The sequence below is a fragment of the Mustela nivalis genome (assembly GCF_964662115.1).
Source record: "Mustela nivalis genome assembly, chromosome: 6".
Lineage (NCBI taxonomy): Eukaryota > Metazoa > Chordata > Mammalia > Carnivora > Mustelidae > Mustela > Mustela nivalis.
In genome coordinates, this window is record NC_139025.1 from 61,884,805 (window position 1) to 61,956,162 (window position 71,358).

General features: G+C 45.3%; 2 protein-coding genes and 1 long non-coding RNA gene across 8 annotated transcripts in view; 1 reads left to right on the top strand and 2 right to left on the bottom strand.

The window, feature by feature from the left end:
• Positions 1-417, top strand: part of NFKBIA (NFKB inhibitor alpha) — a 5,138-nt gene extending 4,721 nt beyond the window's left edge. Inside the window, exon 6 of the mRNA XM_082737827.1 lies at positions 1-417. This exon is cut by the window's left edge and continues 170 nt beyond it. The gene's annotated coding sequence lies outside the window, so the exon portion shown is untranslated.
• A 3,776-nt stretch (positions 418-4,193) lies between these two features.
• Positions 4,194-56,998, bottom strand: LOC309868249. Of its 3 annotated transcripts, XR_014313596.1 has the most exons (9): positions 56,406-56,998; positions 47,839-49,011; positions 38,087-38,279; positions 32,418-32,541; positions 31,285-31,448; positions 27,945-28,279; positions 26,123-26,217; positions 19,250-19,334; positions 4,194-4,610 (listed from the first exon to the last, which is right to left on the bottom strand). It is a non-coding gene; the product is annotated as an uncharacterized lncRNA (long non-coding RNA). The 3 variants fall into 3 exon arrangements; XR_014313598.1 differs by lacking the exons at positions 38,087-38,279; positions 47,839-49,011; positions 56,406-56,998 and adding an exon at positions 46,948-47,096; XR_014313597.1 differs by lacking the exons at positions 27,945-28,279; positions 38,087-38,279; positions 47,839-49,011; positions 56,406-56,998 and adding an exon at positions 46,948-47,096.
• Positions 56,999-61,585: 4,587 nt separating this feature from the next.
• The window catches only part of PSMA6 (proteasome 20S subunit alpha 6), a 32,784-nt gene continuing 23,011 nt past the window's right edge, over positions 61,586-71,358 (bottom strand). For 3 of the 4 annotated variants that reach the window (XM_082737831.1, XM_082737830.1, XM_082737829.1), the window contains exons 2-7: positions 69,805-69,899; positions 69,209-69,290; positions 68,063-68,218; positions 65,013-65,191; positions 63,695-63,789; positions 61,586-61,810 (exon numbers count right to left, since the gene is read on the bottom strand). In XM_082737831.1, the coding sequence (XP_082593957.1) occupies positions 61,753-61,810; positions 63,695-63,789; positions 65,013-65,191; positions 68,063-68,218; positions 69,209-69,290; positions 69,805-69,899 (665 nt within the window). In that variant the 3' untranslated portion in view covers positions 61,586-61,752. The remainder of the gene's footprint in view (positions 61,811-63,694; positions 63,790-65,012; positions 65,192-68,062; positions 68,219-69,208; positions 69,291-69,804; positions 69,900-71,358) is intronic. The other variant, XM_082737832.1, reaches the window with a different exon arrangement.

Below are 71,358 nucleotides of genomic sequence, written 5' to 3' on the forward strand. Positions count from 1 at the left end.
ACGCTCCCTGGCCTGAAACATTCACTACGGTGGATCAGCCCTCATTTTGTTATTTTGGTGAACTTTGGAAGGGAACAAGAAAGATCACTGGAATTCAAAGAAAACCTCATTCAATCCTCACCTTTGTGGGGTTCTGGAGGAGGTTATGCAACATGTGACGAAAGGACGACATCTTACTGTGCTTTTTGACTGAATCACCATAGATTTGGTGGCTCAGCCCCGTGTGGGTTGTGTCACGACTGACTAGGTGTAAAGACCAGGTGTGTCGTTAAGCCTTTTGGGGGTGTGGGGTTAAAAGCCACTACTTGTCAAGGTTTGTGTTGCCCTCCTGTAAATGGTGTACATTGTGTATTTTGTTGGTAATTATTTTGGTACTTCTAAGATGTGTATTTATTAAACAGATTTTTACAAACAGAACTCTCCTGATCATTCTCTTTGGGCTGCTGAGGGGCTCCCAAGAGGAGAGTCATCCGATCCGCAGAGTGGGGGAGGTGGAGAGCTGTGTGGGAGCACTTACCACAAGCAGCCACAAAGCCCTCTCAGAGAGCAGCTTCTCACAACTGTGTACACCAGACTCCCTGCCAGGCATTGCAGGCAGCCCCCTGGGCCCAGTGCGTGGGAAGGGAGGCTGTTGCAAGATGGTAGGAAACACCATTCTTAGGCTGGGGTGGGGGTGGCACTCGCTGCTTGGCCCACAGCTGGAAGCCTCCACTGCCATTTGCTTTGATTTTGCTTTAAGCTATGCCAGGACCCTTCCACTTTAGGAATCATGTTGGTCAATAGAAATCTGCTGAAATCCTATTTTTTTGTTACAGGAAAAGTTCTTAACTATAATGCTGGGAGTTCCTGAGGCGTTGGGCTCAGGAATGGGACTGCATGCGCTAATATTTATTAGCAGCTGCCCCCCTCTGAGCCTTCATTTCTTCATTTATAAACTGGGCTGTTAAGGTTGCACAAGACAACGCAAGTCTGTAGCATATAGTGCCAGGCACATGGTGCTCAAGAGAAAGGCAAACGATTGCACAACATCCTGTATTTCACAGGGGAAGAAACAAGTCCAGAGAGAATGTCCCGTCTGGGTCACCTTGTAGAAGGGGCAGGTGGTGAGCTTCCAACTCTTGTTTCCAGAGTTGGTTAACATCTTTTAGTTGCATTCCACTTCTAAATCAACCTATTGTTACAAAGTAGTAGGAATGATATGAAAGGCTTGAAAAGTTTCCCCAGCTCAATCAGTCTGCTACTTCTACCAAGTAATTCTACAAGAAGTCCAGATCTTGTGGAATTTAAGTGTTCCATATGGATGTTTTCATCCCTAAAATACATCGCTTGCCAAGGTAGAAAGAGGGATAAAGGAAAGTTCATGGTGTTCTATAAAATGCAGAATGGCATAGAAATGCAATCCCTATACTCTGGCTTACTACTAACTAAACATGGCCGTTACCTTGTCCCTTTCCGGATCCGTAAATGCTGTGGAAGTAAAGTGAATGTGATGATCAGCTTCCTCTCAGACCAAAAAGGAGCCAGTACTTAGGGGGTCTTTCAATTTATAAAGCGTATTACTGTCAAATGGACTGACGGGTCAAAGCCAGCCCTGGAGCCCTCCTGCAGCCTCTGTTATCTGGAGCTAAATACTGTGGTGGCCTCTCTACCAGCCTTGTCTTCTCTCAGAGTACTCTAGGCACATCACAAATTCCTTGTGCGTCCTTGAGCACATGAACACAGGTGCTATGTGATCTCACACAGGAATGTTGACTAGGTTTAGCTCCGTCAGCTGCTGAGTATAAGAGGTAGGTAAGAGGGGTGAAGGGGGGGGAATATTCACCTGATATCCAAAAGAACACAGGTTGGAAACTTGGCTTCCAAATTTGGAATGATGCCCTGAGCACTTCTCTGTCATGTGTGCCTCTATTTCCCCTTGTAATGGTACTGGATTTTTGCCAAGTTGCTCCTGACCCTTACTCCAGCTCTGTGAGAAGTCTGGAGAAATGGGACAAAGGGATGTGGCCCACTGTTTCTCTGTCTCCTTGGTGACTGACTTCGGTGTAGAGGTGACACCTTCCTTGGTCATGGCAGGGAGGGGCCTCCTCTGACTCATTTGGACCCAGCCTCAGCTTTTCTGATCATCAGGACCCCAACCCTCAGGGTGGATTCCATTGTCTGCATAAATCTCAAGGTCACTGGGCCCAGTTTCTTACTCTCAGGTCCTTCTTCCTGTTTTTCTACCTCCTTTCTTTCTCTTCTTTTCATTTGAAACCTTTCTTTCCTTCATGCCATTGGTTGGGTGGCTGGAGCCTGGAGTTCCCTAAAAGAAAAACTGCAGAACACAAACATTGTAATCTGCAGAGTCTTAGGCAAATTTCTTTCTCTTCTTTTTTTCTTTCTTTTTTTTTTTTTTAAAGATTTTATTTATTTATTTGACAGACAGAGATCACAAGTAGGCAGAGAGGCAGGCAGAGAGAGAGGAGGAAGCAGGCTCCCTGCTGAGCAGAGAGCCAGATGCGGGACTCGATCCCAGGACCCTGGGATCATGACCTGAGCTGAAGGCAGCGGCTTAACCCACTGAGCCACCCAGGCACCCCTTTCACCAAATCTCTAAGCAAACAAGAACAAAAGTTTTCAAAGTAAAGAATGGGGCGGCTGAGAGCCTTTACAGCTCTCTGATTTTCCCCAAGAAGCCAAAGGTCCTGTCAGGACAGGTAGAAGTCAGGCTGCCTTGGGAAAGAGGGAAGTGACAGAAGGAGGGAAATAAAGAGTCACATCAGCAACTTCCTTGAATTTAGTTCCTTGATTCCTTGTGCCTGCCTCATCCTCAGGACAAATTTCCTTTATAGGTCACATGTACCCAGTCCCTCCCAGAAGGAAGGGTTTTTCTTTAAAGACAGAATAAATTCCAGTGTGAGCAATTGGAAAGCCTTCATGTGGGGCCTGGAAGTGTGGGGGGAGGCTGGATGCGGGGTGGGGGTGGGGGGAGTGGGGGGGTATTTGCATTGAAACTTCAATAGCTACTGGAAGTGATGAAGAGCTGACGGTGAGAACTGAGTCAGTGAGATGGGTTCTTCCTTCGCCCCCCCTTCCTCCCTATTTTCATCAGCTTGCCTTGGGTGCTGTTGAAGTTTCATTTGGCAAGAAAAGTCAGAGTGGAACTCCAGTCAGAAATGTGCCCAAGAAGCATTCCCCAACCCTGGTACTTGGACAAGAATGTCCCAGGCCGGTTCCCCATTTTAAAGGAGCATTACAGAAAGTTAAACCAGATCCCCCGTGTGTTTCCCTCCTGCAGAAGTGGAACTCTCAGACTCATTCATTCATTCGCATTATGAAGCACTACGATTCCCCAGGGCCCGTGCCAGGGACCAGACCCCCAGGAGGAACCAGCCACAGCCTCTGCCTCAAAGACCTCCTTGCTAAGTAAGGTCAGGAAGGGAACCAAACAAGCACACGTAAGACCAGAGGGTAAGATGAAGCACAGAATGTGATGGGAGCTCAGGTCAGGGGCCCCCAACGCTGAGTGGACTGAGATGAGATGAATCTCAACTTCGTCACTCTGCACAAAGCAGTACCCTCCCAGGTCCCTAGAGATACTTAACCCCTCCTCTTTTTTAGAGAGAGAGAGAGAGAGAGCGCGCTCGCGAGAGAGCATGAGCAGGGGGAGGGGCACAGAGAGAGGGAGAAACAGACTCTCTGGTGAGCAGGGAGTCCCATGCAGACTCTATCTATCCCAGGACCCTGGGATCAATGACCCAAGCCAAAGGCAGATGCTCAACCGTCTGAGCCACCCAGAGCTCCTCTTTATAAGAGATTACGCCCTTGCTGGCTATTTGCTTCCCCAGACCAGCACTATCTATGCTTAGTCCATTTCCCAAGTGACCCATGGCATCCTCTTGACAAGTGGCAGGAAGCAAAGCTGTACTCAGAACTTAGGAGATGGGATAGACTATTCATTTTTGCATCTGCATGTGATCTTGGATTCCTGAGCTGAGCCTAGAAATTTCCAGCAGCCTTCGAATTGATGGCAGATGATGTGCATGCCTGAGGCCAGAGCTTCTCCAGCCCAGTGTGCACTCCAACGGCCTGGAGATGATGTGGAAATGCAGGTTCTGATTTAGCTGGTCCACAGCTGGCCTGACACTTGCATTTCTAGTAAGTTCCTAGACAAGGACTGGACTGCCGTTCCAGAGACCACACTTTGAAGAGCATTTTGAATAACATTTTGAGTAAAATGCTATTTTATTTTTATTTTTTTTAAAGATTTTTTTTAAATATTTTATTTATTTATTTGACAGAGATCACAAGTAGGCAGAGAGGCAGGCAGAGAGAGAGGGGGAAGCAGTCTCCCCGCCGAACAGAGAGCCCAATGTGGGGCTTGATCCCAGAACCCCGGGATCATGACCTGAGCTGAAGGCAGAGGCTTCAACCCACTGAACCACGCAGGTGCCCCTAAAATGCTATTTTATACATTTACACTCAATGCTTGATGGTGTACACCCCTCCCACCCCCGAGGGGACAAGTGCTTCTGCAGCCACATGTATGAGGACAATCCCACATCAAGGCAACACAAGTCTTCTGGAGAGTAGGGCAGGGTCCTGAGCGCTGTTGGCTGAGGCCAAGACATCTGCCATCAAAACAAGTAAGTGTAATAAGGAAGGAGGCCAGCATAATACAAGGTCAAAGTTGTCGTTAGTTGAAGTCTAAGAAAGGAATAAAAATTTATGAAGGAAATACACTTGAAGGCTGATTTACTAATTAAAAAGTTGACAAGTTGGTTTTTAAAATGAAGTTTCTGTGCTTTTGCATGGGGTTGGCATGGTGTGTGGGAGAGGCCCTGACCAGGCCTCAACCAAAAAGGAGGGGAGAGAGAGCTGCTTCCTTATGACAAAATCCCCACTGTCCCTGTCAGTATATGAGAAGCCTTCACTAGCCGCTGGCGAAGCTATACCGAGGAAAAACTTAGGCAAAGGATAACTTCCTTTAAATGTTGTCATTTTTTCATATTTCCTAATTTTAAAAATTTGTTGAATCTGTACAAAGCAGTAGTCATCAAAACAGTGTGGTACTGGCATAAAAACAGACACAGAGATCAACAGAACAGAACAGAGAACCCAGAAATAAACCCACAATTATATAGTCAATTAATCTTCAACAAGGAGGCAAGAATATGCAATGGGAAAAAGATAGTCTCTTGAACTAATGGGATTGGGAAAACTGGACAGCCACATGCAAAAGAGTAAAGCTGGACTGGAACCACTCTCTTACAACATACACAAAAAGAAACTCAAAATGGATTGAAGACCTAAATGTGAGACCTGAAACCATCAAAATCCTAGAAGAGAACACAGGCAGTAATTTCTCTGACATTGACCACAATAACATCTTTCTAGATATGTCTCCTGAGGCAAGGGAAACAAAAGAAAAAAGCAACTATTGGGACTATATCAAAATAAAAACTTCTGCACAGCAAAGGAAACAAACAATAAAACTAAAAGAGAGCCTAGGGAAAAGATATTTGCTAATGACATATCCAATAAAGGGTTAATATCCAAAATATACAGGAAACTTATACAGCTCAACACCAAAATATTCCAAACGATCTACTTTATTTTTTTTTCCAAGATTTTATTTATTTATTTGAAAGAGACAGAGAGAGGGAGTGCACAAGCATGGGGAGGGGCAGGGGAAGATGGAAAAGCAGGCTCCCCATTGAGCAGGGAGCCAATGAGGGGCTCCATCACAGTACCCTGGGATCATAACCTAAGCCAAAAGCAGACACTTTACTGACTGAGCCACCCAGGTGCCCCTAAATAATCTACTTCAGAAGAGGGGTGCCTGGATGGCTCAATCACTTAAGCATTTCAGCTCATGATCTTAAGGTCGTTAGATCAAGCCCCACATCGGGCTCTGTGCTGAGTGTGGAGCCTACTTCAGATTCTCTCTCTCCCTCTTCCTCTGCCCTCCACCTCCAACTCGTGCTCACACTCTCTCTCTTAAAAAGGGGGGGGGGGGCAGAAACCATGAACAGACATTTCTCCGAAGAAAACATAGAAATGGCCAACAGACACAAGAAAAGATGCTCAACATCACTCATCATCAGGGAAATGTAAATCAAAACCACAAGATGATATAAACCCACACCTGACAGAATGGCTAAAATAAAAAACACAAGAAAGAAATGTTGGTGAGGATGTAGAAAAAAAGGGACTCATATACTGTTGGTAGGAATGCAAACTGGTGCAGAACTATGGAAGACAATATGGAGATTTCTCAAAAAAAAATCAAAATAGAATGACCCTAGGATTCAGTAATCATACTACTGGGTATTTACAAAAAATACAAATTTAAATAGTTTAAATTTAATATATGGGCACCTGGGTGGCTCAGTAGGTTAAGCCTCTGCCTTCAGCTCAGATCATGGTCTCAGGGTCCTGGGATCGAGCCCCGTATCAGGCTGTCTGCTCAGCCGGGAGCCTGCTTCCCCCACCCCTTTGCCTGCTCCTCTGCCTGCTTGTGATCTCTCTCTCTGTGTCAAATAAATAAATAAAATCTTTAAAAAAAAAAAAAACCCACTAATTCAAAGGGATACATACACCCCTATGTTTATTGCAGCTTTATTTACAATAGCCAAATTACGGAAGCAGCCCAAGTGTCCATAGATACATAAATGAATAAAGAAGAAATGATGTATATACATGATGGAATATTATTCAGCCACAAAAAAAGAACCAAATTTTGCCATTTGCAACAACATGGATGGATCTAGAGAGAATAAATGAAATAAACCAGAGAAAGACAAATACCATATGATTTTACTCATATGTAGAATTTAAGAAACAAAAGGAACAAAGGGATAAAAGAAAGAGAGGTAAACCAGAAAACAAACTCTTAACTATAGAGAACAAACTGAGGTTACCAGAGCACAGGTGGGTGGGAGGAGGGTTGAAAGAGGGGAGGGGGTTAACAGTACTCTTATCTTTTTCTTTTTTTAAAGGATTTATTTTTCAGCAATGTCTATACCCAACATGGGGCTTAAACATACAATGCTGAGATCAAGAGCTGTGTGCTGCCCGGACTGAGCCAGAGATGACCTGTGAGTATACTTACCTTGGTGAGCACTGAGTAATATATGGGATTGTTGACTACTGCACACCTGAAACTAATATAATACTGTCTGTCAATGACACTAGAATTAAAGCTTAAAAATGTACTGAGTATACTCTATATGGAAAGCATTCAGCTATTTGTTTGTTTATGGGACAGGGGTAGGGGCAGAGGGACGGGGGAGCAGGGGGGAAAGAACCTTAAGCAGGCTCCACACCCAGCACGGGGCCTCATTTGGGGCTCAAACTCATATCCCTGAGATCATGACCTGAGCAGAAATCAAGAATCAGACACTTAACAGAGTGAGCCACCCAGGCACCCAGAAAACTATTTAAAGGTAAGTTTTTAAGGTCTTTTAAATTGCCAGATTTTCAGTATGCACAATATATTTTCAAGCTGTTATCTAACTGACCTGATAATACAGATCATGGGATAAAATCACAGATTTACTTTTTATTTAGTAAACATGTACATGGAGCTTCCTACGTTCCAGACCTATTCTAAGTGGTTTGCAAATACAAATTCTGGTAAATCCTCAAACCACCCTGTGAGGTAGGTACGGTCATTATTTTCAGATTTTTTCTAAGGAAACTGAAGCAGAGTCAGTTATAGAAACTCAGCCCAGGTCACAGTCAGCGGATGGCAACGCCAGGCTCGTGTGGATTCCAAATCCACATTCCCAACCTGTTAGTATAAAGCAGCTCCAAAGCGTGCTGCTGACTAAATGACTGCGTGCAGCTCATCCATTCTGAATCTGGTTCCTTTACATTCGTTACTGGTATCCTACCACAACTGGATAAAAATATTACTAAGGATGGTTTGAATTTCTTTTTTTTTTTTTAAGATTTTATTTATTTATTTGTCAGAGAGAGAGCGAGAGAGAGAGAGAGCGAGAGCAAGCACAGGCAGACAGAGTGGAAGGCAGAGGCAGAGGGAGAAGCAGGCTCCCTGCGGAGCAAGGAGCCCGATGTGGGACTCGATCCCAGGACGCTGGGATCATGACCTGAGCCGAAGGCAGCTGCTTAACCAACTAAGCCACCCAGGCGTCCCGTGGTTTGAATTTCTGATGTCTTATTAAAGGAAGAGTGTCTCCTAGGAACTACGTAATAATGCAGAAGCTGCAAGACGTAAGATCTGAGGGAACCTCAGAAAGCTGAACGACAGTGTGGGACCTGGATTCGGCGGGTCTGAATGTTCAGGGTCAAGTTTCAGGTGGTGCTAAGTTAAAGGAAGTGAGGCATGTCACTCCTTCCAGGAGTTTCCAGTTGTGTGGTCTATGTTCATTTCTGATTGAGGCTAGGTGTACCCAAAGCCACCACATTAAACATTTTGGTCAGACGTTTTAAAACTTTGCAGTATTTTAACATTCATCTCTAGGGAAGCTCAAAATAAACAAGCACATGCAAGTTTTAAGGACTCATGAATGAGCTTCTTTCAGGTGAAATGTTTTAGTGTTGATTCAATTTTGAGTTGGGTTTTAAAGTTCTCCTTCCAAACCTTCCCACCGCCATCACTGGGAGGCAACTTGCCGGGGCAGGACCTTGCCACTTGGCCCCACAGCATATAGCCTGCAGGGGTGAGTGGGGGTGGGGGTAGGACAGGGCTCCAGAAACTTTTCTGTGTATTCACACTTAACTCCGTTGTTCTCCAGGAAACACAGAGTAAACCTCTGGTTTGAGGAGGAAGCCTAAAACATCCATATGTAAACATCACAGAACTTACAAGATAAACAGAGTAAAAAGCTTTCACCCTTTTGAGGTTAAACCTGGGAATAAGTGTACGGCTTGGAGTGAGGGCCAGAGGAATATGAGGACATATGACAGGCACATTTTGATAAATGCTAATGATTAAAAATTCAGGACATAAACCCATGAGCAAGAGGCGGGGTGAGGGTGTGAGTCGGCTAACAGGGAATCTGCAGAGGAAACTCGGCAAAGGGAGCACAAGAGGAAGTGAGGCACGAATCAAAAAAGCAGTTTCCGTATTCTCTGATTTCACCTGTAACTGACAAGCCTTAGCCACAATTTCTGTCCCTTAAAAGCATTGATTCACATCTCAGATCCAGACGGCCAAGGACCCAGGTAATCCAGCTCCTGGCGAGTACTAACAGGCCTCCTTTCTCAGACAGCGGCTAGATGCCAGCCATTCTCCATCTGTGATGGCTACAGGACAGAGGTGGCATTATGATCCCCATTTTACGGAGCTTCAGAGAGGTTTAGCAACTTGTCTGAGGTAACACAGCCAGGAAAAGTGGCAGTGCTGGGGCTGAAACCCTGCCCCTCGGGCCCCCAAGGCCCTTTCTCTCTCTTTCTGGCCCGGGTGTGCTTCCTCCTCTGCGGAAGATGTTTGAAGCCCCTACCAACTGTCATTTCCCACCACTGCTGTCAGTAACCTGGAGTTGCTCTGGCTGCCACACGAAACCATTTTACTCTGAAATTCCACTTGCTACTATTTCTATTTTATAAAATTTCCTTATTGGAAAAGTACCTCCCAGGAGTGTTTGAAGGGTAACTGATATAGGAGCGCCTGGCTGGCCCAGGCGAAAGCCCCTGTGACTCTTGATCTCGGGGCCATACTTCTGAGCCCCATGTTGGGTATGGAGATTACATACATACATACATTTTACAAACTTAGAGAAGAAAAAGAAAGAAAGAAAGAAAGAAAGAAAGAAAGAAAGAAAGAAAGAAAGAAAGAAAGAAAGAAAGAAAGAAAAAGAAAGATAGATAACTGATTTTGTTGCTACAAGTCCCCAGGAAACTCCCAGTTTCCTATAAACTGCACAGCCGTGGAGGCAGTCTTGGATCCAGGGCTTTGGTAAATGGGCAACCTTGGCCTCTGGCAGAGAGAGTCCAGGACCTCTGGTCCCAGGTCATTCCTCAGAGCAGCCGGCAGGAACCCACCTCCTCTGGGTCTGCTGGGAAACCTGCCCAAGGTCATTCATGATTAAGTTTAGACCACATTCAGCTGATTCTCTAAGGTGGTGATAGTAGCGGGAGCAAATGTCCGTGGGGCCTGTGGAAGGCTGCTTCAAGGGGCACCACCCCTGGTGACCATCACGACAGAGGCAGACCCCCAGAGGGACTGCTCTGTTACTAATATGCTGGGGTGGGGGGTCCTTTTGTAGGTATAAAGACCTCTTTCTTCCATGTCTCAAACACTATTAATGAGGGCGCTCTCCTTCCCTGCCTTTCCCACGAGTGGGCTGGTAGAAGGAAACGAAGGGTCTCCATGATAAAAGTTCACTCCTCCTAATGAGGCGGGCCTACGGGTGTGCCAACCTGGGGTCCCACTCCAGGCCCCAATCTGTACCACTCCGGGCGTCTCAGTTTCTTGTCTGTGAAGGGGCCCATGCAGCTCTCCCACACTTGCCGTGATGCTTAACATTGCTGGTAGTATCTGAGGCTTGGTGGATAACAGCCCGTGCTATTGGGGTGATTCCCATTAGTAAGGCTGAGGCATGTGACACCGTCCCTTTGACATACCATTCCCTCCAAGTAGCATTCCTTCCTCTGCCTCTCAGGGATGCCCAGGACCTGTGGAACGAGATTCTCTTTAAGGACAAACTGGGGGATGCCTGGGTGGCTCAGTAGGTTGGACGACTGCCTTCGGCTCAGGTCATGATCCCGGAGTCCTGGAATCGGGTCCCGCATCGGGCTCCCAGCTCCATGCGGAGCCTGCTTCTCCCTCTGACCTTCTCCTTGCTCATGCTCTCTCTCACTGTCTGTCTTTCAAATAAATAAATAAAATCTTAAAAAAAAAAAAAAAAAGGACAAACTGGGGCGAGGAGCTTAAGAACAGCCTCGTGACCTTGTGCGTCCCCCCTCCCCCTAGCTCATTTTGGCCTCCAAATGTGATGCCCTGCTGCGGGGAGCCCATTCAGCCCATACCCAACTCACAGGAATTGCCGTGGGGCTGGATGAGGAGACTGAAAGTTGTTGTGGGCTGGGTCCCCCGGGGGCAAGCCTGGAGGCTCGTGACCTCAGACAGCCCTGTAAAGCCCTGGATGGTGAAACCTCCACTCCTGCGATCAGCCTCTGGCCAGGCAGCAGTCTGCTCAGGCGACAAGCCTCAGTGGAGAAACAAAATGTGTTTATGGAATGTGACACACCTCTCCTGGGGCCTTGCCAGGAGCCCACTGTTAGGGGCCAGCTGGCCAGGCACACCCTCAGGCCATTCCCCCCACCATTATGAGGAAAGTGAATTTGTATCATGGAGACCCTTCCTTTCTTTCTACCAGCCCACTTGTGGAAAAGGCAGGGAAAGAGATCTCCCTCATTCCTGTAGCAGCATTAACTGTGTTTGAGAGGATGACGGAGGGAGAAGGTCTGTTCACCTACAAAGACGCCTTCCTCTGGCTAGTAAGTGCAAGAAAAGAAGTACCTCACGGAGCAGTTTGCATAGTATAATCTTGTCAGTAAGCCAAACACTATACTAAAGTGTTCTGCCTACCAGGATTTTTAGTTTGAGCAAAAGAAACTAATTCTGGATAATGGAGGCAGAAAAGATTTGTGAGAAGGATTTTGGGGAGCCCTCAGAATCTCCAGGAGGAGAAGAGCTGGTGAGTTCAGCCCTGCAGTGTAGGCTGGCCCACTGCGGCCCTAACTGTTGACCCACTGTGCTCTCTCATTATTAGCCTCTGATTCAAGATGTGGGTCGAGGGTGTGCTGGAGCCTCATCATGTGCCTGAGAAGGGAGGCTGGGAACATGAATGGCCGGTGTTTTTAAGTTAGGACATCTCCCCCAACCACAATAAGCAAGTTTAGATGACAAAGTTGAGTGACAAATGTCCCAAGATGTTAAAGGTGCTTATTTCTGGGTAGTTGGATTAAAAGGTGAGGTGGTGTTTTTGTTTTTTGGTAACTTATTATAGGGAATTTCCAACAATACACATCCAACAAATGCGGGAAGTGTATTAACATGAACCGGCATCTCTGGCTTTGGCTCATGGGCAGTTCTGTTTCGTGTGTACTTCCATCCACCTCCTTTCCCTATCTTATTTTGTAATAAACACCAGTCCTCACACATAAGTTTATATAATAAGTTCACTCTTAAATATCTTAGTACTTATCCCTAAAAGAAACCAGAGGCGCGGGGGTGGCTTAGTCAGATAAGTGTTGATTCTTGGTTTCGGCTCTGGTCAGGATCTCAGGGTCATGGTATTGATTCTGGGGTCCAGCTTCAAACTCAATGCGGAGTCTGCTTAGGACTCGCTCTCCCTCTCCCTCTGGTACCCCCCACCCTGTCTGTTCTCTCTCTCTCAAATAAATAACTAAATAGGGGCGCCTGGGTGGCTCAGTGGGTTAAGCCGCTGCCTTCAGCTCAGGTCATGATCTCAGGGTCCTGGGATCAAGCCCCACATCGGACTCTCTGCTCAACAGGGAGCCTGCTTCCTCCTCTCTCTCTGCCTGCCTCTCTACCTGCTTGTGATCTCTGTCAAATAAATAAATAAAATCTTTTATAAATAAATAAATAAAATACAAAAATAAAAATAAGAGATATGAACTATATTAAGATTTTTATTTTTAAGCAATCTCTACACCCAACGTGGGGCTCGAACCCACACTTGAGATCAAGAGTTGTGTGCTTCACACACTGAGCCAGCCAGGTGCCCCACATAAGAACGATATTTTATTTCATTCATTCATTCATTCATTCATTCATTCATTCATTCAGAGTAGGCTCCAGGCCAAGTGTGGAGCCCAAATACAGAGCTCAAACCCATAACCCTCAGATCACAACCTGAGCTGAGATCAAGAATCAGACACTTACAACAACTGAGCCACCCAGGTGCCCTGGAACTATATTTCAAATGTGTAACTTTAATGCCATGGTCACACCTTAAAGAAAAAATTAACAATAATTCAGAGAGATTTTTAAAATAATCTTCTCTGTGTATTTCTCTATTACTTTAATCATCAGGGAAAAATAAAGCTATTTCCATATTTAATTTGTTCTAAAACGCATCAACACATTAACTACAGTGCAGCATGCCTCACAAACCCCGTCTGAGGAGAAAAGCCAGTCAGGGGTCAGAAGCATGACCCAGGGTGACAGTAGGCATGGTTTGGGCCACAATGAGCAGAAGCCCCTGGTGCCAGGGCTCTGGAGCTCACTGACGTGGTGAGGCCATCAGAAATCACCAGGCCTCCACCTGTGCTCCTCTCCCTGTGCGTCCTGTCACACGGCAGAAAGGCCTGGTGGCTGCCAAGCTCACAGGTGACAGGCCCCAAATGGAGACAAGCCGACCCCTCAATAAATCTTGCTCTTTTCTTACATGCACATTTACACACATCCACACTCCTAGCACCCACATTCATACTTATACACTCACCGACACACCTATATTCTCACCCCTGCCCCACTTACGCTCCTGGGGAGACAACTCAGACCAGTTTAATTATATCTCAAAAGTGGGGCATGTTTACACCTGTCAAACCTTGAAAGGCCGCACTGAATCCCTGGATTTGTGCAGGCAGCTACATGACCAGGAGGAGGACCACTGTGAGCTGGAGGGTCAGCCTTGTGGGCCCCCACCTCACAAGAGGTTTGTGCCCATGAAAAGTTTGGTTTCAGGGGGAAGTCGAGGTAACTGACAATGGTCAGAAAGCCATATAGAGCAGCACAACACAGGGGTGGGAGGCAGCCTGGGCAGGAGCACCCATAGGAGAGAGGCTCGTAGACTACAGCATGACTGAATCCCGGACTCTGCACATCATGCATGCTCTGGCCCATGCAACCGAGGCCAACATGGAGCTCTGTGCTTTTGTGGACCTGGGATCGACGTCTGTCTCCTTTTTCCCGAAGTGCAAGGCCAACTGCACCCACCCAGCTCATGGGACTGTAATGATGAAGGAAGTAAGTCAGAGAAAGCGAGGACTTTGGGTGTTCCCTCCATGACCCCTGCCAGGGCTGGGGCTTCAGGAAGGAAAGGGGTGAACCACAGTGTGGGGAAGGCAGTTTTGCATAGTATTGGTTCAGCTGGAAACTGTAAGGAACCATCAGTGACCACCTGACCTGTCCCAGGCGTTCTATAGAGGAGAGCAGCAACCCCCCCCCCCGGGGGGGGGCGGTCAGTAACTGCCCCAACCCAAGACAAGTTCCTAGGAACACCGAACCAGATCCAGAGAGCCAAATTCTTGCCAGAGTTTGGACAGACAAGAAGAGACAGGCTTTCCAGCAGGGGAAGTGCCAAGGTGGGTGTCCACTTGGAGTCCCTCAAGGAGTACACAGGGCTTCTCCAGTCAGATGGTAGGGCTGGGACCAGATTAAAGGAGGGTGTGGATGTCTGGACTTGACCTACAGGCAACAGCGAGTCACACCAAGTTCCTGAGCAGGGAAGTTGCAGGATAAAGGGCTCTAGCAACACTTAGCAGAACTTAGGATGCAGAGTGAGCTGTAACAGAGTCCAGCTGGAAAGCAGCTACAGCTGCGAAGGAGTAAGAAAACACAGATCTGGATGGAGGTCACAGGGGATGAATTAGGAACAAGATATACTGTGAAGAGAAAAGTGTAGGATGCTCTGGCTGACCTCCCCCCCATTGCCAACTGTCAACTGATGCTTGTCTCAGCTGATGCTTGTGTCCATGAACCCTAAACCAGTGACTGCTAATTTTAAGTCAAAGGAAGTTGATGGAAGCCCCCAGGGAGTGGAGAGCTCGCAGAATAAACAAGAGATTGGGAAGACCAGGCTCGGGAAAGTCAGGAATTGAGGGCTCTAGAGAGCCAGAAGCAGGTCATGGCCAGTGCAGCAAGACTTCAGCACCGAGGGTGCATCTGCTTTTGTAAATGACCTCTAACCTCTCACTGTCCTCAGCTCACTTATTCAGGATCTGAACCGAGGCAAGAATATCCATTGGCCAGGTGGAGACCGCATTCCTGTCCTGACTGGGCAGGGAAGGGGGTGGAGTGGAAAGGATTTGGCTCCTGTGGCTCTCTTTCGCCCTCTTTTGTTGAGGGCAGTAGGGATGAAGCAATCGCCCCAAAGGAGTGCTCCAAATGAGTGCTGAACTCCCCAGAAATGACAGCTAGCCTCACCTGGCCCTTGCTTCCATCCCACAGATTCCCCAGGTTGCTGAGACCTCTAACTACAACTATTCCTCTCCTGAAGTTACTACCACCCTTCTAAGGGCCGCTCAAATATCCTGCGTTCCTTGACTTTTGTGCTGCGTTTGATGTTCCCGCAATGACAACAGTGCCTGCCCATGGGCGGGTGGGTGAGTGGTGGGCTCGCCACTGGGCTTACAGAAAACCTCAGGATGGTCCCTATCTCCTAGGTAACTTCCTCCCCTACTTCACCTTTATACAGCCCCAAAGCTGTGGGTGGTCCTTCCAGGACCCCCAAGATGAAGCCAAGGTCCTTTGGGTGCACACCCCAGAAGCTGGCCCTGCCTGTGTGGCCTCCCTATCACCCACACACACTTGCCACATTCTGTAGGTCCTCACTTCTGCTGAAAGACCTCTGTACTCCACCCAGGAGCACCAGGTCTGGCGGGGATTAGCTGATTGGTCTTCAGCCTGCAGAACCCCTTCCGCAATCTCCCCGGCATTGCTACACCCTCCTCCTTCCATCCTACCACACTCGTACATATCTCAACCAAAGCATTTCTCCCCCACCCCCTAGAATTATCACAATGTATGACATTTACTTGCCATACTTTTTCCTATCGGTAAGAAAAGGGATTTGACATATAACTTATAAAAAGTCCTTTTTAACTATAACCCCCCCCCTCGTCTCTGTAGAGGTAACACTCCCCTGAATTTGCTGCGTAGCCTCCAGATCCATTTTATTTACTTTTATACACATATTTATCACGACCAGCGATTAACACCGGGCTCTGGCAGTATTGATTTTACGGTCGTTTACGTCAGTGTCGTCATGCTCCAGGCGTCGTTCAGCGCACTCGGCTCTCCTGCTCCGCGTCATCCCGGAGACCCGCACAGTGGGGCAGACCCGCTTCTCTCTCCCCGTCTGTGTCCCCCTTGGAGGGCAGTGCCTGTATCTTTTCCACTCTCTGCTTCCAGTTAGGTGCTCAATAAATATGTTTGAATAAATAGGTGAATATGAATATGGCCCAAGAGTTATTTTCAGTATTTCTACTAAGAATGTAAACGTCAGGGCAGCTGCTTCCTTTCCCATCTTGCCTGTCGCCCTCAAGTTCTCAGTTCCAAGTTTTAAATCCACATGGATCCTGCTCCTGCACCCCCTCTCTGAAACCCCCTAGTTCCCTATTTGAATAGATGTTTGAGAAATGCAAAATCAGATAACTATAAATGACCGTTTCAGCCAGCTGGAATAAATCAGATGACCAAATCCCAGCCAACAGAAAGGGAGGGCTCATGATGCCTTCTTCTTCTTCTTCTTCTTCTTTTTTTTTTTTTTTTAAGATTTTACTTATTTATTCGACAGACAGAGATCACAAGTAGGCAGAGAGGCAGGCAGAGAGAGAGGAAGGGAAGCAGGCTCCCCACTGAGCAGAGAGCCTGATGCGGGGCTCGATCCCAGGACCCTGGGATCATGACCTGAGCCGAAGGCAGAGGTCTTAACCCACTGAGCCACCCAGGCGCCCCTGATGCCTTCTTTTTATACATTTAGTTCTTTTTTTTTTTTTAAGATTTTATTTATTTATTTGATAGAGATCACAAACAGGCAGCGAGGCAGGCAGAGAGGAAGGGAAGCAGGCTCCCCAGGGAGCAGAGAGCTGGACACGGGCTTGATCCCAAGACTTTGGGATCATGACCTGAGCAGGAGGCAGAGGCTTTAATCCACTTAGCTGCCCAGGAGCCCCTACACATTTAGTTATTTTTCATTAATAGGAAATTCATGTTTCTTAAAAATAAAAAAAGAAAAAATTCAACTAACTCAAGGAAACCTTTCTTACCCAAATACAAACTCATTTAGTTACAGAGTAGTTCTCAAAATCACTATTTTGAATGACTTCTTTCCTGATTTTATACCATTTTTCTTCATATAGTTGTGTATATACTTTTGTAATCTATTTTAAAATGTAACATACTGTAAGCAGTTTCCGTATTATATAAGATATTTAAACATTAAGTCTTAATTGTTGCATAATATCCAACAAGTAAATACTATAATTTACCAAATCGCTTCTCTAATATTATTTAGTTTATTTCCACTTTTTTTTTAAAGTACTGGAAAGCATGTTGGCTACAGAGCTTTTTATGTATTTAAGTTTATACCTTTGGGATGGCATTTCATGAGTATGTATTGGGCCAAAGGGATGGGCTTAAGAGGGCTCCTTACAGTACTGCCAAATCAGTGCAGTTTACAAATGCAAGCCTCTCTCCTCCCAGCAGTGTGTTAGTAAAGAACACTTCTTCTACAATGGCACTTTTAAACCCTGGATATCACACATTTTTAAAGTCAGCCATTTTGACAGAGGGAAAATACATCCTATTTTAAGTTTAATCATTTGATTATTATACCTTTTCAATTGGTTAATAAACAATTGTGATTTTTTCAGTGATTTGTCTGGTCATATTCTCTAACCTGGAGTAATATTATTTTTCTTTGCCATTTAATATACAATAAGAATTTTAACACTTTGTCACCTTGCCTATCAATCAATATCTTCTACCAGGTTTTCTTTTAATTTTTAAAAAACTCTATAATACTGGACTTCATTGAAATGTTTTACCATGGTATTACATCTCAGGAATACTGTATGTTTTCTCATGCTGTTTTCTGAGAAAAGTACATTTTGTCCCACAAGGTATAAGCTACTTCTGCGCTATTCCTGGGAAAGGATTTCACTGTCTATATTTTATTGGGTTGCAGAGACATAGGCCTGCCTACAGGTGTATGTCCCTCCCTTCCACAGGAAATAGTCTTTACTCATCTCGGCTCCATGTGGCTTAAAATGTTTTAAATCAAATCTATCAATCTTTTCCTGTATGATTATTTATCTTTCAAATATTTATTTATTTATTTTAGAGAGAGAGAGCAGAAGGGGGAGAGGCAGAGTGAGGGAGAGAGAGAATCTCAAGCAAACTCCACAGTGAGCACAGAGCCCAATGCAGGCCTTGATCTCTTGACCCTGAGATCATGATCTGAGCTGAAACCAAGATCAGACGCTCAACGGACTGTACCACCTAGGCACCCCTGACTATTTCTTTTAAACTTAGTCCTTTCATCTCCAATGATTTTGTTCCTTATTTTGTTTTGTTTTTCTTTAGATTTTAGGGGTTTTGTTGTTGTTTGTTTGTTTGTTTTTTTAATATCTAACTTCAAATCCACCTGGGATTTATTTTCGTGGGGTGGATCTAAGAACAGTATAGAAATAGGCAACAAAAGCATATTTATAGTCTCTGACCCACTTTAGAGGTTTACCTCCAAGGAAATAATTCAAAATAAAATATTTGCAAAGGTGTTCATAGCAGCACTATTTATAATAGCAAGAGTGTAAAAAGCCCAGACATCTACTTGCAGAGGAGAAGTTAGGCAAACTGTGACACAGAAGAGGAGAAAGAAAGGTGTGTGTGATGAATTTTAAAAGAATACAAAAATGTACCTACTGTATGCTTATAGTTACATATAATCATGCACGAATTAAGACCACAGCCTGGGAAAAAGACACAAGTGGTAGTGTTGTGAGTAAATTACTGATTGTAGCTGGGTAGGTGGTGTTTGTCCCTTTCTTGAAAGGTGTCAGAAAGTGGATCTGGAGATGGGGTGGGTGCTCCTGGGTGAATTATTTTCCCTTTCCCTAGAATTACTTAAATTCTATTAATATCAGCAACAAGAGATTTATTGCACAAATACAGTAGCTCCTGACTTTTGGAATGGATGGGTTTCAAGAACTTTGCTGATCTGCAAATATGCACATAAGGAAACATGCAGCTCCTCCCCTGCTGAATCATATCTTCTCAGAGAGTCCTTGTGTGTCTTTTGCTTATTTTTGCATCCTTTCAACCATTGCTAGTTTTATCTCTCCCAGGATGTTCTTTTTTTCCCCCCACAAAGAAAAAGTGCTGAATACCCCTGCCCCCACCCACACTTGACAAGAACTACCCTGTAGCCAAGATGAGTGGAGGCTTCCAAGTCTTGACAGCTCAGGTGCTGGAGAGACAGCCAGGTTCCCTCACCGGTAAGTGATTCTCACTTCAGCCCTGGCCTGGAGGCACAATTCTAATGCTGACCTTGCAAAATCACCGTCCTGACATCAGAGGCTTGCTCTCAAATAATTGAGCCAAGAAGGTCAATTCTGTAAGTCTTACGAGTCTTCTGGAAAAGAAGGAAGTTGTGGCAGACTGTTACATTGTGGGAGACAGTGCCCTCCCAGGAAGCCAGCTTCCCCCAATCTTCGTCCTTGTGAAGTCCCGCCCACAGCCGCTGTGGTCTTAACCACGTGTCTGCCTTTGACCAATGAGACTTTAAGGAGGCACGATCCAAGTATAGCCTTGATAAGTGCCTGGGCTTTAGGTCTTCTTGTTAAACTCCCTCTTAGAACCCCGCTGCCATGCTTTAAGGAAGTCCTGGCTAGCCGGTGGGAGTGTGGTGATGCCTGCGAGAATGAGACAGCTCATGGAGAAGGGCAGGGGTGGGTGCACAGCTGAGTTCCAGCCATTGCAGCCATGGGAATAACACCATGTGGAGAAGAACCTCCCAAACAATCCACAGGATCGTGAAAAATAATAAATCAAGGTAGTTTCAAGCCACCAAATTTGGGGGTTGTTTGTGAAACGGTGACAGATAACTGGAATACGTGGAAATATACATACAGTAGGTCCTATAGGATGTTAAGTCAGAGTAAAATACAAAAGAAGGCATACAGTTATCAAGCCTATGTAAACATGCATGCTTATACTACAACCAGTCCTAAAAGCCACTCACTTTAAAATTACAGAAAGTATTTGCTGCTCGTTAGGTTCATTTTTTTTTTTTTTAAGGGCTTAAATTCCTGTTAGTTAACATACAGTATAATATTAGTTTCAGGTGAACAATACAGTGATTCAACACTTCCATACAACTCCCAGAGCTCATCACAACACTGTGCACTCCCTACTCCCCATTGCCTATTTAACCCATCCCCACCCCCCGCAACCTCCATTCTGGTAACCATCAGTTTGTTCTCTACAGTTAAGAATCTGCTTCTTGGTTTGCTTTTCTCTCCCCCTTTTTCCGCCTTTGTTCATTTGTTTTGTGTCTTAAATTCCACATATGTGTGAAATCTATCATATGGTATTTGTGTTTCTCTGGCTTATTTCGCTTAAAATAATACTCTCTAGCTCCATCCAATGACAAGATTTCATTCTTTTTAATGGCTGCATAATATTCCATAACATCTCATATCTCACATCTTCTTTGTCCATTCATTTTAATGCAGTAGCTATCAAAATATCAATAGCATTTTTCACAGAGCTAGAACAAAAAATCCTAAAATTTGTATGGAACCACAAAAGACCCCAAGTAGCCAAAACAACCTTGAAAAAGAAAAGCAAAGCTGGAGGCATCACGATCCTGGACTATAACTTATATTACCAAGCTGTAGTGATCAAGATAGTATGATAGTGGCACAAAAATGGAACGGAACAGAAAACCCAGAAATGAACTCATGACTATATGGTCAATTAATCTTCAACAAAGCAGGAAAGAATATTCAGTGGGGAAAAAACCAAGTTCTTCAATAAATAGTGTTGGAAAAACTGTACAGCAGCATGTAAAAGAATGAAACTAGGCCACATTCTTAAAACATACACAAAAATAGATTCAAAACGGGACCCCTGGCTGGCTCAGCTGGTAGAACATGAAACTCTTGATGTCAGGGTCATGAATTCGAGCCCCATGTTGGGTATAGAGATTACTATAAAAAAGTATACTTAAAAAAAAAAGATTCAAAATGGATTAAAGATCTAAATGTGAGACCTGAAACCATAGCAATCCTCGAAGAGAACACAGGCAGTAACCTCTTTGACATTGGCCATAGCAACTTCTTTTTAGATATGTCTCCTAAGGCAAGGAGAAAAAGCAAAAATAAACTATCGGGACTACCTCAGAATAAAAAGCTCTGCACAGTAAAGGAAACAATCAATAAAAGTAAAAGGCAACCTACAGAATACAAGATGTTTACAAATGACATATCTGATAAGGAATTGGTATCCAAAATATATAAAGAACTTATAAAACTCAACACTCAAAAACTGACTAATACAATTGAAAAATGGGCAGAAGACATGAACGGATATTCTTGCAAAGAAGGCATACAGATGGCCAACAGACCCAGAAGATGCTCAGCATCACTCATCATCAGGGAAACACAAATCAAAACTATAATTTCACCTCACTCCTGTCAGAATGACTAAAATCAACAACACAAGAAACAACAGGTGTTGGTGAGGATGTAGAGAGAGGGGAATCCTCTTATACTGTTGGAAGGGATCCAAACTGGTGCAACCACTATGGAAAACAGTCTGGAGCCTCCTTAAAAAGTTAAAAATAGAACTACCCCACAGCCCAGTAATTGCATTACTAGGTATTTACCCAAAGAATACCAATACTAATTCAAAGGGACACATGTACCCCAGTGTTTACAGCAACATTATCTACAATGGCCGAATTACGGAAATAGCCCAAGTGTTCATTAGGTTATTATTTAAGTAGATATCTCTTTGAAAGTGCTATAAGGAATTTCAAAAAGTCTATCATGGCTCCTGTTTTCAAAAACTTCCAGTCCTTGAGACAAGTCATGTCAGGGAACTCTTGGGAACAATACTTATGACCCCCAGCCCCGAGAGGGACTGGCTGAATGGAAGAAGTTCTGGGATCTGCAGAAAGCCAGTATGTCTTCCAGGAGAAGCAACTGACATCCTCTTTTTATGGAAAAGTGGGTCTGAGTAAGGAAGTTCTACCGAAGCAATGTTCTGTGCACGTGTGCATGTGAATGTGTGTGTGCCCGTGCACGCAAGCAAAAAGTAGTCTGGCCTCAAAGCCTCCCCTGACCCTGGCCAGTCCTGAGCTTCTCCGATCTTGGCAGTCCTGGGTTCAGTCCCCAGGTTCAGGGACCTGCCTGAGACTCACGGACAAGTCTTGACCTCTCTCAACACTTCCAGTCAGCTCCAGACAAAACCATGCCGTGGTGGCCATCACCAAGCGGGTGCCATGATGGAGATGTCACATAGGCTGCTCTAAAGGTGACTGAATTCTTGTTGGCTAAAATACACCATATGTGAGCCTTGGGCAAAATTAGGAAGCTTATAGCATGAGTAAGGAGGGCATGACATCTGGAAAAGTACTTTGTAAAAAGAAACAACTGAAGGAACGTTGCAAAGCAAGCAACCAACGAAACAAAATTTTGGCCTCCATCCTTCCAATTTCTTGACTAATGACAGTAAAAGTCCATATACTTTACAAAATATATTTATAAGAGCAAATGGACATTCATGAAAAAAAATCAGAAACCATTGATCATGTTTTGAGTGAAAGCTTTTGAGTATGATTTCATGTCTTATTCATAGGCAAATTTTCTGTTGGCACTATTGCTTTGGGTTCACGAGAAGGATTCATAGTTTGACATTTCTCAGTGTTCTAGAAGGACACCCTGGCTACCAATGCTGAATCAGTCTTTGATGCTCTGCAGGAACACAGCAGTTCCCTCAGCCATCCCAGACTCAACCATTTCTGAAAAGGTGAGAGCTCTCTTCCTGCCAACTGCACATCTTGTAACTGAGCCCAGTTCAGCCAAAAGTTTAGGGGTCAGGAAATCCTGGTTCAATCTACTTGTTTAAAGGGAACAACACTGTTCCTGCGAATCTCCTGGTTCCCTTTGTGAACTGAAGTACTGAGTCACCTTTCTGAGGTATTCCTGCAACGAGATTCCTATATTTCCCAAGATTTTTTTACTTCATTTTTCCTTGATTAAGAAACGAGTACAGTGAGTAGTCTACTAAAGGTCACAGAAGGTAGAAAGACGCTGGTGTGACAGCTAGGACTGCTTCAGGATCAGGAAATAGGAAGCCGGACGTGCCCTTCTGTTTGCCGAAATCTCCATTCACAGAGGCAGGAAAGATTGCCAGGCCCCTGTCCTAGGAAAGGAGTGGACTGGGTGCACAGTGTTGATTTTCCTCCCAAATTGGAACAGCTCCGCAATCTAATTGGAACCTTTTGTTCCAGCTGCTCAGTGGACGGGGCCTCTGTGATCTTGATAAGGGGAGGTACCTTTCCTATTTTATCTGGCTTCCTAGCCCAGTGTCTTGGCTTGTTTTCCAGCCTTATTGTTTCAGCCTGTTTGAATAACGAAGCTCTCTGGTGAGGGTTCCAGAGCCTGCGCTCCAGCAGGCAGCACCAGAGGTGGGGATGGCTCAGGCTGGATCCATTCCTCGTGGGGTCCTTTCCATGCCCACTCTTTGGCTCAGAGGCCCCCTGGGCACCCATGGGTGGGAACTGGGCAAGGATGTCTCACAGCTCCGAGGTCATGGGACTGTTGGAGTCCTCGTGGCGACTTAACAAATAGCCTCCTTGATCTTGGAACCCACCTTGCCTGAGCAGCCTTTGTGACTCCCTGCTCAGAGGATCCCTCAAGGCCCCATCAGGGGCAGGGAGGCTTCCATAGAATCACTTGGGGAGAAGGGGGGCAGTAGAACATAGAGGTTAATGGTGGCCTCCTGGCCTCACCACTTGCCAGCCATGAGGTTTGGAGAACATCATTTAATCTTTCTGTGCCTCAGTTTTCTCATCTTCAAATTGGGGGTTTTGGTAGTTCCTCTTCATTGGGTTGAAAGGATCAATCCAAATGCCATGGTAAAGTTCTCAAGAACACAACCATTAGTATTAGTCGTAAGGTAGTGCAGAGAATAGGAAGTCTTTATCTGCTCTGCTCCAGATAATAACCCCAGTTGGTTCCTGTTAATCTGGCCCAACCCTCATCCCCACCCCTGCCTGGGCTGCAGAAGGCCTTGTCCCAGCTGGAATGGCCCATGAATCAGAAGTCAGACCTTCTTCGATCTTAGTCCTTGGATTTCTGTGGCTTCTGTCCTCGGATGACTGTTCACCCAAGTTCAGTTGGACACGAAGGTAGAGGAAAATTGCCTAGGAATCTGTGTACTGTGGCTGAGAAAAGAGCACTGACATTACACGGAAAATGTGGATTGATATAGGAGAAGGTTCATGTTTATAGTCCACTTTGGGAGAGCCTAAGGAACAGGATTTCAGGGAAGGGGACTGTCACTGGAAGGAGGCAGCATTTACTTTCCTTAATTTGCTAGATCATCCCTCCCCAGCTTCTGAACAACTAGGTTTCAACGAAGTATCTTTGACCTAGGCCTCTGGGCCTTTGGGCAAAGGGTTTAGAAAAGCTGCTCAGAAGACAGCTTAGTGTCAGAGGAGAGCAGGGCTGGCGGGAAGGGGGCTGTTCCAGGCTGGGATTCTGCGTTCTAGCCCAACTCTGCAACCCAGGCCACTTCCATGTCTGTGCAATTAGGGTGGTCAGGAAGTTGGTCAGAAGCTCCCAGCCTCTCCTCTGGCTTGCTGAGTCCTGGGTCCGTGGCACTCCAGTCCCTGCCCCAACCCAAGCCGCGTATCTGTGCACCTGGAGAAGCCCTGGCAGATTTCAGCTGACTCATGTTACTGTAACAGGATGCCTTTCGTATTGCTCTCTGGACCTGGAAAAAACCAAGAGTGCCAAGGGTGGCCCAGTATGTGAGCGTTTCCTGTTTCTCCGAAGGCTCACAAGTCATCAGCATCCCGGGAGCAAGGCAAGCCAAGAAAAAAGGCAACACCTCCCGAAGTGCGCGTTGCTCCAGGCCTCTCCCGGCCCCCACAGCGCCCGGCGTGGCTGCAGGGGAGCGCTGAGCCGTCATCTCTGGCCCCGCCATCTCTGGCCCAGCTCGGTCGGTGGGGAAGGAGTTCGCAGCCTGCAAGCTCCAAGAGGGTCCCGCGTGCCCTGCTGAGGGGCCCTCAGTCGGATCCGTGGATGGTCGGACTGACCCCTGGTGCTGCTAGGGGCTTCGCATCTGGAGGAATGGGCTCTGCACATTCGTCTGCGGTTTTTCCGCGCCGCCACCCTGGGGATGTCCATCCTTCCAAACACCAAGCCCCATCCATTCCTTTAAACACACCATACTAGGATGTGCTCCTCTCCGGGTGTCCCCAGGGGCGGTTGGCATTCATGGGGGTCATTTGGGTTGGATACAGTGTGAGTGAGGACTGGTAACAGGAGTGGGACTGAAGTATCTGTTGTGCACCACTGCACAGCAGGTAGTCTGTCACTGCACTGAGTTAAGTAAATGGACTGTGGAGAAAGGCGAGAGGCAGGGTGGGTGGGTGAGGAAAGAGGCTTAGTGCAGAGGGGGTGGGCACCAGCGGCCTTGAACGCAGAGATTGGGGGGTGGAAGGAGGGGAGGGCCCCAAGGCTGAACCCTAAGAGCCCCCAGCAAGACCAGGAGATGGGGCGGCCTTCTTCTCTCCCTGCTGGCCTCCTGCCCAGGGCCGAGAGTGGTTTGGACCACCCAGCCGTGGGGCCACTATCCCCACGAGGAAAGAAAGGAGCTAGCGAGTGGGAGGGGCAAGTGTCTGGCATGGCTAGCTACTCTTTAAGTGGTTTTGTTTTGTCTTTGAAGTTTAGAGATAACCCTATAAAATTAGCTGCATCCAGATGTCTCAAGAGTCAAACAGAGTCACCCCAAAGGACCTGTTGCAGGCTGGATTTGTGTCCTGGGGCCATTCACAGCCAACAGACTTCCTCTGGTGAGTCCTGTGCAGTGCTGGCCCCCTGCACGCACAAGCTCTTCTGCGCAGCAGTCACTGCTGCCAGCGAGCTCAGGTCCTCTGTCCAGAAAAGCCCCTGAATCACATGTCCCACCCAGAGACCACTTAGAAATTCCTGCTTCTCAGTCACTGTCCCCTCTCTGGGCCACCCTTGTGCAGAATCCCAGCTGAAGGAAAACTCCAGTGACTGCAAATTACTTAAAAATGAAACTCAGACTTCTTATCCCTACGATGTAAAGCACCCAGAGGAGTTTTACTCTTACAAAATCCAATAAACCACCCATAGCTGTACCCAGCAAGCAAAAGCATACCTTTGTTGGTAAGCAGAGGAATGACCAAGCAGGTTGGGGACACCGGATCTCATGCCCAGGGGACAACTCTGGGACCAGTCTTGTTTTCCAATAGTCTAAAAAGAGTTGGTGAAAAGTGACATTTATTGGATACTTTCCAGCTGTGTGAATGTGAACAGGTTCCTAAACCCTTTGTGCCCCCAACTTTTTATCTATAAAATGAGAATACTTTTCTCCCCTCTTAGGGTTTGGTGAGAATTAAATGAGTCCATCTCTGTCACGTACATGAATGGTGGCTGGTGCACAGAAAAATGGGAGCTAAGTGTTACCTCGATATCAGCTATTACCTTGTGCCCGCCCAGAGTGGGGACACAGTTTCTGCTTTTGGGACTGAAGTTTCAGAGGTTCCTCAAAACCAGGGCCAGCTGGCCATTAAGTGGAGCCGTGGGTCTTCCAATGTCCCTTCCCTGGGGAGAGATGTCTCCAGAACTCTCTCTCTCTGGACCCTGCCTCATCTAGCCTGCATGCCAGGCACCTGCACCTGCCTTTGGGGCCCTCGTTGGTGGAAAGTGGCCCTGAGTTAGGATTTAGAGGATACTCCGTGTAGCAGCAAAGTGATCTTCCTCTCTGGACCTCAGGGCTCCTGTCTGTCAATTAGAGATAATTGCCCTGCCCACCTACCCACATGCAGGGGGCATTTAAAGACCAAATGCAGAAGAAATATACATTCTAAATGTATAATTTAATGTATCTAAATGTAACATCAGGAGTCTCCACTGTGCCTCCAACCCCAAACTACCCTCTCTAAAGCTCAGCTGGGGTGGAAGAGATTAGAATAGACCAAACTCAATAGGTCTGCAGAGGCCTGGAGTGGGGGGTTGGGGGGGGGGTTCCTTAACCACCAACAGTCTCCGTCTGCCCCCAGGCGAGACTGCTAAGAAGAGGTGGCCATTAACCCACTGAGCCCTTGAAATGCTGGGGGCAGTCGTTCCAGCCCAGGTGGTTCCCTAGTGCAGGAGGAAGTAGGGATCTTGTCCCTAGCCAGCCCAGGCTGGAGTATGGAGTATGGAAGATGGTCTTCTGGAAAAGGCAGCTCAGGCCTTGGGGCCAGCAGAGCTCAGAGAAAGGGGAGAGGAGGGGAGGAAAGTGGAGGGGAGCAGAGGAAAGGGACTGAGTATGAAGCAAACCGAAGCAAACCTTTGCGAACCTAAAGCTCTGAGCTGCCGCTGAGGGTAAGGGAAAGTGCCTGGGAAAGCATGGGGCCCTGTGGCCAGAGCATCACCCAGTGGGGGAAATAAAAATAGAGATATGGCTCTCCCCTTCCCCACCCCAGCTGAGGAATGTCTGCATAAAAAGCCACCCTGAACTTACACGGAAGCAACACACAAATTACACTGATGGAAGGAAACGCTGGGAGTGTGGGGCCTAGCACTGGCCTGGCACTTCATGGGGACACCATGAATTTGTTCCCCTCGTGCGCATGCGCACACACGCTCTGCTCCACTTGGCCTCACCACCAGGCTTTCTGCAAGTGTAAAGTACCTACTGTGTGCTACTGTGTACAAAGTGCCTACTATGTGTTGGTTCCGGGAACCAGCCTTAAGAGCTGGACTTGACCTCTGGGAGCTGCCAGTTTAGTGGTTGAGACAGACTTGAACCCAGGAGAGAATGAGAGCCTTAACAGGAGTCCCGGAGGGTGCTCCAGAGCTGGGAGTGCTAGTAGATGGTCCTCCAGGCTGAGGGGACAGCACGCAGAGCAGGAGGGGGCAGGAGCTTTGAGGTGACTGTGAGGCATGGGTTGGGCAGAGGGAGGGTCCTTGGCTGGTATTTTCTTGTTACATACCTCCTTGATTTATTCTTTGGTACTTCCTGGAGAAGCAGGACCTTGGCAGCCCACCTTTACTGTAGTTGCCCAGTCACACAGCTCTCTGAGGGGAGTGGCCTCTGGATCCCCTGGAAGCGCTGTCTTTTCTGACAGAGGGTCTCTCAGCAAGCTTCCGGAGCCAGAGTAGATTCTGGGTGAATGCTGTGGCTCTAGTAGAGGCTGCAGCCTGAGGAACAGTGTGTGGAAGTCTGGCTCCATGAGCATCACAGCTCGGTCGCAGATGGGTGAGGGATGTGGGCGCCCTGCCAGTCAACAGGGAACTGCACAAGGGGTTTGCACAGGCCACTCTATTCCTGTAGTCACCAGGACGAAGCTGAAGTTAGCGGGGGTCCCCGGCTCTCAGGCTCCAGCATGGGTGAAGCCTGCTTCCCAGTCAATGCGCTTGGAAAAGCCCCTGCCTCTACCACGGGCCGTAGAGTGCTGTGTAACTTCCTCTGTGGGTCTGTGCTCCACCAAGGGCTGAGGGAAACGGGGCCATGAGTCAGGCCTCAGCCCGTCACTGATAAACCACCAGCTGCCCAGCCTCCACTCTGCACGCAGTGGACACTGAGATGGCTGCCCATCGCCTTCTCCCATCACCACTCTGTCCTATGTAGGACATGTGGGGCTGCTCCACAGGGGGCCGGGCAGATAGGGGTGGGTCCCATGAGCTTCCAGGGTCAGGACCCGAGGTGCCCGCCACCACCAAGCTGTTTCACCTGGGCTTGATCACACCACTCAACTCGAGGGTAAGAACATTCTCCACCTTCCCCTCAAGCTCAGGAGACCTGCAGGGGGAATCTGCTCTTCTCAGAAAAAGGTACTTAGCTTAGGTAATTAAAAAAAAAAAATCTGCGGTTACTTCAACTGCCTTCAAGGAATTCACCGTGTAGGGACAGGCTTGGAAACGCAACAGCTGGCTTTTAGAAAACAAGAAGGATTATCTTTGGATCGCTTGTTCTGAGCTGACGGAACCCCTCAGGGTGGGGAGGCACAGGCTGGAGTGCCAGTCATACTTCTGGGCAATTTAAAGCCACGTGCTCTGTGTCACCAAGACAGTGACTCAGCCATGTGCCTGCCAAAGCTCATTCACAGAAGGATGAAACTGCTCGCTAGGCATTTTTTAAAGAGAGGGCCCTTCGCCTTCTGGAGGGAACCGGGGATTACACAGGAGGGGAGACTTTCCAGCCGTCCAGGATAGTGGCCCTCAGAGCTGGGACGGGGCTTGGGGGGGTGGGTCGTTCTGTTCCGTCAGCCCCTGGCTTTCCATCTGTGTCTGTTAGATGGCCGAAGGCACACCGGAAGAAATGACGTGAAGCTAGCGCAAAATCCTAAAGCCCATACTTTCCTAGGCGTGTCTTCCCTGTTGTCCCGCAGCTCAGCAGACAGAAACGATGCTTGAGTGGTCCCCACAAGGGAGCAGACGCCCAGTGGGGAGCAAAGGGATCCGTGCACCCCAAGGACTCCCCCTTTCTTTCAGTCCCTCCAAGAAGGTAGGAGTTGGCCCCAAACACCTGGAGGGAATAAGGCTTCTCATGTCTGGTCTATTTCTGGGATTATGAAGAGTGTATGTTGGCTGAAGCCATCAAAAGGTATTTTTTTAATTGTTTTGTTCCTTAAAAACAAAAACAAAGGCCTGGTGACAGGTGCTCAGTCCAGGCTAGACCAGCACAGCCAGGCTGGGAGGCGTGGGCAGATACTTGGGGGCCTGGCCAGGCTGCCCTGCCAGGACGGGCAGACAGGTCCTCATCCTGCAGGCGCCACCCGCCCATGGCACCGCCTCACATCTTGAAATCCCCACCTTCAGCTGCTCCTGGGAGTCGGAGAGCCCTCTGTAGGCAGCTGCCACCTCAAGAGTCCCCACTTCCGGGAGCATCCCGGCCATATTGGCTGGGGTTGGCTGGGGTTGGCTGGGGTGGGGGTGGTTCTTGCCTTTTCCATCCTTTTCACTTCCTTTTTCTTTCTTTGCCATCTCCTGACTTAATTTAATTGTCAGCCTGGCTGGTGGTGACCAGAGGCCGGAGAGGGTGTCACGCTAGACAGACTCCCCAGTAGGGGCGAGAGTCCAGCCAGCAAGGACAGGACCCGCAGGACCAATAGATCCCGCTTATCTCCCTGGAGACTTGGTTTCCGGGGCCACCCCGAAGATACCAGTTAGGGCAGGAGAGGACAGGGGCAGGGTAGGGTCACCAAGATTTGGGTCCCTCAGAGAAGAGGACAGCAAGAAGGACATCAACAGGGTTATTAGGCTAGTGGCCTTAATGGCCCAAACACCAAATATGGCTGGATCAGAAACACAGCAGGCATTGGTGGCTACAAAATGCAAGTTGGCGGGGCACCTGGGTGGTTCAGTGGGTTAAGCCTCTGCCTTCGGCTCAGGTCATGATCCCAGGGTCCTGGGCTGGAGCCCTGCATCAGGCTTTCTGCTCAGCAGGGAGCAGATCCCTTGTGATCTCTCTCTGTGTGTCTAATAAATAAATAAAATCTTTTTTTTTTTTTTTAAGAAAAATGCAAGTTGGTTCTGTGCTTAGGGCTGTGATGTCCCTGCAGAAGGATGATTTCACCTGCCAGGCGCCATCCAGAGAAGTGCCTTTTTACCATTCTCTGCACCAATGAAAACTCTCATGGCCAGTAGTTTTCAATGACTGTTGTCTCTAAAAGGAAATTGGGGCTGCATTTTCCCACAAGAATTTCAAGGAATTGTGATTACTCAGAATTCCCTCATGACATTATTGTGAACATTTGAGAAATTCCCAATGCCTCCTGTTGCCCTGAGTGCGGGAAGCCAGGGATAACCCAAATCACACACAGCCCATACCAACTGCATAAACTATTGCATAATTACAATGGGGTTGCTTTTTCTCCTTCTCCTTCTTCTTTTTTTTTTTTTTTACTTTTATAATGAAAGGAAATGCAAATGAAACTGTAATGACTTCTGGTAAAATTGTGCTTAGAAGATGACTTCCTACTCCCTATCTCTCCCCTCCTCTCGAAAGCCCTCCTCTCAAGATCTCTTCTCCAGGTGCTTAGTTCCCATAGCAGTTTCCCAGGGTCGGGAAGGGACATGGGACAGTCCAGGTAATGAATTCTGGGAGACCTCCCACTTTGGGACGACCCAAAGCTTTGCTCAGGCCCAGAGACAGATGCAGGGGCTCTCCAGGCTAGAAGAACCTCTGGCCACCAGCCAAATTCCAATGCCAAGTGCAACTCCAATCATGAAAAAGATGTGGAGAGTCTTGCCAAATATTAAAGACTGCCAGGAAAAAATAAAGGGACTGCATCACCCTCCTCCCTCACTCCGTGGAGAGAAACAGCTCACCTTTGTTACTGACATCCATGGACGATGGGTGTGCAGGGGCTGGATATGTCCAGGGGAGTCTAACCAGAGGGCTGCCAGAAAACCCCAAAGAAGTTGCCTGGTCATATGCATGCAGCAACACTTGGGAGTTTGTCCTCTCAAGGGCCACAAGACAGAAGAGAATTCTGGGGGAAAAAAAAAGTTTCCTAGAATTATCTACCTGGAAAAGGCTGTAGGCAGGTAGACATATGTCTCATTTCTAAATAATGATTTGTTTTTCTAAGAAAAAAAAAAGAGACAAAAGAAAAGAAACAAAAGAAAAAAGGAGAGAGAGGGGAGAAGAAAGGAAGAAGGAAGAAAGAAATGGGAAAGAGGGAAGGAGGGTGGGGGAGGGGAAGGAAAGGGGATAGAAATGAAAAGGAGAAGGTAAAAGTTCTGGGGCCATGCTGTTCAGCAGGGCAGCTTCTGCTTACATAGGACAATTGAGCCCTTGAAATACACCTGATCGGAACTGAAATGTGCTGTAAGTATAAAACAGATGCTGCATTTCAGACGTAGTATGAAGAAAGGCATGTCAGTAATATAATTGTTACTGGTCACCTGAGTGGCTCAGTCAGTTAAGCATCTGGCTTCAGCCCAGGGGGTGATCCCAGGGTCCTGGAATCGAGCCCTGCATCGGGCTCCCTGCTTAGCAGGGAACCTGCTTCTCCCCCTGTCTCTGCCCCGCCCCGGCTCATGCTCTCTTTCTCTCTCTCTCATAAATATCTTTTTATTTTATTTTTTTAAATTTGTTTTTATTTATTTGTCAGAGAGAGAGAGAGAGAGCACAGGCAGAGTGGCAGGCAGAGGCAGAGGGAGAAGCAGGCCCTCTGCTGAGCAAGGAGCCTGATATGGGACTCGATTCCGGAACGCCGGGATCATGATCTGAGCTGAAGGCAGCGGCTTAACCAACTGAGCCATCCAGGCATCCCTCATAAATATCTTTTTTAAAAAATCTTTAAAAAATAGTAAGGTCCCTTAAAAAAAATAAATATCAATTACATGTTGAAATCATCATGTAATCATTTGGGAGATTTGGGATTAAAATAAATTAAAATAAATGTCACCTATTTTTTACCCTTTTTAAATGGGTTACAGTTTACATTTACAGTTACCTCAGCGGTGCACTCCATTTCTGTGGCAGCGCTGTCCAGAGACTTGTCCTCAGTGGCGAGTCCTAGGCCCACTTCTAGTTCCCACTGAACTGCAGAGGTCCTCTGCTCCGCTGCTTTCCCTGGACTGAAAGTCAAGCAGCCCAGATGTGAGATGTCTTGATTCTTAGATTCTCCAGATAAGATCCAAGCAGAGTCTCAAGCAGTCATTTTTGACCTTTTAAAATCCTCTGCTTCGAAGGAAGGGCACACAGGGGCTTTTTTGCGCTCGTTTGAGAGAGTCGGTAGGTAGTTGTGTGAGAGCCACGGAAACTTTGAGTAGGATGTGTGAGTCGTGGGAGGTTGGGGTTAGGCCTCAGTGGGGACTAAGGCATTGAGAGACACTGTTCAAGTTTGAATCCAGGTTCACCGGTCAACCTTTAGAATGTTTGGAAGCCGCGCCACAGAACATCGCGGCAACATTAATAGAACGTTTCTTGCAAATACATTACATGTTAATAAACTGAATTTTAATTAAATAAACATTTCTTCCAAGAATAGGCATTACCTGTACCCAGAGTACCTGAGGCCATGAGGGTGCAGCCGGCTGCTGCGGGGCCCCGCAGGACAGAGAGGAGGTCTGTCTGTCTGGAGGTGGGATGCGGGAGGGGAAGGGTCCAGGTATCCACTGTCCACAGGCTCGGTTTCCCAGGTCCCTAGCCTCTGCGTGCGAACTTTTATCAAGTCGCAATGATATCATACTTGCATGTCTTACTTTATACTTCTTTCTCATAAATGCTCATAAGCATTTTCCATGTTCCTATATAGTCCTCATAGTCTCCTTTTTTAGTAATTAACTAATACTCCTCCCAGGGACTGTATCATTTTGTAACCTTCTGCGGGACATTCAGTTTCCACTTTTGTTCTTGAAGTAAGATAGCAGCAAAAGTGCAATTTGCTTTCCTTGCTTTCTTTCCTTTTGGATTTAAATTGCCTTATAATTAATTCCCAGGAAAGAAAGAAATACCTTATTTAGGGGTTTGAATTCTTTCCTAGTTCTTGATAGATAGTGCCAAGGTGCGGTCCGAAAGGCATGTGCAAACTTACATTACACAGCAAACTTACAAACACAGCAATGGAGGCGAATACTAAGTTTCTTGCAACTTTGCCAGAATTGAGATGTTGTATATATATGTACACACATGTATATGTGTATACTTATTTTTATAGCATTTAAATTTGCAAACATATGTATAGATGTATGTACATAAATATACATATGTATATATTTGGAAATTGTATTGCAGATTTTTTGAAATTTGAGATTTTTAAAGCTTTTATGAGCAAAATATTTATAGACGGGTAACACAGTATATACACATTTTTTTCCCCCTGAAAATGCCAAGACATTGTCTTGAGCATTTCCAGACTTGAAATGCATTTCTGTTTTTAAATCATTCTGCACGGAAGATATGTCTCTTTTTCTCTGTTTATTAATTTATTTAATCATTTCTTTATATAAATATGGACTCATTTTATTTTTGGGGTTATACTCCAATTAATTGTATTGCTCAAAATCTTCCAGCTCAGGCCATTGGGAAGTCTTTCATTTGGCTCCTGTGGCCCTTTGATATGTCCCCATCAATGGATTTGTAAGTACCTCCTTACTTTCTAGCACTTCAGGATGCTCCGGGCTCATCTTGCTCAGCCCAAGAGTCAGTTCGTTCTCCAAGGAGCTCTGTCATTGGATAATGGTTCTAGAAACCAAGATTTAGCAGCTCAATGTGCTAATTGCTATGAGGGTGTCGTTCCTCAGGCTCTCAGGTGACACTGAAAAGACTGTGTTTACTGGCCTGCCTCGGGGGTGAATTCCTATAAGCGAAATTTCTGGATCAGAGTGACTTCACGCTAAACGCGTTGTTACTGCTTAATTACCCTCCAAAAAGATTGGAGTGATTTTCACTCTCCCCAGAGGTGCTTAAAAGCGCCTGTTTTCCCACCATATCTCCAATACTGGTAGTAATCCTTAACATCTTTACTAATCTGATGAGTGGAAAATGGAATCTCCATGTTTGAATTTGAACTTTTTTTTTTTTTGAATTGATGTTTCTAGTTTTCTCATTGTTCATCTGTTACTAAACTTTGAATTTCTTCATTTATCTTGTGCAGACATTTGTAACCTTCCTAATAATAATCTAAAATGACTCTTTAAAACTCTTTGCTGATCTCACCTTTGAGCTTAGCTAGATTTTGCTGAGAAATAAGTGTTCTTGGGGCAGAGTGACAGCAGCCCAGCTGGGGACAAGAGGACTCATTTCCATATCTACTTGCAGACATCTCCTTATTCGTCTTTCCCAGACCCTTCTAGAGTCTCTCTAGTGCTCCTTCCTTGAGGATGAACTGTTCTAGAACATGTCAGCAATGTGTGCCTATTGTGGACTTTTGTCACAGTTTCCAGGGTGACTGTGACTCAACCCCAGTCCCTGAAGTCTGAGGCTGTCTACCTGGAGAGAGCACTCATTCCCTGGTGCAAACCTGCCCCCTAACCCAGCCTAAGGCCAGCACAAGTTCTAGCTGTGTCTTACCCCCACTACTCCTCTGCTTCTGGTCGCCCCCTTTTTTTTTTTAAGATTTTATTTATTTATTTGACAGAGAGAGATCACAGTAGACAGAGAGGCAGGCAGAGAGAGAGGGAAGCAGGCTCCCCGCTGAGCAGAGAGCCCGATGCGGGACTCGATCCCAGGACCCTGAGATCATGACCTGAGCCGAAGGCAGCGGCTTAACCCACTGAGCCACCCAGGCGCCCTCTGGTCGCCCCTTTAACTCGTAATGCAATTATACACATGAAACATCCCCAGACATGAACCATTCAAACTACAAAGTTATCCAGTGAAAATATATGGATATTTAACTTCCACACCTCTTTAGAAATATACATGCATAAACATGCATATATCACATATAGATGTTTTTTTTTAATGCAACCAGCAGAAACTATACACAGTGTTCTGCACCTTGCTTTCATTTTTAGTTAACAATCTATTTCCAAGATCTTTCCATAACGACATACGCAGATCTTAATTTTCTTTGGGATGGCTGCATAGTATTCCATTGATGTATTATTGTTTATTTATCTCTCTAGTCCTGTATCAGAAGACATTTAGCTTGTCTCCATTTCTTTTGCCACTACCAACTATGCTACTGTGAACATCCTTGAACAAACAGCCTTGTGGCTCTGTGGGGATATGCCACAGTAAATTCCAAGCACTGGAGTCGCAGGTCAAAGAAAATGGGTCCTTGAACTCTGATAGATAGGGCCACTTTGCTCTTGGAAGAGGCTGTTCCAATTTACCCTCCCATCAGCAGTCACTGAAACAGGGTATCCCTCTGTCCTCTCTTACCCAACTTCCAGCTTTGTTACACGCATAAACGTTCTCCCATCTGAGAGGTGAAAACGTCATCTCATTGATGTCTCAATTTGCATGTCTCTCATTATGCTTGAGAATGCTTAACACTTCAAATGTTAAGAAGTCATTGATAATTTCTGTGAACTACCATATCCTTTAGGAACTATCCTATTGGTTGCCAGTCTTTATCTGACTTATTTATAAGAGTTCTTCACATATGAAGGAAATTAGTATTTTGTTAGGCATGGTATAATAACTACATTATATTATTATATGTATAATATCTATTATGTATAGAATATAATATGTTATATATTATAATGGTATAATAAGTATACTATAATTTAAAATATTATAATAATTCCCACCAGTTTACTGTATCTTTTGTTTGTAGACTTTTCTTACATACATATTGCCCTTACAGAGTCTGCCTTAGAGCAGGTTAGAATTTCAATACACATATTTGGGTGTGCAAGAATTGATTTTTTTAAATATTTCATCCTCATTTCTGCATTTCTGTTCCCATCCCCCTAAAGTGACAGACACTTTGTCCCATCAATTCAGAGATCAGCTGGTCCTTTCGTCCCACCACAAAGTTCCTGGGATGGTCCTGGATTCCGGTGGGTTTACTCCGTACGTGAGGGGGTCCCTGGAGGCCCTTTGATCCTGCAGCTCAGCTGTTCATGTGGCATCTCCTGGGACTCCCTGTCTGGTCACTCTGGGTTCTCACTTCTTGCCCACGAGACCCCTCTACGGCTGCCCTCTCCTGCCTGGCCCTGCGCTCTGAAGTACACAGGACTCTCTCTACCGCCTGCAGCCGTGCAGAGGCCCATCCACCTGACCCCCCTACCTGACAGCCATTTGTGATCTAGAGCTTTACCGCTTCCTCTGGGTTCATCCTGGGAAACTCAGGCAGGGCTCCCTTCCCAGGACCCTGCCAACATCCGCATACATCTCAACACACCCCCACCTCTGCCCTCTTCCCAAGCCCGGGGACTCTATCTGGTTGGAGAGACTGACACGCCTTGTTATCCCTTGTGAAGGAGCTCCACGTCTGTTCCTCGGTCTTCTGATCCTCTAAGGAGCTGTAATTCTGGAGCTCCCAGACGTCAACAAGACTTTTTCTATGATTTTTCTTTTCTTTCTGTTGTCACATCCCTTTCCTGAGGCAGTGCACACAGAATGGCCAGAAGTGTGTGTGTGTGTGTGTGTGTGTGTGTGTGTGCGCACGTGGGTGCGCTCACGCACGCACGCAGGCACGCACACAGTTCCTTGGGAGGGAGAGGCCAAGCTTCTCAGGAACCGCAGGAGGAAAGCAGCCAGCCTTTCTTAAACCCTGGGAACTTCCCAAGCCTCTCCTAGTGAGTCTCAGCCACACCCCTCACAGCTGGGGGCCTGTCCTCTCTTAGGCCCTCTCTGATACTATCTGAGGCTGCTGTGGGTTTTGTGCCTGCCTGTGCCCCCTTTGTGGGTGGGGGCTGGCCCATCTCGCTATCCTCTGTGGCATCTAGCTTGCACATCTGGGCCCTTCAGATGGATGACACTGAAACACCTGCTGGTTTTAACAAGCCAGCCTGTCCTTGTCCTTGGTACACTCCAAGAAGCCCAGGAAGGTGGGGCATCAGTGAGGAGGGGTTCTTGGGGTGTCCCCCAGATGGCCTCCTCGGCTTCTGCTTTCTCCTGGAAGCGTTCCTCAACTAAGCCCAAGAAGCCAGGGGGAGAAAAAGTTTCTTCCAGAGAGCCCTGTCTTCAGATGAGGCCTCCCCACCCAAGTCTGTCTCCCCTCGCCTCCATCCCTCCTTCACTGGCGTTCTTTCGGGCTGGGGGGCTGGATAGCCTGAAATGACCTCAAACCGTGGGTCCTCAGGAAGGGATGCTAGAGGTAGGAGCTGGAGAGGAGGCCTCCAAACACCACTGAATTCACTCCTCCCATCCCTACTGCACCCCCAGTTCTAGCTTTACTTTGCCTCTTGCTAAATAAAAACTCCACCTCTAAGCCTTCTGTTCAGGAGGACAAGGTCCTCTGAGGTGCCCCATTTCCTAGAAGTTGACATGGCAAGATAATCCGCTGACCGGTAGGGACACGGAGAGCAGCCTCCTTGCTCGGGACGCCCATGCCCCGCTCCTCCTTTTCTTTGTCTTTCCCCAAGCAGGCCCCACTCTCAGGACAGTGCAGACACACCTTTAGCTGGTCTCCAGCCTTCCAGCCCTTTCTACTGGTCCCCTCCAACACCCTCCGGGGACTCAGCCCACAAGCTGACCTAGTTTCGCTGACCGTTAGCGCACATCTGTTACTGCACATCTGTCTTGCTGCCTCCAGTTCTTGTCTTTCCCTCAGTAGCTCAGTGTTCATTGTCAGCAGCTTCTCTGAGCAGCACCACCCACCAGCAAGCTCATCTCTGAGCAGAGGCCGAACTCCGGGAAAAGTCTGCAGGGTTGGACATTCGGGTTGGGAGGGGCGGGGTCCAGCCAGCCCCACCTACAAACAAACAAACAAAAACACAGTACTGACCTCACCGAGTGGCGAGGCTCCGTGTCCTGTGTATATTTCTAAAACACGTGTTCTTAGTATCTGTGTAAAGTAGAAAGCACTTTTCATAATCGACACAGCCCCATGTAGCATATATCTTGGGTCATATATATATATATATATATATATATATATATATATATATATATAAAATTTCTTTCTTTCTTTTTTGCAGGAGGGTGGCAGTAGCCTTGTTAGGGAGGAAAGGTGCACAGGGTGGGGGTAGAAAGAGAAACAGGCCCGCAGCAGCCATGCCTCCTCAAGTAATTCCCTGCACTTTCAGCTGGACTGAATCAAGTTTGGCAACCTGGGGCTGAGCTCCTCACCTCACCCCTGCAGTCAGCGTTCCCCTGCCCCATGCCAGGCCCTGCAGTTTCCATGTCGGAGCTCCCCACGAGCTCATGTTAGGAAGGCAACCCCACCCATGGATGCCATGGTGGGGGGCACCAATGCCCTCTTCCTTTACTTTGTATCATTAAACTTTGTCACACCTGGAACAGAGTCCACCCAGAAGGGTGCTGGGCCCTGAGGCATGGGCTGGGATCCATACAGAGCAAGAGGGGAAGGAACAGGTAGTCTCCGGAGAAGGGAGGGCAAGTCAGGAACCCAAAGGCCCAAAGGCCCCGAAGTTGCAGTGGTGGCTGGTCTCCCTTATAGGGATATAGACTGGAAGATGCAGGGTCATGGGCTGGGAAAGGAGACAGGTTAGAAGCAAACCATAGCTATCTGTCCCCCAAAAGACTGAATACACACTCAGTTTCCATCAGTGTGGAAAGGCCCAGTTATATAGGGCATATCCATACAAGGGAAGGCTGAACAGAAGGAAGAGAATTGCATTATTTATTGATGTAAAATGATATCCAAGAGCTATTATTAAGTGAGAAAAGCAAGATGCAAACAGTGTACAAAATAAGCTACCATTCGTGTTTTTATGTATATGTATTTGCTTGAAGATATGTGCGATGTCTCTGGAGAAATTCACCAAAAAAAAAAAAAAATTTTTTTTCAAGGAGTTCATGTTTAATGGGTCCAGGTTTCAGCTGGGAAGATGAGAAAGTTCTGGAGATGGATGGTTGTGATAATTGCACAACAATGAATGCCATAGAGCTGTACACTTAAAAATGATTAAAATGGTAAACCTTATATTATGGATATATAATCACAATAAAAATACCCACAAATATTTCATTAGTTGCCTGTGGGGAGAGCAGGGTGTGAGAGACAGAGACAGAGAGAAAGAGGGGGGTTTTTTACTGTATCCTTTTGTACCCATTAAAATCTTTCCAAAAAATAAGAAAAAATAAAAATAAAAGCAGCCTCAGACTAACAAGGCCCAAAGACCAGCTAAGCCTGGCTGGCTGAGTACTCATGAAGCCGTCCAGGGCTGTGGCTGGTTCACTTACAAGAGGAACTAGTTGCACAGAGGTAAAGCGGGGAGAGAGAGCATAGGGCCAGTGCCACAGCTCGGGGTCCAAAGCAGCAGCATTCATCCAACTTCCTGGAATCCGGAAGCAGACAATCAGTAGAAGAGGCTGCCTGACAGAGGCTGTGACCTCCCTTCCAGGGTCACAGCCAGCCTGGGGGACCCAGTAGGGAGGGTGTCAGGGACTTAACCAGACTTCGATCTTTTCCCTCCCTTCCTCTCTCCTAGTCTCCCAGTGGGCCAAGAGAAAAAGGCAATTGGAGGTCAAGGGTACCTGTCAGTGCAGGCTTGGTCACGGTGGGGGGAGGAGGGGTGTCAGCATCCTCTCGACACTGTGCAGGGGGGCAAAGGGTGCAGAGAGGATCAGGTGAGACAAGGGGACCATCTCTGAGCTGCTCGTATGTAAGCCGAGCAGCTGGCCTGCTTGGACGTGGGAGCCCAGCTCCACCCCTCACTACCTAGGTGCCCTCAGATGTCCTGAACTATAACAAGGGTAATAAGGGTACCTCCTCTAGAGACTGTTTGAATTAAATTTGTTCATATCCGGGGCGCCTGGGTGGCTTAGTGGGTTAAGCCTCTGCCTTCGGCTCAGATCATGATCTCAGAGTCCTGGGATCGAATCCTGCTTCGGGCTCTCTGCTCAGTAGGAAGGCTGCTTTCCTTTCTTTCTCTGCCTGCCTCTCTGTCAAATAAATAAGTAAAATCTTTTAAAAAATATTTTTTTCATATCCATGTCGAGTGCTCAGAAGAGTGCTGTGCACGTGGGAACTTCCAGCCATGTGACTCATGCCTGTTCTTTATTACAGTCTGCTGTGTGAGACTCAAAGCTTCCCTGTGTTCCTCCCAAGGTGGGATGCAAGGGAGCAGGCCCGTCTGGAGAGGTAGGAGGGGGAAACAGCAGTGAACCTCCTGGGGTGGAATCTTCTTAAGCGTGCTAGTACTTGGCTGAGGGAAGACTGCAGCTCAGAGGGGGAAGCCCCAGCCCAAGGTCACACTCTTAGATGGTATTTACCACCTGACAGACTTCCTGGCGCTAAGCCTTCCTTGAGAAACTCAGAGCCCAGGAAAAGATTCACAGTATTAAAAAAAAAAAAAAAATCAGAATTAAAAATAGCCTCTATTTACAGAAATTCTCTGAGCTTCTCAGCACATGTACAGCGGGCAAATTCTCATTTAAAAATACTAAGGGCAGTGGAGAAGAGTCCATTAGAAGTGTCAAAAATCACAGACCTGTACCCCTGGGGATAAAAATACATGTTTATAAAAAAATAAAAAATTTTAAAAAAATAGCTAAAACCAAAAAAATATATAAATAAATACTTTTTTGTGAAAAAAAATTGTCAAAAATGTCAAATTTATTAACTTTAAAATGCCACTTTAAAGGGGATTGCAGGTAATTTTATGAAAAATTAAAAATAAGAAGCTTGGGTTGAAAGTAATGCTTTTTCTTTTTTTTTTTTTTTAAAGAAATATATCAATGATATGGTATTTAGAAACAGATTCAGTTAGGAAAGTGACTGAAGTAGAAAAGCAAGAGCAATATTAAAGTGATTATAGCACCAAGAATAATATTTTTCTTTTGTTTTTTTTAAATATTGGAATAATCAATATAAGTTTAATATTTGCTCTAATGTACACGCTATTTTTTAAAATAATTTTCTTTTTGAGAAGTTCTTAAATGTATTTTGTAAGTGCACCAATATAATAAAATCAATTTGTTAGTCAAATGAGACAAAAAAAATTTTTAAAGCCCAAGGTCACCCCACATGTCAACATCTGTCAATGGACATATAGGTCACCTCCTTGCTCCCTATCCCTGTCCCTTCACAAAGTGAAAGATGATTTTCATTCTTATCAGTCTCCATTCATGGTAAATATGAATGCATGGATGAGTGGATGGACAAATGGTATATTTGAAGGACCAACAGATCAATGAAAAGAAGCACTGGTGATGGGTTTCAGAAGCCAGTTTGGGCTACATTGGAAAGGTTCTGACATGAGGCTGAAGAGACCATTTTTCCTGAGAGGTGGTACAGTGCCATTGGGGCTTGGGACAAGAAAGTGATGTGACTCGGGCTCTAAGGAGATTTATCTCACCAAGAGGAGGTTAGAGAAGCAACTGGTGTCAGGGTAACCATTTGGGGATTCAAGGTGACAGCATCTTTGGGAGGGCCTGGAAAGAAAGAGAAGGAAGACTGAGACGTGGTCAAGAGAACTGGCAGGCTCTGGTGGGTGCCCTAGCTGGGTGCCCAGGAGAAGGAGGGCTTTGAGAGAAGCTGGCCCCTTCAGCAGTACCAGGGATGTCAGGCAGTGGGGAGGAAGGCTTTTCTGTCAGCATAACAGTTACACCACCTGCTTTCCAAGAGTGGGGGTGGTATTGAGATTCATTCTTAAGTCAAGACAGGTGTCTGAGTCTCGACATCTCCCTCAGGCCCACCAAAGCCACAGTCCCACACCTGTTCTGATTCTGGTCCTGTTTCTTTCTTAAAGAAACAAATTTATTTATTTATTTATTTATTTATTTATTTATTTATTGGGGAGGGGTGAGAGTGCACGTGCTCTCAGGGGAGGGGAGTGGGAGGGGAGTGGGAGTGGGAGAAGGAGAGAGAGAATCTCAGGCCGACTCCACACCAAGCACAGAGCTCAACACAGGGCTCCATCTCGCAATGCTGAGCTCATGACCTGAGCTGAAACCAAGAGTCAGATGCTCAACCCATGGAACCATCCAGGGGCCTATACCCTGTTTCTGAGGCGAGGTTCTGACCCTCTACTTGAGTGGCTGATGGGAGCTGCTGGATCCTTCATTACCATCCCCAAGACATCTCCTAGGCAGGCAGACCCTGGCCAGAACATCTCTCCAGACATGTTTGTCTATCCCTCAGTGTATTTCCAGGATACCCAGTGGCTAACTTCTCAACCACCTGAGACTACCTGTCTGTGCTGAATCCTAATGGGCTGAGGCAACACCAGAACAGAAGATTCTAGACAATCTCTCCCTTGCTCTCTCCAGTCCTGCGTTGAATGTCAAAGTTCAGACCGAACTGGACATAAGGGAGAAGACAGACCAACCGTAAAGGAAGTGGCAGCCCCTGCCCTTCATGCACGCAGGAAGGCATGCTGGTAAGGAGGCCAAAGCGCCACGGACTGGAAGTTTCTGATTCTTGTCTGCAAAAGCCAGCGCTGGGCAGATGGGATCTTTATCCGTAAGAATGTGGATCAAGAAGTCCACAGCCTCCTGCTGCGTCACAGGGATGACTGATGATGCCCGTGATCTCCAGTCTGCTTCTCACACCCGGGTAAGAGAAGGGGCAGGGCTCAAGTCCCTTGCCCAAAACGGCTTTGGGGGTAAAAAGACCCTCTGTGGAATCAAATGGCCATTTTAAAATTTTCCACTGAAATTCCTGAGTGATCTCTGCCTGTTCCTGCAGTAGAGGCCAGAGGTTCAAAGACACATCGGCATGTCTGGCATTTCCTTCATTCAACACATATTTATGGAGCACCCCTGGCTTGGTCTAGCTTCCAGAGTTCCAGCAGAGGCTGGAGTCACTCCAGCGGCAAGGCTGATGCATTTTCAAATGTCTGCCCAGCCCTCCTTGGCCTCCGGAGCCCAGGACCGGCAGCAAGAAGCTGGAAGCCCAGTGGGCTGTGGGGAAGAGGGCTATGGCCAGTGGAGGCCTTGTGACATGCATGGAGCAGGGGAGGCCCTCAGTGTCCTGGGCAGCAGGTTCCTCAAAAGCAAAACCACTTGAAACACATCATGTGGGACAGCTGAGGCCCCTGTGGCCGGCCCCCAACAGCCCAGGAGGTTTCTGTTGTGGAAAGCCCCGGCCAGCAAGGGCAGGGGCTGACTGGAGATGCCCAGAGATGTGTCTCTGCCACACACCTGCACAGTGCCCAGGGTGGCTGAGGGCAAGGGGCTTAGGGAACAAGGAGGACAAGGAGGTGACTCTGGGGACACAGCCACTCCAAGGGGCACCCCTGTGTTCCAGGACCCAGCCCAAAGCTCAAGTCTCCCCATCTTGGCTCTGTTCCCCTTTTCTTCTGTCCTGGGCTCTGGCCTCTTCCCCAGGGAGGGCAGGCCGGGAGGCTCCACTGCCCCGAGGAGCTGCCAGCCAGCTGGAGAAGGCAGAGGCTTGGCAGGCACACAGTGTCGCCTCTGTGGCTGCAGCAAGGCTAATGATATTCAGCTGGCGGCAGCAGTGGCCGGGAGTTTCCCAGCCTGCTTGCCTTGCCTCCTTCTGTGTGGTAAACACTGTGGGGAGGTGTGGGGACAGAGGGTGGGGAGGTGTGGGCAGGAGCCCAAGTCAGGCCTTGAAGGAGAGCCAGGTGGGACAGCCCAGCCCAATGCTGGCTCTAGTCAGGAGCCTGACTAGGAATCCCTGGATGCGGGGGCCAGCTCAGCACCCCCAGGGTCCAGGGACCTATGGAGGGGGTTCTAGGTTTCACCCAGGAGGGATACGGTAGAACCCAAATGGGATGGGACGCTGGGGGAAGGCCCAGAGAAGAGGCTTGGAGAATGTACTGTGTCTGCCTTTTCCTTTTCCTACAAATCTTGGGGACTTTCCTGGGGTCCAGGCTGCTGTGTACAAGTGTGCAGGTGTGGGCCGAGGCAGGAGTGGGGACTAACCCGGCTGGGGCTGGGTTGTGTCCATCTGGATAACAGGTCACCCTTTCCCACCTCACCCAAAGGCCCTGTGCTGGCTGTTGTCTGGTGCCCACCAGGCCAGGGTCAGAGGGAACTGTTCATCAGAGATGAGCCCTGTTCATTGGGTTAGCGGCTGGCCTCAGGAGCCCTTCCGCAGAAGGTGGGGTATCACTCTCAGAACTGGGCATCGGACCTGGACATCATGGTATCAGGCGGCCCAGGAGGGGCCCGCAGTTTTGTGGAGTAGCTTTAGGCCCCCTGGCTGAGAGAGCCCAGACCCCTTTCCTCCTCCCCAGACCGTTGGCTTCCACATCCTTCCCTGCCTGTGTTTGAACTTTTGCCACAGTAGCAGAGTCACCTCTAAACCAATCAGATTTCATTGCCAGTGGCGTGAGTCACATGGCAGCAGGGTGGGCAGGGAGCCCGTGGAAACGGAGGCCAGGAGCAGGCATGAAAAACAGAGACCAGGAGATGAAATTTCCTGTCAAGGGGGTACCTGGAGGCAGGAGCAGTGATTTAGTTTCATGTCTATTACATAATTCATAAGAATGTCTGGATTTACACAAAGTAATCTCAAAGCCCTGACCCCTGTAGTCAGCAAACATTCCCCCAACACCCCCCGGGTCTCACTCAGCTGTTTCTGAAGCCTCAGTAAGGAAGCAACAGCACCGTATCGCCCTTCACGTTCTAGTGGGTAAGACGGACCCAAAGAGCATGAACAAAATAACTGCAAATTGCAGTAAGCACCAGGGAACAAACAGCACCCTGAAGTGGAGATTAAGGGGCCTAGGCGAGTGTCGAGGGTGTGACTGATCTGGTCTCACTTTGCTTCTGAAATAAGATCACAGAACACCCCCCCCAAATCATCATCCAGGTAGAACAAGCAACGAATGACCTCCAGACCACAGAGCCAAGGGCAAAGAACCCACTCGCCTGCTCATGGCAGTGGCTCCCAGAGGTGCTAACAGGAGGCCTGTGAGAGCCGTGCCATCCCCTATCCCCCTGCAGGAGAGGGAGAGATCGGGTCTCTGTCACAGGGGCAGGAAAGAGTCACAGAAAAGGTGATGGAAGTGAGGTTGGTTGTGAAAGATGAATTCAAATGTGCAGGTCAGCATGGGAGGCGCAGAGGAGGGGAAGGGAGGAGGTGGGCGTGCTGAAGTGGGGTGCAGTGGGCACCCTGAGGAGAGGGCCCTGAGGCCTCTGCCCCGGGGGGTTAGACCGCACCCCAGGAAAGGATACATTCCCAGCCCTCTGGGGTGCCTCCCCCTCCTGCCGCCTCTCTGGCTCCGGTGGGGTTTTCCCAGGCTGTCAGCCTGGCTAGAGTCCATGGGGCAAGGTCCAGGCAGGGTTACAGGGTGGGGGACTCTAGGGAGGGGCCCTCCAGCAGGACAGGCTGCCTCTCCTCAGGCCCAGCACTCATTCCTCTGCAGAGAGCACCAGGATATGGAGAAATGCTGCCTTTACTGAGTTTTGGGCCACGAACACAGAAATCCAGGGAGGGAGGAGCTGGCTAGAGAAGAGGAAACAGGCTTTGGCTGGAGGTGCCCCTGGTCTGGGTCTGCCCAGAGTAAGCAGGGCAATGGTTCTCAAACTTGCGGGTACAAAGTTGCCTGGGGGTAGAGGGTGCTGTCGGCATGAAGACTCCATGTCCTTTCTTCTTCCTTTCCTGGAATTTGGGCCTATATGGCACAGAAGCCACCAGGAGGCTGGGAATCAGTGGCTCACTATGGGACATGGCAGCTCCAGAGACCCCAGGCCTTTTCCTTTGATCCATACCAGCCCCCCTGCCCTATTCCACCACAAGGTCTTAGGCCAGGGAGTCTTCTTGCTGGCATTCGCACCTGCTCTATCCCTGCTCCATCAAAGCCATGCTAGAGCTTCAAGGGCCCCCTCCCACCTATTTTCAATAATACTTTTTCCACCAGAAAAACAGCCTGAACAAAGCAAACATGAGGATTTGAGGTGGCCTCAGTCTGGGACTCCAAACCTGCGATGCATTTTACCTTCACGAAAGTCCTTGACTCCCCCTTCCCTGCCCCCCCACTCCCCCCCCCCCCCCCCGCCTCTGCACTTACGGCTGATGGTGATGTTGTCAGTGGACACAGATGAGTGTTGCACATGAAATTCTTGAAATCACCAAGCAGCAGAGAGATCTCACAGCTGCTGAGAGCCTGGAAGCAGCAAAAGCATTACTTAATTCTCTGCCCACCCCCACAGCTGTGCAGGCAGGGGTGCGCCTCCTAGTTGGGACGGTCAGAGGGGATGGAGAGACCCAAGGCAGCAGACCTTAGGCAGGGCAAAGGTGCTGCCCTCAACTGGCCACCTCTCTCCTGGGTCAGAGGTTGACGGAGCAGAAGCACACGGAGATTGCCTGGGAGCAGATGGGCCTCATTGCACAAACTTTAGGGCCTCAATTAAGACTCTTACTCACCTGCAACCCACTGCTTCCTAAATCCTTAACTGCAGCCTGGGGAAGGTGGGGAGGGGGGCTCTGCCCTTAAGGCCCTTGTTGGGAGGCTAGGCAGAAGGAGGCCTATGTTAGGACTTACCAAACTGTACCAGTATTTCAAGATCCTTTGTGGGAGGCATAGCTTTTGCCCTGATAATTCTCTCCTCTTCCCAGCCTCAATCCTAGTTCTGGCCAGGAGCCTGGGTGGCTTTTCATCCCATGAGAGCTACCAGGGTGAAGGTTAAGGGGGGCTGGCCTGCCCAAAGAGGAGGCAGGCCCCAGAGCCCCAGACTCCTCCCTAGCTTTTGCCTGGTGAGATCCACAACACTGACCGCAATGAATACATTTAGCAGCCTAATACCTTCCCACATGAGCAAATTCTACTTTGAAATCCTAAGGCAATGGTACTTTGACTTGGTTCTTGTTAGGCCTTTTCCTCATTTGGCCTACATTCTAATTTGGAGGGTTCAGTGTGAGAATGGGAAAGCTTTGCTTGCTTTTTTTTTTTTTTTAAAGGTGAATTCTGCATTTTATCTTTAAAATTTTACTTACTTGAGAGAGCATAAACTGGAAGAGAGAGAGAGAAGCAGAACTCTCCACCACCACCCTGCTACCCTATCCCGCTGAGCAGGCAGCCCAACGCAGGGACGTGACCTGAGCCTGAGGCTCTTAACCAACTGAGCCACCCAGGTGCCCCTGCCTTCTTTTTTTTTTTTTTTTTAAGATTTTTAATTTATTTATTTGACAGAGAGAAATCACAAGTAGATGGAGAGGCAGGCAGAGAGAGAGAGAGGGAAGCAGGCTCCCTGCTGAGCAGAGAGCCCGATGCGGGACTCGATCCCAGGACCCTGAGACCATGACCTGAGTTGAAGGCAGCGGCTTAACCCACTGAGCCACCCAGGTGCCCTGCCCCTGCCTTCTTAACTGCCCCTGTCTGCTCCCTCCCACCTGTCAGTCCCAGGCCGTTCCAGAAACCTGAGCCCATTCATACCTACGTCTTCTGTGGGCCTCGAGGGAGGCTCTGGGCTCCCTTTTGTAAATGCCCAATGCTGGAACTTGGGAGCTGTGAGAACAGGATGAACCGTGCTGGCTTTCACAAACAAGTCTGCGTGTTCTGGGCAACAGCTGCCTAGGTAACCAGGAAAGACTCCATGGCCTTTAAGTTCCCCTGGACAGGGCAATGAGTTGAAACGAAACAGAGATAAAGGCTAACCATGAAAATAAACTTATACAAACCATTTTTATGTATTAAACCAACAAAAAGGACCTCAGAGCCCCAGAGGGTTTTGTGTTCTCTGTCTTGGGCTCTGCCCTCTTAGCAAAGTCGAAGCTTTGTCTGCTCCCCTGTGGCCCTGAAGAGAGTTGCTGGCCCGGTGCGGGTGGCTGCAGGGGACACTGAGGGACGCAGGCCTGCCTCGTCCTCCTTTCCGAGATTTCTCGGAGACAGACGCTGCAATTGCCTGAGCCATCCCAGGAGCACATTTGCATTATTTTGTGGCAACAGGCAAATTTCCTGGAGGGGGTTTTTAGAAGAGCTGGGCGCCTTCCAGAGAGAAAGCTGAAGGAAACAGGAGAGCAGGAGGCCAGAAAGAAACAGGCCTGGGCAGAAGCAGAGGCCGCAGGCAGTCAGGGGGAAATGCAGCTTGGCCTGAGCACGGGGCTGAAGGATCTCTGGGGCTCTGAATCCCTCCTCCACCCTCCTGAGCTGCTGAGGGAGAAGCCTGGTCCTGAGCAGGCCCAGGCACTGCCCTACCACGCATGCTGACCCGCAGGAAAGCTTGCTCAACCCAGGCCTTCGTCAGTGGCAGGGGGCTGACCTCTCTAAGGAAGAGCCGGGCTGGAAGATGGGAAATCCCCACAGTGCTCCTGCAGGTGAGGCATCGGCCGGGGTGGGGGCACCGGGGGCACCACGCTCTGCTGGTACCTTCACTGCGAGGGGGAGGAGCCCCATTTCTGGAGTTGCAGCTGGACAACTTCAAGAAGGGAATGGAGACCTGGCCTTTGACCTTCCCTTTTGTTCCTGAGCCCTGGGAACAGGCCTGACTCTGGGCTTCATGTTCACGGTTGCTGGGTGGGACTGGGAGGCCATTAGGAAATGAGAGAAGACAGACCCGTTTTCTGAATCTAAAGACGGTCCGATCATGATCCAGAATGGGCTGGGAATCTGAAAAACAACAACAACAACAAAAGCCCATATCGGTTTAAAGTAATCAAGCAGCGTTCCACAAGCATATAAGTCACTATTAAAGGTCAGATGCAGACACTTTAGGGTTCAACCAATCCTGATAACTATCAGGCATCGCTGGGCCTTGGGCCTTGAGGAAAAACCCCCCTAGAGCCCCTTCTGTGTGGTGGCACAGTTCACAGAGACACTCATTCAGTCCTTGGTCAGGAAGGGCCCCGTAAGCGGGAGGATATGCGTGATGCCTAACAGAGCAACATCAAAATACTCCTGACGGATGTGCTCTCTCATTCCCCCCCACCCACCCGCCCCGAGAAGCCAGGCTGGGGAGGCTGTTCCAAGGCCCTGGGGATGTCGGTGTTTTCCGTCCTGTCTGTCTGCAGAGTGGGAAGCTCAGGTTCCCTCTATTTCAGAAGGATGAGAAGGATGGAGGTGTCAGGAGGTGTGTCCCCACTCTGGGGAGGCTTCTGGAGGCCGGGCCAAGAGAAGAAGGAAGGAAGCCGTGCAAGCTAGGACTTCCCCACCTCAGTGTGGTTCCAGTCACCTGATAAGTAAATCGCTTTTTTAGCTAACCTATAGTTTCCTATAGGTGATAAAGCCACGAGAAGGTTGCAAAACCCCTCCCACACGAGCAGGCTTCAAGAAGCTGAAGGGAAGGCAGAAGGGTCTTGCACTTTCTGTACAGGCCGGCTCGCTTCAGGACCTCCGAGCATGGCCCAAAGAGACAGGGAGGAACTCGGGAACACCGAGAATTTCTGTCTCTGCTCCCCGCTCTTCTGGCCTCCTGGGGCTCCTCCACCTCTGCCTCTCCCTCCCTAACTGGCCTTGACTGACACACTCCCTGGGTGAGGCACCTGCCCTCTGGCCTCCCTCCATCTGTTTCATCATCATCCTCAGGCAAACCAGGGTGAGGAAGGCAGGATCTGGGTAGAGGCCAGGGACCCAACAGCCCTGTGCTGGGGCCAGCGAACCCAGGACCATCAGGCTCTTGAGGTCCCTGCAGGCCCCAAGTGGTGGAGGTGCGAGGAGATCTGAGCCCAGGTTCTCCTCAGAGCTCCAGGGGACTGCTTGGACTCATGCAAGGGTCAGAAGCTGCTTATTTCCTGATGCCATCTTGTGGGCTCCTCCAGGACTAGAAGACTCTAGCCAGAACAGCCCTGGCCCCAAAGGTCAGGGAACTACTCCCCCCAACCCACCCCCACGGGGAAAAGTCACAGCCTGTGGAGGGCATGAGCATGTGAGCAACGGAGGTTCCCCGGAAGGAAACTCTTCACCCGGAAAGAAGTGGGAGGTTGGCTCCCAGGGTGAACCACGAGCCTCGTGTTAGTGACCTTGGCCAGAGCTGCCTGGCTCTGGCCGAGGAGAGAGGCTGTTCACCTGCAGGCTGGCTCCTTCCTGCCCTGCCCACCCCACTACCTGGGTGAAGACATTCCCAGAAAGTCCTCTTTTGGAAGGTCACGGTGTTTTAGAAACTGGAAAGCAGTTCAGCGCCATTCTGCAAGAGCTACACTACCCCTGTGGATGGATGGCCTCTACCATTCTTTTCAGCACTTTTCATGTCGTCTATCCTCACGGTATCCCTTCTGAGATGGATCCCATGATGGTATCATTTCACGGAAGAGAAAATTGAGGCTGTAAATAACTCAGCTGTGGGTCAAGAATTCTATGAGGTTCTCTGTCGGAGAGTTGAAGTCCCCAGCCCTTGAATCTAAGAGAGAGAAGTCCCCTTCCCCCACCCCACTAGTTGGCCCCGGGTCACTGCAGGTGTCTCCTTGGGGTGTCGGCCTGAAATGGAGGAAATGCAGTTTGCTCTGTTGCCTGGTGTCCTGTTCCTGTGACCCCCTCCGTGGAGAGCATGCCCCTTCTAAGACCATCAGCTCCGCCCCCCTACTTGTGTAAGGGGGGGCCTTATCCTGGGGTTTTTCAGAAATGTGAAATCAGCCGTGAGCACCTGCAGCTCTTCCTGCTTCAGAAGAAAGTGTACAACGCTCTGTTTTACAATGACGTTTGGTTTTCTTTAAGAACACAGAGAAAAAGAAAAGAAAAAACCCCAGAAGGGATCTCCACGTAGTTTGTGGTAGGAAAGGAGTGCGCTAAGCTTATGACAAATGAGAGTTTTTAGACACATCTTCTCACCGATCGCGGGCAGGTTGCTGCTGGTCCTGGGGTGGGGGTGGGGGTCTCAACAAAGCCCGTCTGGAACGGGGCCCAGAGGCTGGCTTGGCACAAATGCCTTCGTGCCCGACCTGCTTCTGTGAAGGGGCAAACCCCGACCTACCCTGCTGGATGGAGACAGGATGCAAAGCTGTCACAAATGTCTCAGTGGCAGCTGGCTGGAGGAAGCAGCTCTGCAAGAGGGAAGCGAGGGCCCAAAGCCTGAGCCCCTGGAGAGAGTGAGCCCGTGTTGCCTTGTTCCTCGCTGTGTCCCCGGGCCAGAAACCTGGGTCTGGCTTGTAGAAAAGCTCGAAAATGGTTGCTGAGAAATAAGAAGAACCAAGAGAACTTTCCCTATGTTAACAGGGGATGGTGCAATGTCGTGAGCCCGGGGCCTCACTGAAGCACGGTTCTCAGGGGGCTGCTGGGCACAGAGGCACAGAGAAGCCAGCAGGCCACTCCAAGGCCCTCCACAAGGCTCTACAACCCTTTGAGTAGGATAGATGAGCTAGTTATTTGGAGGGGGTGATTTTGTTTCGTTGCGTCCATCCAAGACTTAGAGCTTGACCACGGTCACTTAAATGCCAGGCAAGCCATCCTCGCAGAAGCTTTCCTGCCTTCCCTCTTCGGGAGAACTTTAAAACACCGGCTCACCAGGCCCCTGGAGTCAGCCCAAGCAGGAAGGCCCCAGGTATGCTTGACCCCCAACAAACCTAGCTCAGATGGTGGTTGTCAGCTAGAGAGCTGGGACCCACTAATAACCCAGGTTCCGCCTCCATCCCTGGAAAACCCCAGCTTGGCCAGGCACTCTGCGGCTGGTAGCTGGGGCTCCCCCCGATTCATCCCTACTCTGCCCAGGGAAACCAGGTCTTTCCTGTTCTTCTTCTGCTTCTCCTTTTCATCTTCATTCCAGCCCCAAGTGGAGGCTTAATCCCCGTAGCTCTGGGTAAAACCAACACGAGCGGGTTCACGATGAGGTTTACAGGTCACCTGGTTCAGCATGACCAGATGTGGATTTCTGTGCGACAGCTGCCTGACGCCTAGAGTCTTCTTGTGGTGACTTTTCCCAAAGGGCATCAAGAGCATCGCCAGGGCTCCGGCAGAACCACTGGCTTTCCGGGATCAGGCCACATTCCCTTCTCCCACCTGCGGTCTTCCTGTATTCCCTTCCTATCTCTGTGAACCTTGAGCCCTTGCCAGGGGAGCCCCAGGCTATGGAGGCTGCAAGCTGGGCAGAGAGGGCTTCATTATTGTCAGACATTTGCATTTTTGTCCCCTTGACTGGCCTCAGGGGTCAGAGGTCAGCAGAGGCACACATGACAGGAACCTAAGGCATAGGGGTCACTTCCTGGACACCCTCTTGACTCCCCAATACTCTTGTAAGCTACCCACTGGCCAAACCAAGAGTCGAGGGGAGATGAGCCCCAAATACACTGGCCCATGATCGTGTTGCCTGCAATATATATTCTTGTGCCCCACGAATGTGACAACCTACAGCTGCTTGCTGACCCGTGGCAGACACCAGGCCTGCTGGGGAGCACCTCCAAATACATGTGTCCAGCGCAGCATCCCGGGGACCTCGCAGTGGAGTCATCAGGCTTGGTGGCCAGGTTTGTGCTCTTCGAGAAAGTTCCCCCGGTGCTTCTGATGTGAAACCCTGGCCAAGAATAGCTATATAGACATTTCAGTTTAACAATGTTCACCACACCCCCTCAGGAGATGTGGGCATAGAAAAGTGGTAATACAGAGAATTTGAAACCACACAGAGCTCTTGGTAGAGAGGTCAGTGGGCAAATGGTGCTTTTTGTTACCCAGGCAGCTCTTCTGGAGTCAGAAACAGGTGTCAGCCCCCAGTGCTTCATCTAGGACTAAGGCGAGGCAAGTTCCCAGGGCTAGAGGTGAGGTCTGATGGGTAACAGGCTAGCCGGGGGGGACAGGGCACCAGGGAGTTTTGAAGGTTGCTTTTCCCCACATGTGCTGTGTGTAGCAGAGATGACTGCCCAGGAAGTGTGACACAGAATTTGGGCCACCCAGGGTAGGGCTTCTCTGTGGCCCCAAACTGAGCAAAGCAAGGGCCCCACGTAGAGTTTGAACAAGGGGTCTTGACCAGCACATGACTAGCTGAGCAAGGCCCCTCTCTGGGTCATGCTCTATAAGGCAGTGCAAACACTTCAAAAAGGGGTAAGTCTATCCACACCTTCACTTTGGATATTTTATTGGGGGAATTTGGGCCAATTTGCTTATTAAAAAAAAAAAACCTGAAAATTTTGGTCAGGTTTTAAAAATCCATGCTTTCCAGGATAAGTGTTTAGAATTCAGCACTTAATTTTGCCTGGTTCTAGAAGTAATACATAATCCATTAAAAAATTTTTGGAAAATACATTGAAGTATAAGAAATGAGAAAAATTATTCATAACCATTTTGGGTTATCTCTTGAAATTTTTCCCATGCATTTAACTAATTAATGACTTTATTTTTTAGAATAGTTTCAGATTTACAGAAAGATTCAGTGATTGTACCGAGAGTTCCCATATAACCCCCTCTCCAACCACACGCATACTGGTTTTCCCTGTTACGAATATCCTGTATTAGCGTGGTACATTTATTACAATTAATGAACCAATAGCGATCATTATTATGAATTTAAGTCCATGGTTTACATAGAGATTCACCCTTTGTGTTGTACCTTTCTACAGGTTTTGACAAATGCACGTCATGCATCTGCTATTACTGTATCAAACAGCAGTCGGGCCCACCCTAAACCCGTCACCGATTTACCCTCCGCTCTCCCTCACCCCCCTGTTCCAAATTCCCAGTACCCACTGATCTTTTTACTGTCTCGATAGTTTTGTCTTTTCCAGAATGTTTGATAGTTGGAATCACATAGTATGTAGTTTTTCTGAATTGGCTTCTTTCACTTAAAATATGCATTTAAGTTTCCTGCATGTCTTTTCATCACTTGATAGCTCATTTCTTTTCAGAGCTGAATCATATTCCATTGTCTGGATGTACCACAGTTTGTTTTTCCATCCACTTATTGAAGGATATCCTGCTTCCTCTTTTGGGCAATGATGAATAAAGCTGCTAAAAATATTTGTGTGTCGGTTTTTGTGTGGGCATAAGCTGGATCTCACAGTAAGATGGTGTTTACTTTTATAAGAAACTGCTGAACTGTCTTCCAAAGTCATTCTCACCAGTTCCTGCTGCTCTTTGGTTTAAAAAACCAAATTTTTAAACCATTCTAACAGATGTGTAGTGGTATCACACTGCTGTTTTAATTTGCAACTCCTGATGATATATGGTGTTGGACTTTTCATATGCTTATTTGCTGTATGTGTATCTTCCCCTTTTGGTGAGGTGTCTGTTAAGATCTCTTGCCAATTTTTAAACTGGGTGTTTTCTTATTGTGGAGTTGTTGTGGGTTTTTGGGGGGCAGGGGTAGAGAGGTACGCAGCCTAATGCAGGGCTCAATCCCACATCCCTGAGATCATGACCTGAGCTGAAACCGAGTCAGAGGCTAAACCAACTGAATCACCCAGGTACCCTTCTTACTGTTGAGTTTTAAGAATTCTTTATATATTTTGGATCCTAGTTTTGTTTTTTTGTTTTTTTACCATATATAAGCATACAAATATTTTCTCCCAGTCTGTGGCTTTTCATTCTCTTAAGTGTCTTCACAAAGCAGACATTTTCAATTGCAATGAAGTTTAGTTTACCAATTTTTTCTTTCATGACTTTGGTGTTGTATCCAAAAGCTCACTGTCAAACCCAAGGTCATCTAGATTTTCTCTTATGTTGTGGTCTAAGTTTTATAGTTTGGTGTTTTACATCAAGTCTATAATCCATCTGGAGTTACTTTTTGTGACAGGCGAAGATCTGTGTCTAGATTCATGTTTTACATATGAATGCCCAGGTGTACAGCAGCGTTTATCAAAGACTATTTTTTCTACACTGAATTGCTGTTACTCCTTTTTTCAAAGATCAGTTGATTTCATGTATGGGGTTCTCTTTCTGGGATTTCCGTTCTGTTCTATTAATTGATTTATCTATTCTTTCACCAACACCGTACTGACTACTGTAGGTAGTAAGTCTTGAAGTCCGACAGTATCAGTCCTTTTACTCTGTTCTTCTTTGGTACTGTTGGCTAGTTTGGGTCTTGTGCCTCTCCATATAAGCTTTAGAATCAGTTTGTCAATATCCACAAAATTAACTTGGCTGGAATTCTGGGATTGTGTGGAATTTATAAGTCGGGAAAAATTGGTATTTTGACAATACTGACTCTTCCTTTCCATTTATTTAAATCTTTCATCAGAATTTTATGTTATGGATCTAGTACATAGATTCATGTCTAAGTATTTCATTTTTGGGGGTGTTAGTGTAAGTGGTAGTGTTGTGGTATTGTTTTTGTTTTTGTTTTTTAAGGAGGCTCCATGTCCAGTATGGAGCCCAATCCGGGGCTTGAACTCAAATCCTGAGATTGAGACCTGAGCTGAAATCAAGAGTCAGATATTTCACCAGCTGAGCCACCCAGGCGCCCCTTGCATTGTGTTTTTAATTTCAAATTCCAATTTTTCATTGCTGGTGTATAGGAGAGTGGCTGACTTTTGTATATTAACCCAAATCTGCAACCTTCCTATAAACACTTTAGTAGTCCCAGGAGTTTTTTTCTCCATTCATTGTTTATACTGTTGAGGTCATAGACTTTGTAAACAATCTTATACCCTATTTTTTTTTTTCTCTCAATTATGTCATGAGCATTTTCCAATGCCATTTAAAATTTTTAAACACTTTTAATGGCACCAAAATATTTTATGAGCTATGATTAGTTAACACGTTAGTTAACAGATCCATCTTTAACTTCTTCATGATATTCCTTATTAAAAGTAGAGATGAGCATAAAGAAAAAAAATGAAATGTGCTCATAACTCTATCATAAATAACCAAATTAATTTCTACCAGAAAAACTACAGTTTACATTCTATTGTTTTCCTTCCTTGGGAAACTGCCTTCTTTGAATATTTGATGAAAGCTCTGGGTCTCTCCCAGGAAATTAAGACATCCACTAAATTTTGCATAGTTTCCAGAGGCTTCTATGGCCCATCCCAGAAAAGTCCCACAAGATGCTGGGACAGAGCTATGCTTATGGTTGCCCTGGGGATGAGGTGTTGGGTGATTACATGTATCAAGTATGCCTCCCCTTCTGGTACCCTGCCCCTACCTACTTTTCTGCCTCCGGTGGTACCAGGGTGAGGGCTATCCTCAGGCTTCCTCCTACTCATCCTTCTCCACTGGGGTGGCCTCTTCATTTCTCCTGACTGCTGGCATTTTGACAGCTACTGGCAGATGCAGCTCCTGGATCTCCTGTTGCAGGTGAGCTGGGCCTCGTCCCCCCACTTCAGCTGCAGTTAACAGCAACAACAACAAAAAGGCCGGGACCTTTATCAACCAGCATCAGTTGGCATTATTGACACCACACTTCTGGGCTGTGTTAGGCCTGCACAGACTGAGCAGGCTTTCCTGACTTTGCAGAAGGCCCGACGCTTCAGAGAAGCCCCTGAGACAGAGAAAGAAGCAACGAGGGGGGATATTGTTGGCAAGAGTCGTAACAATTTTTGGGTACAGGAAGTGTCTGCTGTAGGGATCACACTGTTTATTTTGTGGACTGTTTCTTAATATTTCATTGTAAATGTTTTCCATATCATTAAATATTCATCAAAACAGGGATATTAATGACTGCTTAATATTCTACAACATTGGATGCAATGTCATTTATTATTGTATATAAAATAACTATAACACAATTCTGCATCTCTAAAAAATGCCCCAAAATAAATTCTTGCAAATAGAATGATATTTTTGTTTTTTTTTTAAGATTTTGTTTATTTATTTGACAGAGATCACAAGTAGGCAGAGAGGCAGATAGAGAGAGAGAGGAGGAAGCAGGCTCTCCGCTGAGCAGAGAGGCCGATGTGGGGCTCCATCCCAGGACCCCAGGATCATGACCTGAGCCGAAGGCAGAGGCTTTAACCCACTGAGCCACCCAGGCGTCCCTACTTTTTTTTTGTTCTTGAGGCATATTCCCAGGTTGTACTCCAGAAAGACTGAATGTTTAACCTTCCACCAGCAGAATGAGTAACTTAACTTTTAATATACTATCACCATTCCTTCATGCAACAAAAAATTTTTGCACACTTGAAATGTACCAAGTACATTATGTATTATAGTTCTAATGTAAACATTTTATTTGATAGAAAATATGGTATATAATTTGCATTTTAAAATTATTGAGATTTACTATTTTTTTCAAGTCCAATGACTAGAACATTTTAATGACCTGTGTTGTTACTACACTTTTATATTGTTGTATTTTCTTACTATTTGAACTTTATGGTGGATATTTTGTTAGTAAAACTTTAAATGTGTATGTAGCAAAATATATAGATTTTTTTCCCCTTATGATTTTATTTATTGTTTCTGCTTAGAAAGTACTTCACCACCTTTTTAACCTAAAGTTTACCCTCCTCTTTTTCCTTTTTTCCCCCTCTCTTTAAAAGATTTTAAAAAATGATCTCTAGGCACCTGAGTGGTTCAGTCACAGAGTATGTGACTCTTGATCTTGGGTCATGCATTCAAGCCCCATGTTGGGTGCAGTTTGCTTAAAAAATGTGTGTGTGATATTTATCTCCCTAAGTCACCTGGATTTTATTCTTTTTTTTTTTTTTTTTTTACTTGACAGAGAGATCACAAGTAGGCAGAGAGACAGGCAGGTCGAGAGAGGAAGAAGCAGGCTCCCTGCTCCCTGATGTGGGGCTCAATCCCAGGACCCCGGGATCATGACCTGAGCCAAAGGCAGAGGCTTTAATCCACTGAGCCACCCAGGCACCTGGATTTTATTCTGATGTAAGATGAGGAACATTATTTTCCAATATAGTCATTCCTCATCTTCACACCCCCAGTTTCCTCATCAACTCGTGGTGCTAATTTTATCGTATGTTGAATTCTCATATATGCTAAAGTCTGTTTCTGGGCAAGCTTCAAAAAATTTTCCTCTAGCATTTTGACTCAAATTACTTAAAACGTATGCATTACTTTGGAAAAAGAATTGACTTTACAATACTCAGTACTCCTATTCAAAAGCAGAATGTCTCTCAACGAAGTTTTTTAGTTCCATCATATAGGTTCAGTATTTCCAGTTAGAATTATTCCTAGGGGCTTTAATTTCTTTTGTTGCTGATGTGGCTACAACTACCTCTGAGAACATTATAGTCACAATAGCAGCAGCAACAACAAAATATAAGAGAATGTTCCCTCTGTTGACCTGAATATATTCTATTATATACATTATGTAATTACTTTATAGAGAGGATATATATATTATATATATTTTTTCTTTTCTCTTTTTGTAGCAGTTATTCTTGGTATAAAGTAATAGTTTTTTTGTTTTTTTAGAATTTTCAGTCTAGCTACTTCACTAATGGGGGAGGGGTAAACTTGACAAAAGTGATTGCAGGTTTCATCTAATGCCCTGACAAAAGATGTCTAGGGGTCAGAGTTGTGGGTCTACTCTACTCTGCATCACTGTTTGTGCAATCCTGGACAAATTAGTTTACTGAGCTTAGTTTTTCACTTGCAGTAGGGGACTACTGGTAGTATAGGTCTATAATCCTTTATCCAGAAGCCTTGGGGCATTCAATTTGGAATTTATTGTTTTGGATTTTTGGAAGGCAATATGGTAATATATTACATAACTTCCACCTAAAGCACCTTAAAATTAAACATATTAACATTTCCTCAGAGATAAAACGGTATCAACAGCGTAAAATGGACTCACAAGAGTTCAGGCCACATTTTGAGGCTAAAGAATTTTAACCGCTTTCTAAATCTGTGGGCACATGATTAGGAACTTGAACTCAACTTATCCTTAGAACAGTTTAAACGATATTGTATGGAAGATAGGGCCTGCCTCAATACAGACTACTTCATTACGTGATTCTCTTGCCTTTTTTTTAGGTGAACAGCCTAAACAGAAGATTATAATTCTATCTCCTTTCTGATAACTTTTAATTCACTTCATTTATTGTTTTACCTGCATTTTCTGAAACGTAAAATAAATGGGAAAAAAGTCGTTCTGGAATCACATCTGATTTCAGTGGAAGTGCCTAACATGAATTCACCATTATATAAGCTGTTAAGATTTTCTTCTATTTTGGAAATGCAGTAGAGGGTCAGAACATATTTAACTCAAGCATTTCTTTAAGGGAGATACTAAATATCCTTAATGTGGTAATTTGGTTGTGGCACAAATCTGAATCTTAGATTTGGGATCTAATGAAGGAGACAAGTACCTGGTTTGTTTCCTTATAGCCTAAATGGTTCCAAGCTGTTTTGTCATTGAAAATGGGTACCAAGAGAAGCTAGATGTCTACCCAGATAGCTTCATATTCATGAGAGTCTCAACATATCCCTTTAAATGTCAAATATTCACTTGTATTCTTTTATTTCTTACTAGGGTTTTCCCAAATGCCTTTTGAGTTTTAACATGTCTTTTCTTAGCATTTGTGCAATATTTCTACATTAACTCTTATGTATCCTAGACTATGTTAAACACACAAAAACAGAATTAATGATTTAATGGTCATACTTAAAATTCTTTCCATTTCTTCCCCTTTTCCCAGTACATTTATTTATTTACTTATTTATATTTCACTTATTTGAGAGAGCACAAGCAGGCTTGCCAGAGTCGCCAGCCAACATGGGGCTCCAGGATGGTGGGCTCATGATTTGAGCTAAGCGCAGACACCCGACTGACTGCACCACCCAGGCGCTCCCTTCCAGTACTTTAAAGCATAACTTAACTAATCTAATAAACTTAGAAGTCTTTTATATTTTGGGTGCTTGACTGGCTCAGTCAGTAACAGCATGTGACTCTTGTTTTCAGGGTTGTGAGTTCAAGCCCATCTTTGGGTGTAGAGATGATTTAAAAATAAAATCTTTTTTTAAAAAAACGAATTCATCTACATCTTAATAATGTAGAAACTTGTTTTTCTAACAAATGAAGTAATTTTCATTTCCTATCACTAGAAGGTATTTTCTTGCAGAAAAAACAAGTGATTTGCTAAACTCATTCTTGACTCCAGAATGGTGAAGTCAGTCAAGGCTGCGAGGGTATAGTTGTCCATTCATGGCAGTAGACCTGGAGTCTACACATACCTCACTTACAAAATGGCAGTACCTTTACAGAGCTTAGTGGATATGGATGGGTAATCCAACCAGCAGTCCCTGAACTGGAAGAACCTTGCTTCCCCTTTAGGACACTTAACAACTAATGACTCAGCTCTGAAGAGGATGTGGTAGGTGAAGTTTCCTGCTTTTAGCGGTCAGAAGTTCACCCGGCCTTGGTGGCTACAGGGGCAACTGACTCCAGGGATTTGTACTGGATCAGCAACCATATTCACCTCTGTGAGGCGACACACCTCACACACCTGGGTGAGGTGAGTCCATCTCACCCAGGGAAAATGAGGGCATGAAATGTAAATCCCAAGATTTTTGGATCATCTAGAACAATTAGTGGTTCAGGTCACCAGGCAATCACAATGATTTGAAAAAGCCTTAATTCAGAGACACATGGGAGGCTCGGATGGTTAAGCATCTAACTTTCGGTTTTGGTTCAGGTCATGATCTCATGGGTCTGGAGATCAAGCCCACCTTGGGCTCTGTGCTGAGGGGGGCCTGCTTGAAGATTCTCTCCCTCTGCACATCCGCGCCCCATGCACACACACTTTAAAATAACTAAATCTTTAAAAAATATTTAAAAACCTTAATTCTGTTCAGTAATTATTCTAAATATACCTTTTCCCTTAACATTGTTTATAGTGGCATCTCTACTATAGACGAGTTCTTTAAAGTCTGCTTTAAATAATTTTAAGGCAGCAGAGAAAATACACAGATTCTGCTTTTCAAGCCCTGTTGTTTCTAAGGCAACTGCGATTTCTGCTCTTAAAGATACTGGACCTTATGGAGTACAGATTAAATGTGTATCTCAAAACCAATGAATAAAACAATGTCAATCTTTTCACTATAATTAAAACCTCCGATGGCACTTGGAGTTTAGGTTCAGGAATATTACATCTGAATGAACAAAGAATTGCAAAATAGAGGCCTTGCCTTACATGTCCGCTTACAGTCAGAGCCAAGTTTTGAAACCAGTTTTTAGTTTGCCATTAGTTAGGCCATATAGCTACAGTTTAAACTTCCGCTATTAAGTTCCTGAAACCAAAGAAACCTGGATCTCCGTCAACAAAACGAGAAAAGCTCCAGTGTGGCGATGGTGAACACTGAACAGTCTGCATGCACCAGAGGCTCCACTTAAAACTAGAGGTGAAATTAAGACAGGATGCGATCATTTTCCAAAAGCACTGATTTTATTTATACAGAGTCCTAACCACTTCAGCGGTAGGGCAGGAGTGGGAGAGGTTCCTTTTTCAATCCAGGGGCCTCCATAATGTTGGTCTGTTGTTACCGAACACACAGGCAAGTGGCGTCATGGATTTGGTAAACTAACTACAATGTTTAGTCTCTCTCTGCTAGAGCGACAAGGTGAGCATCAATCTCTGCTTCTGAAAGAATCCTGGAAGGCAAGGGGGGAAAACCCACAACCATTTTACTTTTTGAAAACTTTTTATTATGTAAAGTTGCAAATACACATGAAAGTAGAATGAACAGATAGTAATAAATTCCTGTGTACCTAACACCCAACTTTAACAATCAATCATTTATAGCTACTATTTAAAAAATCTGTTAGTGCCTGGCTAGCTTGGTCGGCATAAGAGCATAATTTTTTAAGATTTTAAGAGCATAAGACTCTTAAAAAAAATCTGTTTACCCACCACTCATCCCTTTGGATTATTTTGGAAGACTTCCCAAATATTTTATCAACTTCATCTATACACAAAATAATTTATTTCTTTGACGTCAGATAAAAAAATTACGTCTTCTGAAAATAAGTCCTTTTAGTTGCAGCGATGATAGAAGATAATTAAGTTAAATATATAGCTAGCTATACATAATCTATTCTATTTCAGCTCCTATGTCAAGAAGCCTTTACATCTTGTATAACTCAAGTTTCTATGAGCTAAGAGATAAGAAAACACTTCATGATGAACAGATGCTATTTCCCCAAAGAAATCAAATGCTTGGCAACCTTTAGTGTGACCTATTACTGCTGGACTTCTAAAAATGTCACATTTTTAGAAGTGACATTTTTTAGTACAGACTGGAGCAATGTAAGTAGTTTATATAGTAGTTGTTGATGCTTATGTTACATATTATAGTTATTTTTTAAGCATACTTACTACTACTAAATTTATAAATGGTAACAGAACTTTTTGAAGATAAGGTTCTTTGGCTTCTCACCTATTTAACTAATAGATGGAAATAAAAATGTTAAAAGCTATCAGAGGGTCGCAGAACAGAAAAAAGAACTTGCAGGTCCTTTAAGCGGGTCCTTTATAAATTGTTCCTGCTAGAATAGTACTGCCAAAACAAACAAAACAACTATTTTCTACGGGGCAGGGAGGAGAGGATTCACAATTTTTTTTTTATTCTATGAATTTTTCTTACTTCACTCATGTTTAAATCACTCACCTGCATGCAACAAAAAGAGTAAATTAGGAGGGAAAAAAAGAGCATAGTAACAAGAAACTCTTCAAGCCTCAGTTAAGTTTAATGTACCACCTTTCCACCCCATCCCTAACCATGACCAAGTGTCTATGTAACTGTGATCTAAGAGTAGATACAAATAATGCATCTATGCATTTATGCATCTATGCATTTAAACGAAGTATTTTTCATAAGCATATCCGGGTTCCTGGTAAGTAAACCACCGTGCAGGGTTCTGGGAGGATTAAGTGAGATGGTATATGTTAAGCACCCAGTACAGATCTGACTCATGGAAGCTATAAGGTTGATATGTGGAAGTTAGTCTCTTAGTAAGAAAAGACAAGCATCCAGCATCTGCAATTCAATTAGCTGTATTCAAAATTTGGGGTTTCCAAAGATCTCCAGATAGCGTCTGATATAGATCAGTATTTCATACTGCTCTTCAGAGCTCCCCTTAACTAACCACTAAATAATCAAAGCTCCACCTCAAAAAACCAAAAACTACTACACTGGGAGAAGAATTTCTATTGGCCTCAGGCTAAAAAAAGGAAAACACTTATGTTTACTTTACTCCTAACATAGAGAAGGTTATTTTATGTTACCTCTGATACAGATATAAAATCACTTAGAAATAAGAAGAAAAGCAGTTATGTCTGTCTTAAAGGAACCTCAAGTAAGTTTTAAAACAGATCTCTTAAGTATTGAAAAACTCTAAATGTAGTTCAAAAAAATGTTCCCCACACTCCCCACCCTGATTTGTAGGACAAATGGACCCAAACACCTCTACCGTTCTAGGCTGTAATGTATTTCTTGGCAAACGTCTTTTAAGTACTTGGCCGACAATATAACTCACCTGAATTTAGGATTTTCAACTGTAACTACTCCAACTTCTATTTCTGAAGGTTTGAAATCAATTGATAGAACAGTAGATAGGCATGTAATTGCAGTCTGAAAAAAGTACCAACATTAAAATTGTATCTTTCAGAGACTCCAAGATATTCTCTTTCCAAGCTTATTCAAATCATGAGTTAACAACAAGCTATTCATTTTTTGCTTCATGTTTCAGTGATACATTTCCAAAGCCACGTGTTACTAGCGTATATGAGAAGAAACGTGCTTACATGAATTTTAGTCATAAATGAAAGGGATCCATCAAACAAAACAGGATGATTTACACACAAGAGTCTGTTTGCTTGAGGACTAGAACATGCTGGGGACTATGCTAAGCACTTGAGGTGAGAAGGACAACAGGGTAAACATGAATGATATAGTCTTCTTCAAGGAAAATCTACACTAACAATTTAGGAATGTATTTAAGGGCTTTGTATCTGATGTGATTAATTACTTATGTAATTATGAACTGTAAGTAAAAAGGACCTTTTAGAAACATTTAAACAAGGCATAGTACCTCCCAGATGAGAACTAGCTTTATATCTCCTGTTAGTATAAATGAGATAATATTGCCAACCAAACATGAAAGTATTAGACAGCATTTTTCTTTTGTCATTTATCAGAATCATGTTGTTAGTCTTTAGAATGGCTGTATCTCAGCTCCTCCTTTCCAAAATGCACTAAAATTTCTTGGCAGTTAGTAAGAGGCTTCTTTAGTCTAAGGTTACTAAATATTTGTATAAGAATTTTAGCTTGTTGTGTCTATTTAAAACGTCCCAATTATAATGAATTATCACCTTAAGATCTCAGAGTTAAAGGAGCTCTATTTTTGCATCCCAGATAGAACTTCTCTGCCAAGTCATGCTATGAGCATATATTCTGTTACCCAGACGTTTCTTTCCCTGAGAATTTGGTATGTGGCTGTTTTGCCTTTAGGGCCATAAGGGTAACAACTACTAAATTTTTTCACTTTTGTTACCAAGAAGCTTAAGCCTAATTTGAGTCATAACCATGCAGGTCTTAGGCCTTAGTCTTGATTCTTATTTTTAGTCCCATCTTCCCATTTTATATGTGTTTTGTTGAAAGCACTCTCAAATACATTACGAAATGAGATAGGGATTAAGTGAATAAAAGCAATCCTCACTGTTCCCACGTCAGCTGACTGACACCAATTCTACTATGAAGCTGACAAACCTGGCTCATGTGTTAAACAAGGAACAGCCTTTATAAACTTCAATTATACAATGATCTGCAAAAAAAGCTGCTTTTGGCTAACTTACTTCCACTGTCTGCTCAAATGTCCAATCAAATTTCTTCTTCACTTTTTTTTCAAGGAAGCTGGTTGACTCCGTCTGTTTAACTCCTGCTGCAGTGGCTTTAAACCCACAGTAGTAACCTGCAGGATCACACTTGTACACCTGAGGGCCTTGTTCTTCATCTATACCAATTAAAATCATACCTAAAAAGAAAGACCCTCATTAAATATCTTATACCTTTGTACAACACAGTTTCTTCTCTCTTAGTATTGTCATAAAGCTGTTGTTGATTATTCTGGCCATCTATTTTAGGATATGTATTTTGTTTTAAAAAACTGATGAAATACAGGTTATTACTAAAGATAAATTAGGTAACCAAGAAATTTCCATTTCATCAAAGGTTTATCTCAGATATTTTTAAAATATGAACTATCACAAGTGTAATTTACAATTTTCTAATCCTTGCTACTACCCAAAACATGTTTCTCTGATCTCCTGAGGTATCATCAGTCAATAAACTTGGAAAGCATATTTTTCATATACTTTCTTTTAAAAAAATAATAATAGCATGTTAAATATTCTGCTGTAGGTTCACTTACTTTAAACTTCACTAGTTCTTTAATTTAGCTGGCTATGGAAGACTTTTTCTTTTTCTTTCTTTTTTTTTTTTTTTTTTTAAGTTTAAGAGCTTAAGGTTCTTAAGAATTTAGGGTTCCAGGGAACTAAAAGTGTATGGACTACACCTGGAATGCTGGCACCAAGTGAAATACAGAGGCTACTTCCTTATCTTCACACTGCCCACCTTTGATACTGCTGGTGTACATTCCCCTAGTGTCAAGAGAAATCAAATTCTAAATTCTGTACATACAGTTTTGTTATTAAATATCTAATCATGTTGTTGTAATGACTTAATTAAAACGAATACCACCACCAAACTACTTTCTACTCAGCAAAGCAGGTAATAAAGTATTTAAAGAATGGCTTAACTCCTGAACCTCTTATATATATGCCTCGTTTCATAGCGTGTTGCACTTCAGGGATACTGTGTTCTGTTTGTTTGTTTGTTTGTTTGTTTTGAAAACAAAGGTTTGTAACCACCCTGTGTTGAGGAAGTCCATTTTTCCAGTAGTGTTTGCTCACTTTGTGTCTGTGTCATGTTTTGGTAATTCCTGGAATATTTCAAACTTTTTCATTATTATTGTATGTGTTATGGTAATTTATGATCAGTGATTATGACTTGCTGAAAGCTTAGATATACCAAGGTCTCTAAGAATAAAGTATTTTAAATTTAAAGTATGTACATTACTTTTTAGATATAATGCTATTGCACACTTAATAGATTATACCATAAACTTAATTTTGATATGCACTGGGAAGCCAAAAAATTCATTTGACTCACTATATTGTGATATTAGCTTTACCACAATGGTCTGTACTGAACCTGCCATTATCTCCAAGGTATGCCTATAGTGCCCTCTCTTTTAAGATTCAGTATTAACCAATTACTTTATTCACTTTTATAGTGCTACAATGAGGAATTTTCAACCTTGTTTAATTGATAAACAGTGATCAGGTATCTGTGTTTTATTCAAAGATTATGTCACTCTGTAATTTTCTTTACATGTTATACTTGCTATACACAAAGTACATGGCAACATAAAAGAAGTACCCACTCACTGCTTGGAGGGAGCACACACTTCTCTACTTTGGGTCTTGCAAGATGAATAGGGTTTCACAGGTGGTAAGGACAAGAAGGGCAATCAAGGCATAAGGAACAACACATACAAAGGCATCAAGACAAGAAAGGCAATGGTACACCCAGGTGATGACAAAAGACCTACATACTACTGGCACTTCAGGTTGAGAAGGAAAGCAGGACATGCAAGAAGCTGCTTGGGAATAAACTCTCAGGGCCTTGCACATCATATTAAGGAGTTTGGAATTAACACTGTATTCGACGAGGAATGGGTTTTTCTAGGGAGCAACAATAAAAATTTGAGTTAAAAAAGATAACCGTGTACCAACATGGAAGATGAGGAAAGAATGAGGAGGGAGAGAAGAGACAAATAAATTAGGTGGCAAAGGGAAGAGATGAAGAAGGACCAGATATTTGGAGCCGAGGCTGGATGACTGAGGAAGATGACCAGGGAAGTGGGGAGAACACAGGAAAGAGACACTGAGGATGAAAGCAGGAAAAGAGCAACAATTTCAAGTCTGAAGTATCTGCAGGACACGGAGGGAGGGACTGGGCTACTGCCAACGTGGCAGTGACTGGCTGTATACAGGTAGTAAAGGAGGCATGAACTCAAGGGTGAGATCACCCAGACAGAGCCAAGAGGGAGAGAAGGAACACAGAGAAAATCTGGTGAGCAAAAACATCTGAAGAAAAAGCAGAAGAGGATGAGAGTGAGAAAGAATATCACTGAATAAACTGAGGGAGCATTCTTATCTGAGAGTTAAAAAATAGGGTCAGATGTTGAAGAAAAGCTCTACGCTGATTGCTTTTTCTCATAAATGACACAACACAGAAACATATGTGCTGAATTTTTTTAGGCTAATGCATTACATTAAATCTAAAAGCAGCAAATCTCCTCTCTCTCCCAAGAGAATTTTACTTACTTTTAAGAAATGTAATGTATTCTAAAAATATCAATCACAGGAACATGTGTGTGAGCCTGATTCTTTAGGATGGTCAAAATAAAAAAAAGAGCTACACTGTTAAGATGTCAATTTAGGCATTTCCATTGAAAGCATAATCTGGAATTGCAGTAAAACCTCCATTACAACAGTCCAATATAACAGTGACTCAGATCTTTCAAATCACATACCCTTAAAAGAAATATTTTGGTAAAAAATCTAATAGCATCTAAAGCTTAAATGGTAATACCTAAAATACTATTGTGAAACCTTCCCTTCATTGCTGATTTAGTATAAGAGTTCCTCAGCTTATATAATTTCCAAACCACATGTTCAGAACCCAAGTGTTACTGCAATAACTTAATTCATGTTCTCTAAAAAAAAAAAAAACACCATGTAATTCATCAATTCTTTGGGAGTCATCTTAGCATACTTACAACAACCAAGAGGCCTCATTTCAGCATTCTGTGTGTAGACCTGAGAAATATCAGCAATCCTTTTGCACAGCATGTCCACAGGAATCTCATAGCCATACTTGTATTTCCAATTAGCTGCCTCATAGCGTGCCCTCTGTACCTGGGATCTGCTGTCAGCTTAGAGCATAAAAAACACAAGTTTATTACTTTAGAGGAAAGAGTGAACCTCAAAATCAGATGATTTTCAATTTTCCACATATATATGTATATGTATATATGTATGTATATACATGTATGTATATATTTATATAAATATGTAAAATCTCCACTATGACTTGAGAGAAGCAGAAGTGGTCCACTCTGGCTTTTTCTATCACTACTGAATAGTCAGTGACTCAGCAACACGTATATGACAAAAAAGGAAAACATTTTTAAAAGATGGAGTTCGGGTGCCCGGGGGGCTCAGTTGGTTAAAGCCTCTGCCTTCAGCTCAGGTCATGATCCCGGGGTCCTGGGATCGAGTCCCGCATCAGGCTCTCAGCTCAGCAGGGAGCCTGCTTACCCCTCCCTTCTCTCTCTGCCTCCTCGTGATCTCTGCCTGTCAAATTAATAAATAAAATCTTAATAAATAAATAAATAAAAGATGGAGTTCTACATATAGCACTGTACTTTCATGCTGAGCCCTTCAACAGCTGTCAAAATATTTCCTGCAAGTGTCTAATAATCCCCAAAAGAACAAGTTTTAAGGAGAGAGAATAATGTTTCTTCTGATCTTTTCTGTAGGCTTTAATTTTCCCTTGATTTCAGAAAATAGAAACTCAAAGCAATTTCTGTAATTCTCATTCTCTTCTAATAGTGACATTATTACCAGGTTTGAAATATACTTACATCTCCTTAAACTATTAACTATATATGAAATAAATGTCTGACAGTGGCCTCAGCCCAGTTTCCCTGACAGCAATAGAAACAGAGATCTAATTCTATAATACTTAAGATTTCAAAACAGCTTATAATACTCTGAATATACTGACATTAGCCTTGGAAGACTGCAAATCTACTCCTACTATCTGCAAATGAGGCACTAAAGGAAGCCTTTTAAAAATTAACACAAAACTCAAAAATAATTTGAATAAAATAACAAATCTAAGTAGAAACTGAGCCAATTACCTGTCATTCCTGTCATCACACAGCCAATGTTTTCAGTTATCTTGAATAAGTGAGTCACTGTGCTGGAATCCAATAATTTGTCCTAATGAACAAAATAAATCAAGGTAACTTTTTAAAAATCAGAGGTCTCTGTGCAGAGACAAAAAAATACTACAAAATTATAAAAAAATCATAAAAGAAATACTATAAAATTATAGTGATAAACTATATAATAAATGTTCTCTGTTCACTTTATAGATAAAACCAGTTTTTTAAAAAGGCAGGGAGGAGACTCAGTCTTCATTTTTTAGATGACAGGTTTCTAGTGGGCAAGAACTATAGCTCACCAAAGCCTGTTTCAAGGTCCCTGAAGACAAAAGATCTAGAATTCCCATTGTGCTTATAATCACACCACAAAGTTCAATATATTAACTGTCTACTCAGCTAAAACACCCATAGCTACTCAGTAGATACTTGTTGAATGAAACAGACAAGCAGAGGCAAAGCAGGAATAGTAATGTGAATGTATATAGGTAGTCATATACTTCTGTACAAACTTGTGAAAAATCTTTGCATTATATTCCATAACAATTGGCTACCTGGGCAGTATTACTTACAGGTACTTTCTTCTGTGTGACAATTACTGCACAGTCCTTCCCTCTGACAGCTACCGATGTAAGGCCACCCTGGTTAATAGCCTTAAAAGCATATTCTGGAAAACAGAATTGTGTTTTTAAAAGGTGGAATAAATTATTAGATTCATGTAATGGCATAAAAGTGGTCATTAAAAAGAATGAGCTAAAGCTGTATGATCTAACACAGAATGTTGTCCAAGACAAGCAAAGTCAAATTAATAATGATACTAATAAATCATAGTTAAACCAACTCCATTTTGTTCCATTTTAGTTTACTGTAATCATTTTTATCAGGCTAAAGTACCAAATTTCTAACAAAGAATTAATTTATCATGTCCTATCTTTATCAATTACATCTTATCATTTTATTTTAAAGATTTTATTTATTTAACAGAGAGAGGGATCACAAGTAGGCAGAGAGGCAGGCAGAGAGAGAAGGTGAAGCAGGCTTCCTGCTGAGCAGAGAGCCCGATGCAGGGCTCCATCCCAGGTCCTTGAGATCATGATCTGAGGTGAAGGCAGAGGCTTAACCCACTGAGCCACCAAGTGCCCCACATCTTATCATTTTAAAAGTATGTTTTGTGGACATTATTTCTACCAAGTCTGGTTTTCCTAGGTCAAATTTAGTTGCTCTAAATTTTCAAGATTTACTACTGCTGTTAGTCTGACTATACGCAATTTTAACTGCTGTTAGATTATTCTGCATTGTTTTTTTTCTCCCTACCAAGTTAAAATTTTCTGGGTCACGGTTTTCCAATCTTCCTGATATCTACAACAAGTATCCTTGAGTTTGTCTATGACAAGTGCAGCTTGTGCACTTCCAGCTGCTGTCAGGCCATTCCCTAGGTTAAAACAGATGCATCAAAATGGTAGCATGCAAACAAAGGACTTTGGCAACATGCAGTTTGGCTGACAATGGTTGCCTCTGGAGAGCAGAATTACAGACAAGACTATTCCTTTCTATGCTATGTATTTCTAGAAAATTTAAATCTCATTTAAACATTTTGTAATTATAAAGACAGTAGCAGAAATACATGCTCACTGTAGAAAACAGGGAATACAGAAGATAATGTAAAAGAAAACAATTACTCATAACTCCAATCATTATCTGCATTTTGAAATAATAGATTTTTTTTTAAAGATTTTATTTATTTATCTGACAGAGAGAGATCACAAGTAGGCAGAGAGGCAGGCAGAGAGAGAGGAAGAAGCAGGCTCCCCGCTGAGCAGAGAGCCCGACGCGGAGCTCGATCCCAGGACCCTGGGATCATGACCTGAGCCGAAGGCAGAGGCCCAACCCACCAAGCCACCCAGGCGCCCCTGAAATAATAGATATTTTTAAAATTCTGTCAAGTACTACTCTGGGCATGGGGTCTGAAGCCTGGCCTCATCATCTCTTCAAAAAGCTAACTGGTAATGAGGATCAGCTGAAACAAAGATACTACCTATGCCAAAGAATTTCCTTTAATTGGAGCTGTAATAAAAACCACTTATCAATTATTTCTAAGTGCTATATTTTGAAGACAGAAAAGTAGA